The 72,089-nt window shown below is 42.1% G+C and overlaps 1 protein-coding gene across 1 annotated transcript; it reads left to right on the forward strand.

Moving 5' to 3' along the window:
* The first annotated feature begins 8,318 nt into the window (after positions 1 to 8,318).
* On the forward strand, positions 8,319 to 33,071 carry cenpo (centromere protein O). Its single transcript, XM_041252779.1, has 8 exons — positions 8,319 to 8,881; positions 9,214 to 9,272; positions 16,219 to 16,295; positions 16,814 to 16,977; positions 29,688 to 29,829; positions 31,037 to 31,299; positions 31,757 to 31,919; positions 32,504 to 33,071. The coding sequence occupies exons 3-8, from the start codon at positions 16,265 to 16,267 to the stop codon at positions 32,632 to 32,634; spliced, it is 894 nt and encodes a 297-aa protein (XP_041108713.1). The 5' UTR covers positions 8,319 to 8,881; positions 9,214 to 9,272; positions 16,219 to 16,264; the 3' UTR covers positions 32,635 to 33,071.
* Positions 33,072 to 72,089: the final 39,018 nt, after the last annotated feature.

Consider the following 72,089-nt stretch of genomic DNA (forward strand, 5'->3'; position numbering starts at 1 on the left):
CTTGAAAATAAAACGTTGATTTAATTCTGCATTTTTAGAAACCAAATATTATACCTGAAATCTATTCTGTGTCAATTACTTTCCTGCTCAGTCACATCTTTATTCTTAACAGACAATTACTTACAATTTACCTTTGTAAAATCATCACGTTTGTAACTCCTCAACAGTCTGTCACATCATACTCATGTTCAGTTCCCAGCACACTTAACTGCACTTACACTTACTCTCTTCACATCCCCTTTCCTTCTTTATTCTCCGGTTCCCAACCGTACCTCCCTGCACCTGCGGCAACACATACATGCAATTACAATTCCCTTATCAGTGTGATCTTTATCCTGTTTCAACCACCATTCTTGGTGCTGCACTGGGGTCCATTTAGGATCCCAGCCATCTTCCAACATTGTTTTTTGCCATTTCACATGCTTTGTTAAGACATGCTCAATAACTTCAGCCATTTCGCTGGTCATATCCTAGCGCTCCTTAGCACTAGCAGCTACAACCCTGTCTACTACACATACTCCTGTTGTATAAAATGGCTGATGACTCAGATCAGCAGCAGTTCATTACAATGCGTGCAAGGGAAGAGAAGCAGTTACATGAATAGACCACAGCAGTAACACGAAAACACTCTCTCTTAGTTTTAAGATGAGGTGGCTCAGTACTTATAGGTGTTTAGTATAGCAATATTGAGCAGATTAATACGTCAACAATATCATAGAACAGTCTCGAAGTCCTCCCTATAAGGAGTTGTTTTCGCTCAAAGCTCAGGAAAACAGTTTAACTATCTCACACAAATATAACCCCTGCGTGATGGTTAAGTACCCTTGGTAGGCGGGACCAAGGGGGGTCACCGAGGGGAGACGGCCTATCGGCAGCTTTGATAGTAAGAGCTCAGTGACACCAACCAATAGGCAGGCGTGTATCCCATAATGATGTTTTGATGGCCATCTTCTCTTTCAGTTCCCTTCAATTTGAAGATGGCCACCAAAACATTTTTATGGGAAAACAAGTACCAGAGCCGTCGTGAGGTAGAGAGGAACGGCAACATACGAGGGATGCCTTAGCCCTGCCTGACCAAGGCCAGCGGTGCGAGCGGGCAACCTCAAGGACCCTAGTGCCTATTGAAGGCAATGAGGGATCTATCACATTCAGGCGATCGAACCTGCAAAAAGTATGTGGGGTAGCCCAGCTAGCCCCATGACAGATTTCAGCCATGGAGGCACCTCTGAAGAGGGCCCATGATGTAGCCACACCTCTCATAGAAAGTGCGGCTACCCGGGGGGGGGTAAGCCGACACCATCATACGCAGCTGAGACAGTGTCCACAATCCAATGCGACAGTCATTGCCTCGAGAGGGGCTGTCCAGGGTCTGTGTCCTGTGGCAGATGAAGAGCTATCAGACTGAAGCAGCACTCTCGTCCTCTCCAAATAACATCTCAATGCCCGAACTGGGCAGAGAAAGTTCAGCTTCCTATCCTCCGCTGAAGCAAACGGTGGAGCAAGGAAGGACTCCAGTTCCACAGACTGATTCATGTGGAAGGCTGAAACCACCTTGGGGAGATAGGGTTTGCATGCGGTGACAACTCTGCTACCATCATCACAAATATGCATGCAGGAGGAAGGCTGTCTTCATGGACACATACTTTAAATCATTGAAGTATATAGGTTCAAACGGGGCCTGCGTGAGAGCCTCCAATACAATCTCCAGGCTCCATTCGGGGAGAGTAGCCCTCTTAGGAGGGCGCAATCGCGAGCGCCTCGGAAAAACTAGGTACCCAGAAAATGCGTGCCCGGGGACAGTGTGTCACAATCGCAACTCCGTGGCCACCGGCTCTGGGAGCAGGGCGTCACACAAGATACCATCCATATATACAATCAGCATACTGGATGTATTGGCCAAGCAGATGCTCTAGGCCCCTGCCACATAAGCCCTACGGATGTGTGTCTCCATAATCCTGCATTACAGGTTCGGGAAAATAGGGTCCTTGGACATACCTCCCACAGGTGGAGCCTTCACCAAGGCTTCAATGGTGGAGTCTACAGGGGGAAACCCTGCCAGGCCCAGTTTCTCTGCCCCCTCCAGCGAGGCCAGTTGAGAACTGCTTTATGGAGGAGCGCACCTCCAGAGGGGATCTGTGATGGCGTCGGGAGGCGTGGCTGGGAGGGGCACGCAGCGGGGCACGAAGAACGCCCCCGTGCAACTCTGCAGACGCCGCAAGAGCCTTGTAGGGTAGTAGAAGTGTGCTCGGGGATTAAGCACCGGGCACCCATGTTATGTCTGTCCTCCTGTGGGATGTTAGTCCCACAAGCCTCACAGGTATGGAAACCAGACCTGCTCGACATCGTAAGCCTGCGTATAAAGTGTACCGCGCACCACGTGCCCCCGAGTAGTGTGTAATGCTGCATACTATGTGCACCGCATGCACCGAGTCCCGTGCGCACCATGCACTAAGCACGGGGCAGCAGATAATGTGTGCACCGCATGCACCAAGCACAGAGTGCACCGGGCACCGAGTGTACCGCTTGTTCCGAGCTACCGCTTGCACTTGCCTGTAGGCGCACTTGCCTGTAAGCACAGTGCGCACCGTGGTACCTAAGTAGCACGGGCTGAATCTTGCTCACCGCAGTATTAAAAAACACTTGGGCAGCTATGCAATAGTACTTACCCTGACAGCGTGGTCATACACCTGAGCAGCGTGTAGCGTACAACAGGGGGACAGGGCCGAAGCCATGGTGGGCAATTAACTTTGTACAACACAGTAAATCAAATTACAACAATACAATATTGTAATAATAGATATATGCAGTACAGATGGGGGAGAGCACACTGTCTGTCTGATTTTAAGGCCTACACACGTAGTGAAGGCCGACGCAGCTTATGTATCTCACAACTCCACAATGGGGCAAGCCTCGGTGAGCAGTACACTGATGGTCTGGCTGTAAGCAGCCGCGCTGCAGCTAGTCCTCTGCAAAAGCGTGGGGACGCGCAGCTACAATCAAAACAGACATAAGAACATAAGAACATAAGAAAGTTTACAAACGAGAGGAGGCCATTCGGCCCATCTTGCTCGTTTGGTTGTTAGTAGCTTATTGATCCCAAAATCTCATCAAGCAGCTTCTTGAAGGATCCCAGGGTGTCAGCTTCAACAACATTACTGGGGAGTTGATTCCAGACCCTCACAATTCTCTGTGTAAAAAAGTGTCTCCTATTTTCTGTTCTGAATGCCCCTTTTTCTAAACTCCATTTGTGACCCCTGGTCCTTGTTTCTTTTTTCAGGCTGAAAAAGTCCCTTGCGTCGACACTGTCAATACCTTTTAGAATTTTGAATGCTTGAATTAGGTCGCCACGTAGTCTTCTTTGTTCAAGACTGAACAGATTCAATTCTTTTAGCCTGTCTGCATATGACATGCCTTTTAAACCCGGAATAATTCTGGTCGCTCTTCTTTGCACTCTTTCTAGAGCAGCAATATCTTTTTTATAGCGAGGTGACCAGAACTGCACACAATATTCAAAATGAGGTCTTACAAGTGCATTGTACAGTTTTAACATTACTTCCCTTGATTTAAATTCAACACTTTTCACAATGTATCCGAGCATCTTGTTAGCCTTTTTTATAGCTTCCCCACATTGTCTAGATGAAGACATTTCTGAGTCAACAAAAACTCCTAGGTCTTTTTCATAGATTCCTTCTCCAATTTCAATATCTCCCATATGATATTTATAATGTACATTTTTATTTCCTGCGTGCAGTACCTTACACTTTTCTCTATTAAATGTCATTTGCCATGTATCTGCCCAGTTCTGAATCTTGTCTAGATCATTTTGAATGACCTTTGCTGCTGCAACAGTGTTTGCCACTCCTCCTACTTTTGTGTCGTCTGCAAATTTAACAAAGTTTGCTTACTATACAATCTAAATCATTAATGTAGATTAGGAGCAGAGGACCTAATACTGATCCCTGTGGTACACCACTGGTTACCACACTCCATTCTGAGGTTTTTCCTCTAATCAGTACTTTCTGTTTTCTACATGTTAACCACTCCCTAATCCATGTACATGTGTTTCCTTGAATCCCAACTGCGTTCAGTTTGAGAATTAATCTTTTGTGCGGGACTTTGTCAAAAGCTTTCTGGAAATCTAAATAAACCATGTCATATGCTTTGCAATTATCCATTATCGATGTTGCATCTCAAAAAAATCAAGCAAGTTAGTTAGCACGATAAAACACTGAGTACCCTGTTACCATATAGGTCTGGATCTTATTATAGTTTCCATAAGCATATAATAGAAGTCAGGCTTACTGCGCCTGCAGCTATCGTATTACCAATCCAGTCTGTCACCAAAGAGACTGCTGCATGATCTTGGTTAGCGGTTTGTAAATTACTTCTTTCATTTCTTTGAGTACTACTGGGAGGATCTCATCCGCCCCAGGGGATTTGTTTATTTTAAGAGCTCCTAGTCCCTTTAACACTTCTGCCTCAGTTATGCTAAAGTTATTTAAAACTGGATAGGAACTGGTTGACATGTGGGGCATTTGTCAGTATCTTCCTTTGTAAAAACTTGTGAAAAGTAATAATTTAACATATTTGCTATTTTTTTTTCTTCCTCTATGATTTTGCCATTTGTATCTCTTAAACATTTAATCTCCTCTTTGAATGTTCTCTTGCTGTTGTAATATTGGAAAAACATTTTGGAATTGGTTTTAGCCCCCTTAGCAATGTTCATTTCTATCTCTCTCTTGAGGACTTGCATTTGCAGTTTCTGTGTACTCTTTCTGCCTTTTTGGTCCTTTTTTAATGCTCTGTAAAGTGCAGCTGAATTTTTGTGAATACATGGGAAGTACCCTTGGTAGGCGGCGGACGAGGGGGTCACCGAGGGGAGAGGGCCCATCCGCAGGTAACAGAAAGAGCTCAGTCGCAGGAGTATTCCCATAATTCCAATAAAGATGTTTTGGTGGCCATCTGGTTTTGGTGGCCATCTTTGAATTGAAAGGGAACTGCCTGACTAAAAAACATTTTTTTAAAGTAAATATCCTGAGGGAAAATAACGTAAAACAAATAGCTATGTACTTTAAATGAATGTTCTGTAAATAAAATAGAATGTATGGAATTGTAATTCTCCGGGATAAAAACAAAAACACAGAAAATGCCAAATATACAAAAACGCATGAAATACAGTTTATACTACTGTACAGTCATTCTCGTTTAGAGCAAATACTGCCAGGACACCGACACATTTTATCTGTACATTATTACAATTATTATTAATAATAATAATTTCCTCATATTAAAAATAAATAAATTCATTAAATGCAAGTCAATAATCACAACTGCAGAACAGTCAACTTGTTCCTGCAGTTTAATAGATTTAAATTTAATGGAATCACTTTGAAAAAGCAATATGTTAAACATATATAATTACAAACATATAATGAGCAATATGTTAAACATTTGCCCTCAATTGTAATATACTGTATATACGTTTGTCTCATGTTCATAATATAGGCTACTGGATACACACATATAGGCTACTGTATATATTGAGCATTATACATGTTTCACTAATAGATGCTAACTAGCATGTTTTTGCAGTTAGAAAATTTTGCCTACAAAAACAAAGCTGGTCTCATTACTGGATTGCTGTCGTGTATGATAAGTCATATTGCATAGCTACAGATTTTCTGTAATAAGCCAGTTGACACATTTCAATAGCTGATCTCACATGTTTGTCTGTTTGTGAAAAAGTGTATTGGGATGCAGGCGTTTTACTCAGATCTCCCTAGCACAGCCCCGTTTCACCTGTATTATACTCTTAAATTTCAAAGACTATGTAGATACAAATGATTAACATTGCTTTGCTATCTTCCTAGAATTAATTTGAACTCTTTGTATTAACATGTCCAGTAAAGTGGTAAAATGCAGTAGTTATGTATATAACATCTCCACAGAAGTAATTTTTAATAAAAACTTCAAAAAGTAGGGAAATTCTTGCAAAAAACTGTGTTAATGCAGCTGTTAGGGTTGAACCCATCACCACAAAAGCAAAGAAATGGTGTTGTGGTTTTTGGTGTAGACTTTCTGTAGGCAGTGTGTGTGTGTGTGTGTGTGTGTGTGTGTGTGTGTGTGTGTGTGTGTGTGTGTGTGTGTGTGTGTGTGTGTGTGTGTGTGTGTGTGTGTGTGTGTGTGTGTGTGTGTGTGTGTGTGTGTGTACACAGTGCCTTGCAAAAGTATTCAGACCCCTGACCAATTCTCTCATATTACTGAATTACAAATGGTACATTGAAATTTCGTTCTGTTCGATATTTTATTTTAAAACACTTAACTCAAAATCAATTATTGTAAGGTGACATTGGTTTTATGTTGGGAAATATTTTTAAGAAAAATAAAAAACTGAAATATCTTGCTTGCATAAGTATTCAACCCCCACACATTAATATTTGATAGAGCCATCTTTTGCTGCAATAACAGCTTTAAGTCTTTTGGGGTAAATATGTACCAGCTTTGCACACAGTGTTGGAATGATTTTGGCCCATTCTTGGCAGATTTGCTCCAGGTTGTTCAGGTTGGTTGGACGAAGTTTGTGGACCGCAATTTTCAAATAGTGCCACAGATTCTCAATGGGATTGAGATCAGGACTTTGTTCAGGACACTGTATGACATTCATCTTTTTGTTCTTGAGCCACTCCAATGTTGCTTTGGCCTTGTGCTTGGGATCATTGTCCTGCTGAAAGGTAAATTTCCTCCCAAGCTTCAGTTTTTTAGCAGACTGAAGCAGATTTTCCTGTATTTTGCTCCATCCGTTCTTCCTTCAATTGTAACAAGATGCCCAGTCCCTACTGATGAGAATCATCCCCACAGCATGATGCTGCCACCACCATACTTCACTGTAGGGATGGTGTGTCTTGAGGCATGGGCAGTGTTAGGTTTGCGCCACACATAGCGCTTTGAGTTTTGGCCAAAAAGCTCTATCTTGGTCTCATCTGACCACAAAACCTTTTCTCACATCGCAGCTGAGTCACTCTCATGTTTTCTGGCAAACTCCAGACGTGCTTTCAGATGGTACTTTTTGAGTAACGGCTTCTTTCTTGCCACCCTCCCATACAGGCCAGTGTTATGCAGAGCTCTTGATATGATTGACTGGTGCACCACTACTCCACTCCCAGCCACTGAACTCTGTAGCTCCTTCAAAGTGATTGTTGGCCTCTTTATGGCTTCTCTCACAAGTCTCCTGCTTGTTTGAGCGCTGAGTTTTGAGGGACAGCCTTTTCTCGGCAGTGCCTGGGTGGTGTGATGCAGCTTCCACTTTCTGATTATTGATCCAACTGTGCTCACTGGGATATCCAAACACTTGGATATTATTTTGTACCCTTTCCCTAATCTATGCATTTGTATTACTTTATCTCTAACTTCTGTAGAATGCACTTTGGTCTTCATTTTCCTTCAGATTTACGGCCTTACCAACAGTGGGGTTTTTATCCAGAAAATGTGACAGCAACTGTAATGGTTCACAGGTGGAGGCCAATGGTAAGGTAATTGTGTCCTCGTTAGGGCAATTTCTTTCATGGGTGCAAACTGGGAGCTTCCACAGCACAGGGGTTGAATACTTATGCAAGCAAGATATTTCAGTTTTTTATTTTTCTTTAAAATATTTCCCAACATAAAACCAATGTCAACTTACAATAATTGATTTTGAGTTTTAAGTGTTTTAAAATAAAATATCGAATAGAACGAAATTTCAATGTACCATTTGTAATTCAGTAATATGAGAGAATTGGTCAGGGGTCTGAATACTTTTGCAAGGCACTATATAGTTAGTAAGTATTTTATGGGCTGTTTTCAAATGTACTTAAAAATAAAACCAATAACATAAAACCCTGTGGTTATTGTGATTATTCACACCCCTCTTACATTGACTCCAATAATTCAATAATTTCATTCAAATAACAAATCAACAAAACAGGGGGAGGAATATATGTTAAATAAAGCCACTAACATTTCTCTCGTAATTTACTACAAATACTACTTAAATAGTTGTATCATTTTTATTTTGGTGAAATGAATAACGGGTGAACTTAAGAAAAGGATTTTAAATGTGGAAACAGTATTAACCTACAACCACACTTAGACGGTATACATTACAAAATCACACCAATAGTCCATTGATAAAGTGTAATTTACAACATTATCCAATTCTGAGGAATTCCCGAGTTACGTTTTTTTTTTTTTTTTTTTTTTAACAAGATCAAATATATCCAAATGGTGAAATCCCAGCCTTTCTTGTTGTAGCTTGACCAATCAATACCCTGACTGCGTAGTAAATTTTTTTTTTTTTTTAAATCTTTTTCCACAAGCAAAGTTTTATTTTAACGTCGGATTAAGATACTGTTACACCAAGCTCTCTGTCACAGACAACTGTGATGGACAGCGTAAGCACAGCACTTTCACTGCAGGCCAAAGATACTTAAAAAAATGTCCCCGTTACCTGTCCTGGGGAACTTAAAGCTTTGTTCTCTGCTAGTTCGGTTACTATATACTAAATTGATATATGGCAAGTAACATTTCGCCAAGATAAGCATAAACAGGTAAAACGCAATTAGAGTTCACTGTCAAAAAATTATCTACTGAGCTCCAGGCAAGAGCGCCACTGTTAGCCCCGCCCATTGGTGACATCATTGTCCTATCCTGCTTCCTTGCACCTTTTCTTGGATAAATATACAGTATGTCAATTTCACATCGTCCACTCCAGCAGGCGACATTGTAATCAAATTGAACAGCACTATTCTGCAAGAAGGCAGACAAGACCCCCGGAAGCGGAAATTAATGTTTTATTGCATAGCCCAAAAGTACTGTTTATTTTTGCAGAAGCACAACACATATATTTGTAAGTCAACGTGGTAAGATGAGCTGAGTGTTTGCCGTAGTTTGTAGCCTCTGCACAGTATGCACAGTAAAACTTTGTTTTTGTATGCCGTACTAGGAAATGGCGCCTGTGTCGTATTTCTGTATAACAACGAGTCACTCAAAGTGTATTTATATCTTTAGAAAATATTTTTATTTAAATTATTTTGTCCAGTTATTTTAAAATAAAGTTCTTGTTTTTTTGTGTATTTTTTGTTTTTATCGATGTATGTATTTGTTTAATTTTTTCATGGGTGTAGTCTGGCAGATCAAATGTCAACCATGTTCATGCGCGCGCTGTTTTTAAATTTTCAGGAAGGAATACAAAACTTACTCGAGTTTCAGTCGGGCGGCTGTACCAAACAAAGGCTGCGGTAAGGCACTTGATATTGACATTACTGTTTTATTACCAGGCTGAAGCTGTTTTGATGTTGGACATTCGCAGTGATTCTGAACTGCAGGCACTAGGGAATAATACATACAATTAGCGCCGTCTTCAACCCCTCCTACTATAAAAATTACTGAGGGTTTTTTTATTTTTTATTTTTTAACGTAATTTACAAGGTATACTCTTTATATCTTGCTAAAAAACAGTTATGATGCTGTAACTGCCTTGACGAGCATATGGCTGTAGCTAAATGCGCAAAGGACCCCAGCCCAGGATTACTGAGAATTGATGTGGTGTAACTGTACTGTTGAACTTCAGACTACAATTAAAAAATAAACTGTAGCAAATGGAGCCCGTTGATTATAAATAATATTGATTTGATAAATACAGTTTAAATTCCACTGAGGTATCCCCTTTAGAGTTATGAAGGTGCTTCTATTAGGTTACGTAATATAATAGTACATAGCTTCTACATAAAAACTCGCAAAAAACGTATTTATCCTCATGAAAGATGGCATGCTAAGGAGTAATTTAAGCCATGTCTCGTTGCTATTTCATGCGTACATATTGCATTGTTATTAGTCAAGTTTTATGAACACAAAATACACAAGCTAAAAGTCATAGCCTGCGTCAGTTATTTATTTTAATGTGCAAACTCGAAAGCGAATATAATGTGCCTTTGCAGCAAATTAACACAATGCATTAATTCTTGCTCTGTGTGAAAAACGTAACAGTCGTTTAAAGTGGTGATATCAAACACAAAAGCCAAAGTCAGGAGAAGCAACTGGGCCAATTTTGTCAAGCATCAAGCAAATAGGCACACTTGGAAAGGTGCTTGGGCCCAAGGCTCACACAATTCTTGCTTTAACTTGGAGCCTTTTATTGATCGCTTTGCTCCACTTTGTCGCTTCACTTGAAATGCTCTTTGAATGACTTGAAGTGACTGAGACACACATTCACACACTGAGAAACACACCACACTACAACACCACAGTCTCGGTGTGTGTCTCAGTCACTTCAAGTCATATAGAGCATTTCAAGTGGAGCGAAGCAATCAAAAAAAGGCGCCAAGTTAGAAGCAAGAAGTAATTGTGCCTATTTGCTTGACAAGATTGCCCTATTTGCTTCTTGTAACTTGGACTTTTGTGTTTTGATATCACCCCTTTTAAACGGCTGTTAGGTTTTTCTGACTTGTTTTTTTACATTGACAATGTTTGTTTATAGATATTCTTTTTTTACTTGATAATGAATAAAACGAGGGAAAGCTATTCGAGAATGTGTATGGTAAATAGACAGACAGACTGACGAGAGTAATAGGTAGAGTAATAAGAGAAATTTGAAGATTTGAAAGTAAAATAATGGTAGAAGGGACTTTGGGACAATATTGAACGTGTAAACGTTTAGCTGCAAATGTACATCCATGAGTGGTGAAAACAATGTCAGTTTTGATAGGTATTGATACGTTATAGAGGTGTTATGAAGTTAGACCAATGTAAAACATTTGTAAAGCATTTGATCTTTGATAAAAGGCCATGGTTTGACTTGAATGAGTGCATCATTTGTATGCACCCGTTTTCCAGTAGCACCCACAGCAAGAAGAGACACATAGTGTCCTGAAGTAACACCCTGTCCTTGGTGTATGATAGTGGAAGCTAACTGGTCATTCCTGTTGTCCACATTAATTTTGCTCTTCTGCACAGTAGTAAACTTGGCATTGTGTCGCTTTGTAATTTTACTGTCTGGTTTGCACTGCAATCATTCTTCTTGTTGACTGAATAAGTTCACTTATTGTGACTGAAACCGTGCTAGATACTTCAGGACAAATTTCAGACAATTTGAGAAACTCTGCAGCATCTTGCTGCTCATCTCTGTTGAAGGGTTCTCCTAAGAAGTGACAAATATCCCCAGTAGTTAGAGATGCAGTGGATGGGAAGTGATCATAGTGGTAAACAAAGCTCCTTGTAGCCTTTGTGTTTTAATGAATCCTTCAGAAGTTGCAAGTGAGGAAGGCACTGCAATGTTTTACTTGCATAGCATGAGGTGAAATTCGGGTTGCTCAAGCCTCTTAATGCAAGTGTTCTCTTAGAAGATTTGAGGCGCTTGCTGTTCCTGAAGATTAGTGATGGCTCGGTGAATGAAGTGCACACAATCTTTTACCTTGTGTCCCTTGTGCGTGTTGGTCTCCTTCAAGCTTATCAACTTAGGTCAATAAATCCCTTTGAGCCTATTACTCTGCAACTGCAATTTGAGGTGCCTAAATGCTGTTGGGGTCAAAAAAGTTGATAAGTTGGACACCACTCAAGGATGTAACTCTGGAAAGTGTAATTAAACTTTGTCCATAGGAGGAAATGGAGTTACCAAGATCCATTATAACTGTTTTTTCATACCCTGGCATTTGTGAATGGTGATTGCATGAGCACCAATGACTGGGAACTGCTCTCGAACAATGTAGACTCTGTCCATGATTTCGAGCTATGAGCATATACGTTCAAAAGTATGGGTGACTCCATTGGTAAATTTGATGTTTATGGTTTTGACCATACTTGTGTTTTCCAGGTAGTAGGAAAGAGCTTGAAGCTTCCCTATTGCCCCATTGATGAGACCAGCGGCAATGTCAATGTTCTTGCGAAGCACCAGTTTGCAGCCTATTTTGACTCGTATGGTTGTTTTCAGTCCAGCTGCACGACTGCATCAGCCTTGTAGGCTTTTCATTTTTTCAGCACATTTCAGTCCACAGTCTATAAGATGAATGTCCTCTCCAGGCATACGATCAAGCACGGCAGTCTGGATCTGGTTACAGGCATCTACAGTAGGCATGATGCAGGTTGAGCTTTCATCTTTAGCATCTAAGTCATTCATGTGGTTGATAATTTTTTTTTTGTAGCTGAAAATATCTCCTCTTCCATAGGTATCAAGCATAAAGTCAACAATCTGCGATCAGCATGGTTAAGGAGGTTACCAAAAGTTCTGTCCTGTTTCTAGCGCATATTAAGTGTAAGTTGATCATACACAAACAAATTCCACAAATCCCATGGAGTTAGTCAGTTTGTGCAATTTCTTTTTAGTAACTGGGACATAAGGTGGAGTCTGATGCACAGGTGGAAGCTGTAGCCAATCCCCCAGAAGTAAGATGTTGATTTTTTCCACACTAGCAATCATCTGTGTTAGCAGTCTAGAAAATCTCACACAGACAAAGATGCATGTACAATAAGGTGACATTGGAAATCATGGACACCTCATCAATAATGAGGATGGTCACATCTTGCATGTCTGTATGACGGCATTGCAGTACCTCAGAGAGGTTACGATACACCTGTGTTTTTCCATGTTCCAGCAGAAGCATTAGTAGTCTGTGAATGGTCATCCCATTGATATTGTAAGCTGCAACTCCAGTGGGTGCTGTGATTGCCACTTCTTTTCCCAGGCTTTGTTTCACCCATGCTGTGACAGTTTGAATAAGAAAAGTCTTCCCTTTGCCTCCAGTACCATTCACAAACATGTGGAGGATGGTGGTGTTTGTTTTGGTTTGTTGTTGCAAAGTTTTGGCAATGTGGTCAAACACTCTGCTGATCTTTATTAAGGTGCTTGAACATGTCTTCTATATTTTGTAGAAGAGGTTGTGCTGCCACATCTCTGAATTCAGCCATTGCCTCTGCACCCCGCAGAAGATCAAAGTGAACTCGATTTTCAGGTCCTTCTGTTTCAAGCTCATTGTCCTCTTCAGACTCTGTTTCCTTTTGTTTCTCCACTACTAGTCGGGTTAACTCCTCATCAGCTGCAGCTATTTGTTGTAGTTGGTTATGATAGGCCATATCTTTTTGAAGGATATCACTACAAGCATGGAAGGCTTCCACATAGGAGTGGCACCCTTCAGGAAGAAGGTCTGTTCTGTCTTTCCATGGCTTGAAAGATAGGAGGATAGCATATAAGTAGTTCTCTGGTTGGTCTTGTACACTGTAATGGTAATGATTGATTAAGGGCATCCTTCTCTTTTTGATGTATCCCAAGGGAAACATTTTAGGCTTCTCTGTCACCACATCATGCCATGCAATGAAATCACAGAAGCTTATGTCTTGCAGAGCCTCTGGTCGTTTTGGTTAGTATGAGTCAATCCAGGAAAGAAAGTAGATGTCGGTTGAGTCAGGATTTTCTTTTGCTAGCATGTCAGTGTGTTCCTTGGATTTCAGCCGGCGGCTAGAAACCTTTTGATACCTCAATCCACTTGATGGTTGTGTATGAATCTGTGCCAGAAAGAAGTAAGCCTAGGAGATTGTCTGCTGCTTCAAGTGCACCACATTCTCTGTTGGACAAGTTGCGGAGTGCAACATTTCAGTCTACTGACCAGAGACTTGTTTGAGTTGGTGTCATTCATGATGCCAAGGGCAGAACTTTTTTTCAGGTTTTGAAAAGTATTTTTTAATGTAGCGGTTGAGGGATGTAGATTGTTCACCAATGAACTGAATATCCATATTGCCTTCCCAAGCTAGCAATATAGCTGGATTGTAGTCATTGGTTCTGACTTCTGCACTACTCCGTGGTAGATCATTGAGTCTGCCATGAGTTTTGAGTGCTTTCCGGCCAGCAATGGCCTCTGCCACATCTCTGATTACCACCATGGTTTGTTCTTTTCTGGTACAGGTGACATGTTGATTTAATGTACTGTGGAATTTGTGAGTTGGGGGGAAACTTCAATAAGTGGTGCATCTTCCACCCGAAGAAGCATGTGGAAGTGCTGCATTCCATGACCCTGGTACACTCTGCGCCAAAAGTAATATGTATCTTTCCCCAGAGGGCCATTTGGGGATGTGGAAAATGCAAGATTGCAAGAAACTTGTTGTGCATGAAGCGAGATGCACTGACAGGATCTCGTGCGACAAGTTAATTGATGGGCATGTTTGCAAGCCCTGGTTCATTCACCTCCTTTATGTATTGTCCCAGGTCAGTCCAGGTCCTCTGTTAATCTGGCAAAGATTGGCCTGATGCTGCAGCTGAAAGATATATTGCTGATTCAGCATAAATTGCGCATGGAATGACTGAAGCCGAGCTTTGACAAACTCTGTTTGGGGAAACACAGTATGTCTAGTTCTTTTTTTTTTTTTTCCCTCCTGGTCTTCCAGAACATCATCCTGTATGTGAAGCATTTGTTAAAAATCACTAGCTGTACCTTTCTTTCTTTCACTATGTATGGGTTGTATTGTGTAATTGTGGTAAATGACAGCCTCTTCATCTGGTTGAACCTTATGTAGCAAAGGTTCTTTGAGGTGAGGTTGTTCTTTGGTTGTTTCCTCCACAGTGATTTCATTGTCAGAAAGACATTGAAATGGGTTCAAGTTGTGATTAGTAAGCAAGTTGACAGTGTTTTGTGACAAGATGATGTCTTTTTAGAAAGGATTGATTTCCTTCAACTTCCGTAAAGCATTATACACTATTGATATCCACAATGTCTTTGTTGGTGCACTGCATACCAGGATGTGGAGTTCCAAGTCATCTGGCAAGGCTTGTTTTGGCAGGGGCAGTTTGCTCAGTGTTTCCTGAAGATCTGTCTGTTTGTAAATAAATGACATGTAATTTTCCTGTTGTTGAGTTTGTTTGTTTAGCTGTTGGTCCCAATGATGACGTTCCTGCTGCTGTTGGGGTCTTGCCTGTGTCTCATTGTGGTGCTAATTATGCTGGTTTGTGTTACAGTTGCAGATGGTATTCCTCAATGGGTGGATTTCGTTTTGAATATTTCCAAACGGTTATTTCCACTCTTGGGTGCTGTTCACATGAAAAATCAGACCTGACGCTGCGCTTTACGGGAACAATTCTGTGAGCATCCGTTTTGTGGGCTGTGATGAAGGCTATTAGCACTGCCATGCAGGTCCTGTGTGCCTAACAACAAACATTAACAGAACATAAACAACCAATCACATAACACACACACACACACACACACACACACACACAAAGAACACGTTGTCCAGTGGCCACGCCTTCCTGCTCGTGCCACATTTCTGACTGGGGTCTCAGCTGTCAGTCTTACGTGCAGGACCACCCATAGTGAGCGGATCAGAACGAGCCAGTTGTATATGGAGCGGGGGAGCAGAGCGGTGTAGTTCCTGGAACTGACATTTCCAGCTGTATATGTACATACGTGTGTGTATGTATGTAACCCTAACCATAAATAATCTTTATTTTTTATGTAGCTACTTAGGGAAAGTAATGTATAACAATCATTTCTTGCAGTATGTAAAAGTGAAATCTGTAAAATAGCTACAAATAAGCACCAAAAAATTAAATGAATAAAAAATGAAAAAGAGAAGTCCTAATTTATAATACAGTTATCCATCACGTATTCGACTACAGTGGGACCAGAGTAAGGCCACATATGTAAAAAGGTGGATAAATTAATCCTATTTAAGTACCATTATACACAACTGTAACAATTACTATATTCACACAAGTATTGTTTTGAGATTCAGCTTTTATTAGGGAGCTCCCCTAAATCCCTTGTTTAGAAAGATAGAGGATATTAATGCTTGTGACAGAGCAGCCGTCTGTGTGGGTGCATGCATTCGCTGCTCAGTGACAGGCAAGAGATTGCGAGACGGAGGTTGAAGTTGATATGCACCGCAGGCTAACAGGATTAATTTACATATCAACACACTGAACAGCTCACGTGACACTACCAGCAATGGCAGAGCACAGAGTAGGTACAACACAGTGTACGAAAACTTTGGTAGGATCTACAGTCTCTGAGCTAATCTTCGAGGGGAGCTTATTTTTCAAACATATTAATACAATCGGCTAGTAGTAGGGAGATTTTAACTTACAGCATTTATTTCTTGTTCTCTATATCTAGCTATAGTAATATGAAAGAAAAAAATACAGATACCGTGTGCAGTATCAATGCCTGTGATGCAAAACTCACTTGTTCACTCCATGTTTCCTAGGTTTTCTATCTTGGACTTCTCATCCCAGCCTTAGAACCACTACAGAATGGAGGAAGCAAAAGCCTTCCTGAAAGAAGGTTGCATTTCTATGTTTTTTTGCATACAGATTAATCTTGTGTTGAAATCCACCTGCCTTTGGAACAGATTAATTCAACTTCATTTTTAAAGTGATTGTAGAATGGGATCATATTCATTCTCCTGGTGTGTTCTAACATACAGGATTGTTTACAAGTAGGTTATGGTCTGTCTGTCTGTCTGACACATTTTATTCTTAATTTTTACTTGCATCATATAGATTTGCTACTATACACTCTTTCTATACCCCACATTATTGGAATCTAGTTCATGTTCACCTATTTATGAATAATATTTGGCTCATGATTAATTGCACTAATGAAGGATATATCTTGATCTGTTTGCAAGGACAAATCCAAGTAGATCACAGGGGTCATCTTTTATATTATGTCTGATTTATATTGAATAGGGGAGGTATATTTTGTCTTGTAATGCATTCTCAAATCTAGAAATGAATTCAATCAGTGTTAGGAACTAGTTGGTAATATCTTTACCTGAAGTGTATCTGTGCTCTCCCCAGATGTGCTGTCTCACTTGGAGATGCTGGAGGCACGGTCTCGCAATTTGGCTGTTCAACAGCAGGAGGGGTTGCTGCAACAGGAAAGGGTGGCTGAGCTGAGAGAGACAGTGGAGGTACTGCAAGTGAGCAGAGACCAGCTCAGAGCCAAGATTGCCACTGGCAGGGTAAGTGGACCCTATCAACATTGCATATTATTTTTAATGTGTATCATACAGTTATTAAACGTGTGTAAATTATGTATTCTATGGACTTTTAGTAACCTAAACTAGGTTTTGCTAGTCTTACTAATGAACTGGAAAACACACCATACATACATACATACATAAATACAGTGAAAAAGTATTTGCTCATCTGATTTTCTGCATTTTTGACATTGAATTTGGTCGGATCTTTCTGTGGGTTGTATTAGTATATAGAGGGAGTCTGAGAGAAAAAATGACACCAAAGTTTGGTGGTGCTTTCATTTGTTTTGTGTGCAAGGTAATCAAACACGCAATCTTCAGGTGTGAAAGTTATTGCCCCCCCTAATTAACTCAACCCAATTAAAGGGATAATTAGGGTCAGCAGTTTGAATACTTGGGTTAACAATTTAGCCTGATTTGGGCGAGACCTGCCCAATATAAATTTGACTAACTTTGGCCCTTACCATCAGAGTGAAGTTGTCAGCACAACTTCAGAAAGAAATTCCTGAAAACCTGTGGAAAAAGTTGTTGATGCCTATCATTCTGGAAAGGGTTACAAAGCCATTTCTAAGGCTCTGGGGCTCCACCAAACCACAGTCAGAGCCATATTGTCGAAATGGATAAAGTTTGGGACAATAGTGAATCTTCCCAGGAGTAGCCATCCTGCCAAAACCTCTCCAAGAGCAAGGAGTAAAATTATCCAGGAAGTCACAAAAAACACAACAGCAATATCCAGGCCACTCTCACCTCGGCTAAGGTCAGTATTCCTGACTCCACCATCAGAGAAACACTGGGTTTCATTGCAGAGTAGCAAGGTGGAAACCAGTGCTCACTAAGAAGAACATAAGAACATAAGAAAGTTTACAAACGAGAGGAGGCCATTCGGCCCATCTTGCTCGTTTGGTTGTTAGTAGCTTATTGATCCCAAAGTCTCATCAAGCAGCTTCTTGAAGGATCCCAGGGTGTCAGCTTCAACAACATTACTGGGGAGTTGATTCCAGACCCTCACAATTCTCTGTGTAAAAAAGTGCCTCCTATTTTCTGTTCTGAATGCCCCGTTGTCTAAGCTCCATTTGTGACCCCTGGTCCTTGTTTCATTTTTCAGGCTGAAAAAGTCCCTTGGGTCGACACTGTCAATACCTTTTAGAATTTTGAATGCTTGAATTAGGTCGCCACGTAGTCTTCTTTGTTCAAGACTGAACAGATTCAATTCTTTTAGCCTGTCTGCATATGACATGCCTTTTAAGCCCGGAATAATTCTGGTCGCTCTTCTTTGCACTCTTTCTAGAGCAGCAATATCTTTTTTATAGTGAGGTGACCAGAACTGCACACAATATTCAAGATGAGGTCTTACTAGTGCATTGTACAGTTTTAACATTACTTCCCTTGATTTAAATTCAACACTTTTCACAATGTATCCGAGCATCTTGTTAGCCTTTTTTATAGCTTCCCCACATTGTCTAGATGAAGACATTTCTGAGTCAACAAAAACTCCTAGGTCTTTTTCATAGATTCCTTCTCCAATTTCAGTATCTCCCATATGCTATTGATAATGTACGTTTTTATTTCCTGCGTGCAGTACCTTACACTTTTCTCTATTAAATGTCATTTGCCATGTGTCTGCCCAGTTCTGAATCTTGTCTAGATCATTTTGAATGACCTTTGCTGCTGCAACAGTGTTTGCCACTCCTCCTACTTTTGTGTCGTCTGCAAATTTAACAAGTTTGCTTACTATACCAGAATCGAAATCATTAATGTAGATTAGGAACAGCAGAGGACCTAATACTGATCCCTGTGGTACACCACTGGTTACCACACTCCATTCTGAGGTTTTTCCTCTAATCAGTACTTTCTGTTTTCTACATGTTAACCACTCCCTAATCCATGTACATGTGTTTCCTTGAATCCCAACTGCGTTCAGTTTGAGAATTAATCTTTTGTGCGGGACTTTGTCAAAAGCTTTCTGGAAATCTAAATAAACCATGTCATATGCTTTGCAATTATCCATTATCGATGTTGCATCCTCAAAAAATCAAGCAAGTTAGTTAGGCACGATCTCCCTTTCCTAAAACCATGTTGACTGTCTCCCAGGACCCTGTTACCATATAGGTAATTTTCCATTTTGGATCTTATTATAGTTTCCATAAGTTTGCATATAATAGAAGTCAGGCTTACTGGCCTGTAGTTACCTGGTTCAGTTTTGTTTCCCTTTTTGTGGATCGGTATTACGTTTGCAATTTTCCAGTCTGTCGGTACAACCCCTGTGTCAAGAGACTGTTGCATGATCTTGGTTAGCGGTTTGTAAATTACTTCTTTCATTTCTTTGAGTACTATTGGGAGGATCTCATCCGGCTCAGGGGATTTGTTTGTTTTAAGAGCTCCTAGTCCCTTTAACACTTCTGCCTCGGTTATGCTAAAGTTATTTAAAACTGGATAGGAACTAGATGATGTGGGGCATGTTGTCAGTATCTTCCTTTGTAAAAACTTGTGAAAAGTAATAATTTAATATATTTCCTATTTTTTTTTCTTCATCTACGATTTTGCCATTTGTATTTCTTAAACATTTAATCTCCTCTTTGAATGTTTGCTTGCTGTTGTAATATTGGAAAAACATGTTGGAATTGGTTTTAGCCCCCTTAGCAATGTTCATTTCTATTTCTTGCTTGGCCTTTCTAACTTCCTTTTTGACTTGCGTTTGCAGTTCCGAGTACTCTTTCTGTGTACTTTCTTTTTGGTCCTTTTTTAATGCTCTGTAAAGTGCCTTTTTTCACTGAATATTTTTTTTAATTGATCTATTAAACCATTTTGGCAATTTAGTTTTACATTTAGATTTGTCTACTTTAGGGATGTAATTGTTTTGCGCCTCTAGTACTACATTTTTGAAGAACAACCATCCTTTTTCTGTGGGTGTTTTCTCTATTTTACTCCAATCTACTTCTTTTAGTCTCTGTTTCATACCTTCATAGTTTGCTTTTCTAAAATTGTAAACCTTAGCTTTAGTCATTACTTTTGGGGTTTTAAAAAACACTTCAAATGAGACCATGTTGTGGTCTGAGTTTGCCAGTGGTTCTCTGACCTCTGTTTTAGTTATTCTATCTTCGTTATTTGAAAAGACTAAATGAAGGCATGCCTCCCCTCTAGTCGGTGCCTTGACAAATTGTGTTAGGAAGCAGTCATTTGTCATTTCCACCATTTCTATTTCATCCTTCGTGCTACCCACCGGGTTTTCCCATTTTATATGGGGGAAGTTGAAATCCCCCATTAGTATGACTTCTCCTTTGCTACACGCATTTCTAATGTCATTGTATAACAGATTATTGTGCTCACCGTCTGAATCTGGCAGTCTATAGCATGCTCCTATTATTATGCCCTTTGAATTTTTGTCTGTTATTCTGACCCATATTGATTCGGCTTTATTTTCTTTGTCCAGGTTTAACCCCTGGGCTTCAAGACTGTTTCTTATGTATAGCGCTACCCCTCCTCCTCTTCTGTCCTGCCTGTCTTTCCTATACAGTGTATACCCACAAATATTATATTCGTCCCCATCACTCTCAGACAACCAAGTTTCTGTAACACCTATCACATCATAGTTACTTGTTAGTGCAGTAGCTTCAAGTTCTAGAATTTTGTTTCTGATACTTCTAGCATTTAGATAAATACATTTAATGGTTGTCTTACCTGAGTTGTTGTCCTTGTTTTGATGCGGTCTCCCTTCTGTTTTTTTTCTTGATTTCTCCCCCCTTCCTTTCTAGTTTAAATGCTTCTGAACCTGCTTGAGGATCTTTTCTCCAAGTAGACTGGTTCCCTTGTTATTTAAATGCAGTCCGTCCCGTCTATACAGATAGTCCTCGTTGTAGAATGTGGTCCAATGATCAAGATAGGTGAAGCCTTCCCATGTGCACCACGTCTTCAGCCATTCGTTTTGATTAATTATTTCCAGCTGTCCATATGGTCCTTTGCAAGGTGCGGGTAGTATACCAGAAAATACCACAGTTTTGGTTTTCTCTTTTTATTTCCTTCCTAGCTCTCTGAATTTGTTTTGCAGGGATTTTGGTCTGTCTCTTCCAATGTTGTTTGTACCGATGTGGACGACTACTACCGGGTCGTCTCCTGTTCTTTCTAGGAGCCTGTCCACGTTTTCAGTGATGTGCTTGACCGAGGCTCCCGGAAGGCAGCACACTGTTGTAGTAAGGGGGTCCAAACTGCGAATTGAACTTGCTGTGTTTCTCAATATGGAGTCCCCAACAATCATGACCTCCCTTCTTTTTGCTGTCTGGTCACCACTGTCAGTAGTGTCCTGGATGTTGTTCCTTTCATTCTCTTGTTGTTGGTTCTGCTCATCAAAATTCTGAAGTGACTCAAATCTGTTGGTTGTTTTGATTTCTGGTGGTTGTGTTTGACGAAGTTTCTTTTTTTCCCTGCTTCTGCCTACCTGAACCCAGCTGTTCTGACCTTCTATCTCCCTGGTGGCTTTCAGTCTGTTAGGGGTGATGCAGACTTCCATGAATTGTGGGTGTGCTAGTTCCTCAAGATCCTGTTGCTGTCTCACTTCTTCCAGCTCCATTTCTAGTATACTTACTAGTTTATACAAGTCCTGGATCGCGCGGCACTTTACGCAGACTTGGTTTAGCTCCGCTGGGTTTTCTCGGATTTCCTACATCAAGCAGGTGTCACAGATTACTGGCTTGAAGACCATGTTGAGGGTTTTTCTTTTGAAGTTTAGTTTCTTCTGCAGCTGTCACCCTGCTTTCAAACTGCTTCTAAACTGCTCTGTACTTTTCCACACCTGTACTTCTCCCACTCGCTGTCGCTTCCACTCGCTGTCGCTAGGAAGACTGCCTCGTTTAACTGTGTTGTTCTGCTGTGCTATTGGCTCCTCCCCTCGCCCGTGTCTCAGAACGGCGCTGAATTTGAATCGGCTGCTCCGACGGGGATCGTCTGCTCCTGCATGGGGAAGGGGAGTGGTGCCTGCATGGTGACCGCCTTTCCCCTCGGCGTTGACCATCTCTTTTCACCCAAGAGGTGTCTATGCCTCTGTACCGGTGGTAGGGAAGTGGAGGGGGAGCTCTCTGGTCACTGTAGCAGGGGGGGTCCTAGATGACCTCTGCGGAGGCCCTTGGATCACGGACCTCATTGTCCCATGGCTCGGGGAGATAGACTTCTGGGGATAAGGTTGATCTCCGGCACTTAGTTCTTCTAGAGAACTTCCTACACGCAGTCCAGCTCACCTACCAGTGCTTCCGCCGCATGTTCTGACCCTAAGCATCTGACGCAGAACCGGTGCTCGTCCTACCTGGGCTGCTTTGTCGTGCACTATTCTCACTGGTGGAACCCAGCGGAAGGACCCAGTCGATTGAACTGACATGGCGTCATATGCGAAGCTGCTGCACTTTGTGCTGATAGTAGCGCGGTCGGTGCCGTGTTGTAGACGGCTCTTAAAACGATTCACCAGTGCCGAAGAGAGCGCTATCAGTGTCAAAGTCTGTGCCGATGGATCGCGCGGTCAGAACCGGGCTGCAGAAGGCTCCAAAGCTAGTCAACCGGTGCCGAGATAATCGGTGTCGGGATCAGCATCGAGGAGAGCGCCGTCGATGCCAAGTCGACCTGTTCCAAGGTCGGTACCGACGGTAGGCACAGTCGCTGCTGGGCTGTAGGTGTCGCCAAAGATGGTTACACCGGTGCCGAGTCAAACGGGACCGGGTTGGCGCTGTTTTTCTCCACCTCAAGTTCGGTAGGAAAACGGGCTCTCGCTAGGAGAGCCCGAGGCTTGAGAGGAGCGCTAGGCCTGAGCTGCTTTTTTTTTTTTTTTTTTTTTGGTTGCTGTGACCGATTAAATCGGCATAGAGGACGACGCCACGAGTCAAACAGCTCTCCACACGGTATTTGAAAACTACACAAAGCCTTGTGCAGTGAAAAGAGAGTAATGGTCGCTTGCCAATTTCAAAAGAGAGATCGAAACCAGCTCTAGTCAGTAAACTGACGCGAGAATTAGGTAGGAGCACTCTCAAAAACGCTCGAAAGCGTGATTGTACCGTGGATAAAATTAAATTTGACGGTAAAAACTGACAAATCGGCCAAATTCGGTACAAGAAAGTGTGAAGCAATCTGCGCTACCTGGGAACATTGTATTTCTAAATAACACAACACTCATTCAAATCAACAATAACACACTTGGCTACTTGCCGTCATATTTGTAAATACATAATAAATAAATACAAAAACAGTAACCGCGGCTTTCGCCGTCAAATACAATAAATAATAAATAAACAAACACAAAATAAACTGCACAGGGGCGGAGGGGGAAACCCTGTTCTAAAAATAAATAAATGATACATTTACAGGGCTCCTCGCCCTGTCGCAAGGATTGAAAACCTTTTCATCCTCTAAGTAAGGAGCCTCGCCCTGACTGGAGTAATCACAACCACTCTTATTCTCTGAAACAGGGTTTCAGCCTGCGCATCTACCTCACAAGATCACTTGCCGAGTTCCATTTTAATAACTTACTCCACTGCTCACAAAATGATCTCTCTGTTTTCACTCTTAACTACATAGTTCATCAAGCCTTCTCTTCAGTCCATGTGACTGTTAGTTTTAAGCCTATCAGTACACATAGATCACATTTCAGCGCCGTTTTAAATGATGCAATTAAAATACAAACCAGGCGTGTGAAAGGACGTTGCCTTCTGTTTTTATTAATTTCATTAATCAATGCTGCTTATTAGCTTATTTCGAGTTATGTATTTTTAATTTTTTTTCAGGGCTTTTGCTTTTTATATACCATATGAAATTATTGTTTTTGGTTTCTAATTCAGGTTATTATGCTTCTATAAACAATATTATTGCAATTTAAGAAAGTTAGTCCCCAACACACCATAATAAAATATTTTTTTGCAGTTTAAAATAGAATGTCTGAAACGTGATTGTTACTTGATTGAAGAAATCATTGCTGATACTTAGGGCCTCATGCACTTAACAGAGTTAAATTACCAGAAGTAGTGCATGGTACGAGAAACCCATACTGCATGCAAAAAGGAAGGTATGTCCACTCTATTCACTAATATAATAATATGCACGAAAAAGGCAAGCTATATGATTCATTTGTCATCATAACACACGAAATGCTGCACGCATTACACACCATTTATTTTAGTATATGGGTACTCCAAAGGACAGGTAGTCCGGCTCTCGCTTTGTCAGAATGACAGCAACCAAGGAGGCACCAGTCAGCACCAGCTATCTTCAGTGGGTCTCTGTAGGATGAGGGGAGGTAGCCCAGTGTTATGCAGATTTTGTATCTCCATAGAATTCTGTATCCCTTAGATTTCATGCCTGCATAGATCAAGATCACTATAGATGTAATAAAATTAAAATGTGCTTTTTGTAAGGTTAATTTTAATCAGGCGTTTTGTGTATTGAGCAATGCAGAAGGCTGTGTGTACTTTAGAAAATCAGAGGTGTTAAATCTGCGGTTTTATTTTGCTACAGTCACAACTTGTGCAGTACTCACTGTTGTCTTTTCCGTGACAAAAATGCAAATGTTTCAGAGCCGAAATAGTTTGGTGTAATTCATGTGCTAGCACAACTGTCTCTTGTTGTTTTGGCAGTACAACGTCATAATGGAAAAAATACAGTACATCATGGGATTTTATACAGCACTGTCTATTCCTGAGATGCATCTTCCATTGAGAAAGCAACATGTTTGGAATCGGAATAAAGGAAATGATTATGTATACACTTCACACACAGTCATCGTTTGGTAATTATGATTTCTATTACATGGGAGTAGATGACAAAACTTCATGCTGATTTGAACTGTGTTCTCGCCAAGATAAGCACCAACTATGATGCAGTTTTACAGTAAACTAATGTGTTCCATCTGCATCTCCATCCATTTGTGTTTCTTTCCATCTGATGATGTAGATATCCTTCTGAAGTGATGGCTGAAGTGTAATGCTGGCTCCGGGGATCAACCACAGTGCGGTCTCCCAAGCGCATCTGCATGACAACTGTCTGAATTGAGCGAAGTAGGGTACATCTCTGGGGTCTTCGAAGTGGGCACTTTCCATCCTCTGTTTCGTCGACTAGCCCACAACACCTCAAGAGGGCTTGACAGTGATTCTGGCGTCCCATCATCACCCCCCTCTGTCCCCCACTCAACTCAGCCCAGCTTACTTACCTGTACATCAGCGTTGCTTTCTTTCTATTGTGCTTGAGATCCCCAGCCAGAATCTTTGTCTCAACCACAGCCAGTTGCTGCTCCTTTCTGCTGCTTCAGATAAATTCTTCACTGTACGATGCAAATCTTGGCGACTGAACCCGACATCTCTGAGAAACGGGGTTGTAGAGCGTGCCACAAATCCTCGACAACCTAACCCCACTGGGTAAACCTGGACTCTCCATCCTCGCTGTTCCTCTTCAGCAGCTAGTTGGGCATACCGAAGTTTCTTCCTCTCATGCGCCTCATCTACAGCATCCTCTCATGGCACTATTAACTCTACCATGTGAACAAGGCTTGCTGATCCAAGGTTAGTGGTGGCAATCTCAGGTGGAAAAATAAGCCGTTGACCAACATTTTCCAGTCTCTAGCAGCTTTCAGTTGTCCTGGGCGAGGCTTGGTTTTATCGCCTTTTCCTGGTGGTTGCTCTTCTGGATGGAGGAATATTGTCTTTTGTGTGTAATGCTTTGATGGAACTGGTGGCAACTTATTGGTGAGGTTACACAGCACCTGGTCATGGTGCCAAGTAAACAGTCCTTGGCTAAGACCCATCTTACATCCTGTCAAAATGTGCCTTAATGTTGCAGGTGATGTAACACAATGGTCATGAGGGATCCTCACCCATCCAGAGGTTTAGATTCTGTGGTGATGGGAGAACATCATATGTTGATCTAATGAGGAAACTGATCCTGCTCTGTTCCATTGTCCGTAGGTCTTGCCAGCCTATCTTGTATTGTTCCACTCTCCCGTCTCATCCATTCTCTCTGCTTGGCCTGGGAAACGGCCTTTACACACCTGATCCTCTCCTCCTGCTTTTGTACCTCACTGACTACCAGCTTCCTCCGTTGAGCTGGGGTTGTCTTGTGCCATGTAGGAGGAGCTGAACTAAGACCAAGACGCCCTCTTCCATGCTGAACTTGCCCCATAATATCACCGATTCGAAGGGCAGCCTTAGCATTTTCCACAGCTTTCTTTGCCGCCCACTTTCTTCTAGTTTAACCAAGGTGCTGCCTCCCTTACGCATTTGTTGTGTGAACCTACTAATGTCAATTCCAGTCGGACCTTGGCGCACTTAAACTCCTTGATTAGAGCAGAGCCTGGTAGCTGCAGTATTCCTTTATCATAAAGTTCCACTCTGCTGAAACACTCAGTGTGGAACTCCCAACTATTTCCTGACGTATGAACTGATTAAAGCTTCCAGCTTCTCAACTGTTAGGGAAACCTCGTACACAGTCAGTAGCCACAGGAGTCTTGGCAGTAGACCAAACTGAAAGCACCAGAGTTTATTTGCCTGGTAAAGCGATGCTTTCTGTGTTCTTCTACTCTTCCACTGCTTGTTGTCTAACCTCTCCAACACAAACTGTGTCCTTTTAGATCCTCATCATACCATCTCTCAAGACTTTTCACTGGCTTCTTGGACATTGTTAGTATTGCCTCACCATTTAATGTAGAACCTTTTATCTACTACCTTACCTTTTAATTATAGCGATGCTCCTTGATTTAGTGGGCTTGAATTGCATTCATGCCCATTCAGTGTTATTGGTTAATTTGCCCAATAACCGATTAGTGCAGGCTACTGTTGTAGTCGTGGTTGTCATGTCATCCATGTATGCTTGAATTGGTAATAGTCGCATTCCAGAAGCCTAGTACTCTCCTCCCAGTACCCATTTTGATGCCCTAATAATTACTTCCATTGCCATGGTAAAAGCCAGTGGAGAAATGGTACATCCTGCCATTATTCCAATTTCTAGGCATTGCCATGTAGTGTTGAATTCTGAAATTGAAAAACTAAATTGCAAATCTCCAAAGTAGGCTTTCACTAAATTTGTTATTGTCATTGGTACGCTGAAAAAATCAAATGCTGCCCAAAGAAGTTCATGTGGCACTGAACCATATGCATTAGCCAAATCCAGGAATGTCACATGGAGCTCCTTCCTCTTCTTTTTTGCTGATTGAATTTGTTGCCAGATTACGCTGATGTGTTCTAAGCATCCTGGGAAACCTGGAATGCCTGCTTTTTATACTGAAGTGTTAATGAAGCAGTTCTTTAATAGGTAGATTGACAATCTCTGAGCAATAATGCTGAAGAAAATCTTGCCTTCTACGTTTAATAGGGAAATAGGGCGAAACTGACTGATGCTTGTAGAATCTTTTTCTTTTGGTATAAAGACTCCACCTGCTCTGTGCCATGCTGTTGGTACAACCTGTTTTTCCCATGTCACTTTCATTAATTTCCACAGGATTCGTAGAACTCCTGAAGTAAATTGCATTTTCAGAATCATATCAATTGTGCAATATTAAAAACACCATATGTTAATATATTGCCCTTAAGCCACAAAATCAATGAAATACATCCTATGTAGCCAATATTTGACAAGTTATTTGTAACGTTCTTTGGAACACGGGCACTTGTTTATCCTGGAAAAAAATTAAATACAGTTCCTGAAAGCAGATATACGCGTTTATCATGTTTCCCACACAGCACTACTTGTGGTCTGCTCTATTTATATTGTGATTTAGACAGACTCCGCCTGGTTTCAATAAGCGGTAAACTTAACACTTGCTGAGACACTTAGGAAAGTTAGCACTTTTAAGTAAATATAGTTTTTATACGAAGTCCCTCCCTTGCGGTATTTGGGGAGAGAATTTGAATACATTTCCATGGATTACCATTATTAATTGTATGTTAATGACTTGCATGCGGTATCTTTCCATATGATTCATTTTGCGTGCAAAGTCATTTAAGAACATAAGAACATAAGAAAGTTTACAAACGAGAGGAGGCCATTCGGCCCATCTTGCTCGTTTGGTTGTTAGTAGCTTATTGATCCCAGAATCTCATCAAGCAGCTTCTTGAAGGATCCCAGGGTGTCAGCTTCAACAGCATTACTGGGGAGTTGATTCCAGACCCTCACAATTCTCTGTGTAAAAAAGTGCCTCCTATTTTCTGTTCTGAATGCCCCTTTGTCTAATCTCCATTTGTGACCCTTGGTCCTTGTTTCTTTTTTCAGGCTGAAAAAGTCCCTTGGGTCGACACTGTCAATACCTTTTAGAATTTTGAATACTTGAATTAGGTCGCCACGTAGTCTTCTTTGTTCAAGACTGAACAGATTCAATTCTTTTAGCCTGTCTGCATATGACATGCCTTTTAAGCCCGGAATAATTCTGGTCGCTCTTCTTTGCACTCTTTCTAGAGCAGCAATATCTTTTTTATAGCGAGGTGACCAGAACTGCACACAATATTCAAGATGAGGTCTTACTAGTGCATTGTACAGTTTTAACATTACTTCCCTTGATTTAAATTCAACACTTTTCACAATGTATCCGAGCATCTTTTTAGCCTTTTTTATAGCTTCCCCACATTGTCTAGATGAAGACATTTCTGAGTCAACAAAAACTCCTAGGTCTTTTTCATAGATTCCTTCTCCAATTTCAGTATCTCCCATATGATGTTTATAATGTACATTTGCCGCTGGTTAGTGAATATAGCAGGTGTACAAAGCACGCAGTAACGGGTTTACTGCGTGGTAAACTGGTTACCGCTGTTTAGTGCATGAGACCCTAAGTTTAGTAAAAAGAAAAGTACTATATTAGTTCAAAATGAATTAATGTTTGGATGTTTGGTGATAATTCAAAAGCATTTTATTTAGCCTATAAAGAAATAATTTTATGTTCAAGGAAGTGCACTTTTTTCAATTTCCATTTCTGCTGTAGACAGCATTAGTTTGTGAACATGTTTTGTACCTGCTGCACCAAGTAATCCTGAGAAGTGTGGTTTTTTTTATTTATTTATTTATATATATTTAAAACAAGACAGTTGCTTTTTATTGAGGATTAATTGTTATGTTCCATACACCCATGACCTGGCAATTTACTAGCCCAGCACTGGAGAGCATTTGTACTACAGTTGCGCAGATTGAATGATTTGTAAATGCTGCCTTCATGTTAATTTTGGCCATCATCTTCCCAAGGATATTGGTGCAATAGTAATATGCTGTTTTTGAAGATGTGGTGCAATGGTACAACTAAACAGTTTGGAAGCCTATCATATTGTAATTGACACGTCATGGATAAAGGTATTAAGCACCGTTTCCTTTGTGTCTGTATGAATTGAGTAATGGATTGTCATATTTGTCAAGGGGTCTTCCTTTTGAAGTAAAGGTGTTAGAGGTTACTGCTATGGGGTGTTCTCGTTTAGTTCTTGATGAATTTAATGAAGGAAACCTTTTGTCAGAATGTCTCTGAATGTGTAGTTTGATCTAATTACTTAGATTACTTATCTGTCTGTATTGTTAAGGAACGCAGTGTGACCTACAGATCTCTGCTCCTAATCAAACTGTTGATTTGCCACCCTTTGTTCAAAGCCGGAAGCTTCTGTGCGGCTGCAGTGCCTTCTCTGACACACTGGGATGAGTCCTGTAGGTGTAGTAGTTGTATATGTCTTCATTCATTGCTGTAAATTATGTTTGCGTTTAAGGCTGCCCGCCAGCTGGAAGAGGAGAGCGATACAGATGATGAGGATGAGGCGCCACTCTCCCCTGATGAAGAGACACTGATGGCCATTATGAACGCCAGAGTTATCAACCTGCAAAACATGCTGCAGGTCCACCGACTCGCAGGTACACATGAATGCTAACAAAATAAAATGAAATATAGTCGATTGCAAAAATATCAGTGCTGTAATTTAGGAGTACAGAAAACCAAGATATAAAGTACATGAAGAAAAGTGTTGTGTCAAGTATTTAAAAACAAAACAAAAAAAAAAAAAAAAACCACAGCACCAGATCTTCTACCACTGATCAGTTATTAACCCCATGTTTGGTTTTACATTCTAGATGTAAATACACACATTAATAGCAGTACTGGGATGCTATTTCATTGTAGTTTGAGATTGCTACCTACAGTATATACTTGGGCTAATTTAGGCCAAAGAAAACCTTTGCATGGATTGAACTATTATGTTTTGGGAGTATCTTTCACATTCTTCTTTAGAGTAAAATGTGTGTCATTTTTGCAGATGTCATTTATGGATTTGTTTCCACTGCATGATATTTCCTTTGTGTGTGATATTTTATTTTCTGTGAAAAGAACAAAACAAACCTGGTCATTTTTGCCTCTGAATACAAGTAGAGTTCGTTTGAAACGAGTGTAAGCGCATACAGCCCCCTCCCACCAGTTACCTAAATAGTAAAAAGGTGCAGGGATAGAAAAAACATTCCCACCATCTGATGCATTCAGGGCTTTCCTTTTGCATTATGTGCTACAGCTACTGAGGTTAGCAGTGCTGAGCAGGACCAAGAGGCTGCTTCAGTTGTGGTTCTTGCAATCTCTACCACGGCATCTTGATGCCGTTTTGGTGACAGCTTTTGCATCACCGTTATGAAGGCTGTTGGTTCATTCTAACAAGCAGGCTTCCCTCAGTCTCGTGTGGGTACTGACTGAGTGGTTTTGCCAGTAACTTGCACAGATACCGACCTGCTACTGACCAAGACTTATATCCCTGGTTCGGTACCAAGCCGGTCTTGTTTGTGTCTTGAACAGCCCTGTTACTGTCTTTAAGCAGACTGAGCCAGTGGCAAACTGGCTCCCTATGCTCCAGCAGCCTCAAAGACCAGCACAACTGGCTGCCAGAGGCCTGCTGCCAGAGGTGCTGTTCGCCATGGAGGCTACGATATGTTCCGGTGCAGAGACAGAAACCTCAGAGGTTGTTTTTATTAACTAGGCGCAGTTAAACCTGGACTGACTCAGTGCAGTAGGAGTCTTAGTTCCATCCCTGTTGTTGCTGTAGTTTTGCTGCATTTACCTGACTCTGTCTGTGCCCTGTAGGATTTGATATAAAGGTGGCCCGTCCGGGCAGAGCGGTGTGTTTTACAGTCTACACAGCCTTTGAGGGCATCTACTTGGATACCTACTGCCTGGATGTGGACATCAAACAGATACAAATCAGCCGCCACAACATTCCGCCGCTCATCCCTGTGGCGGAGCTTGCAGAGCAGTACCTGCGGCAAGACATCCCCACCTTCCTCAGCATGCTCAGCAGGCACCTTAATGCCTACGTGGGCAGGAAGTACCAGATTGACCAGATAAAGGTAACTCCAGATGTGCTGATTTTAAGGTCTAACCTGGTCTCCTGTTTCATTCATTACCCAAACTTGGCAGCTTCTTGGAAAGTTGTGTGAACTTTCATCCACTTACTGAAAATCCCTTTCTTTCTAGATGAACACCTGTTGTACTGTACTTTCCTCTGCGCATTTTGAAGGGCATATTTACACATGCGTGGGTTTGGGTATTTTTATACATGCATGCATTTTGTTTTGCAAAAAAGCACCTAACTTTTGGTAAGAATCAAGGTATTTACTCAATACGGGCAAGGCACTGATGAAGGCATTTGCCTAAATGTTTGTCTACTTTATTATTTTTATATATTTATTTTAATATGACATTTCTTATATTCTAACAATCATGTAACAATGTGCCACAGTGTCTGTGTTTTTTTTTCACAAAAATTAAAATGTTTAAATAGTGTTAAATTCATGTTTTTGGCAGGAACACTTTGGGTGCTCTGTACGGATTGAGAACACTTTGTGTAGTATGCTGATCCTGGAGTACGGCACTTGCTGTAAGGGAGTGGAGTACAAGTTTATTGTTGCACTGGAATACAGAGATGTCACACGCTGCATGCCCACTAAGGTCACCGTCACCTTCACAGGTACTGGGGTCATGGAACAGTTACGTAATAAACCAGTCAACTGTGTAATTCAGAGTTTAAAACAAACAGTCAAAGCAGGTGTGTAAGCAGCCCAGATTCTAGTAATAACATCTGTTATTATGCTTCTGTATTTACACAAAGAAATTTAGATGGACTTCAAACATGCAAATATTGGGAGGGGGTGGTTTTAGTTTTTTTTTTTACTATTATTATGTTCTCTCCTTTTTGTTTCCTCGTTTATTCATAACTTCAAACACTAAAACAAGTATAAGATAAAACTAAAATAATCTACAGAGTTTATTTAATACCCTGAGGGGATAAATCACTGCTGATATTTTTTTAAAACCATTTACTTTTCATGGCATTCCCAGGATAACCTCATATAGGTGATTTATACACACCAGTGCAAGTCCACAGTACTGTAAAATGCTCAGTTCTGTAAATGGTGAAACCCTAAATATATTAATACCACCACATCCACTTTTTAAAAAAGAACACTCAGCTAAATGCTAACTTTAATACATAGCTAATAAATGTGCACACTGCTTTTGCTGATTATGTTTTTTTGTGTCCCCTAAATATAGGTGAAGGGTCGGTCCCTGTGGAGAAGAGGCAGGCACAACACTGCTCCCTCTTCCAGCAGACACCAGCTCACACGGTCCTGCAGATGCTGAAGAAGAAAGGGCATATCATAGGGAAGGACACAAAGCAGTGAGAGAGGGGCTGAATGGCGCTGGAAAGCATCTGAGGCTGCTACCTTATGCAGTTTGAAGACATAAGGGCCAGACACCTAATAAAACATGAAAAGTTGTAATTTTGGTTTCCTATCTCTGTATACGCAATATCTCTCACTAGAAAATACAGCTAGTTAAAAAGGCAATTTAAACTTGCCAACAGTTTTGAGGTAATTGCTGGATGGTCTGCCAATCTCTAATTATAGCATAATTGTAAAAGGAACAGTTCTACAAATGGTTGCCTGGATATGCATGGATAACCTGTTGTGTCCATATACAAAGGATACATATGCTCTGACTGATAAAGAAGCATGTGCCTTATTATTCAAAAGTTTCTTTATTGCTTAGATTCATTTGCACACTTTTTTGTTTGTTTTATTTTGTATATTTTGTTTATTGCAGATCACTATTTCCAGGTATTAAATAAAGAAAAAAACAGAAATGCTTGACTATTTGGTTTCTTTTAAACATTGACACACACTTATGTTGAGATTTAATTTACCATGAACCTTTTAGCTCCCAGTTATTGTGAGGATAGCCTATTTTAAATTGTATATGTTTACAGTAGGGCTGTGTTCGAAGGTTTGTTTGCTAGCCAGGAATTCGAAGGTAGTTCTAAACCTTCGAAGGTTCGTCGGGCAGAATTCACATTGTCAGATTTTTTTTTCTCTCGTTAACAGAAACCGTTTCACCATCTTTTGAATACTAAATCACACATTAAATGTCACTCGCGTGAAACATTAAAATATACACTTGGACTAGTATATACACTTGGACTTTGAAAAAGCAGCACCGGTAGCCCCACCTCCACCTACCGCTCCCTATTATCCAGAGGCAGAACTTCAATTTCTTCATTTGCCATCTCTACAGCCAAGCATCAAAATATACCATAATATTTATTAAAACTTTTGAAAGAAATGTCTCAAACTATGCTGTTTTGGGATTTTTTTTTTTTTTTGTTAATTACCACACGACCCCCAAAAAATAATAATCCAAAATAATACTAATCATATTAAATGTGTGTGTGTGTGTGTATATCTATCTATCTATCTATCTATCTATCTATCTATCTATCTATCTATCTATCTATATATATATATATATATTATATATATATATATATATATATATATATATAATGTATGTATTAGTGGGTGGAGCTTTTGGGAAGGACCAGAAATGACAGCACACAGGGGCCGGAAATGGAGTTTTAGTCCTTGGAGCCCTGTACCATTAATGGTATCAGGGCAGGGTATTATTTTACCAAACAATAAAATACAACAGTCCAGTATTGCAGAAAATAAACAAGAAAACCACCTGGAATACCAGCAATGGTAAACTCAGGTTTGAAATAAAAAGAGTAAACAAAAAATGTCACGATTACAAAATAAATAAAGGGAGCACTGGGTTTCTTTGTGCTACTGCGTGGTTTTCAGGTCTGGAGATTGGGCTGGCCATAACAGGGTCTTGATCTGGTGGTCCTCCATCCACACCTTGATTGACCTGGCTGTGTGGCATGGAGTATTGCCCTGCTGGAAAAACCAAACCTCAGAGTTGGGGAACATTGTTAGAGCAGAAGGAAGCAAGTTTTCTTCCAGGACAACCTTGTACTTTGCTTGATTCATGCGTCCTTCACAAAGACAAATCTGCCCGATTCCAGCTTTGCTGAAGCACCCCAGATCATCACCGATCCTCCACCACATTTCACAGTGGGTGCGAGACACTGTGGCTTGTAGGCTTCTCCAGGTCTCTGTCTAACCATTAGACGACCAGATGTTGGGCAAAGCTGAAAATTGGACTCAACAGAGAAGATGACCTTACTCCAGTCCTCTACGGTCCAATCCTTATGGTCTTTTGCAAACCTCAGCCTGGCTCTTCTTTGCTTCTCCTTGATGAAGGGCTTTTTTCTAGCTTTGCATGACCTCTTAGCCCTGCCCCCTAGGAGCCTGTTTCGAACCGTACTCGCCGGGCACTTCACCCCAGCTGCCGTTTGCCATTCTTTTTGTAGGTCACTTGATGTCATCCTACGGTTGCTGAGTGACATTTGAATGAGTTGGCGGTCATCCCGGTCAGTGGAGAGTCTGCCGGTCTGTAGCTTTGTTGTCCCCAATGTGTGCTGCTTGACCTTGTTCTTATGAACCACCACCTGACCCTCACTGTATCCCTCTGCCAGTAAAGCCAGAATTGAACCCTTCTTTTCCTCACTCAAAACTTTCCTTTTCAACTCTTTGGGCATGGTCAATAGTTATTTTTTGATTCCAGTTACTTTTGAGATACTACTCGCACTGTTTTGCCATCCAGCTGGTCCTATTGCAAGAGGATAGTGATGACCACAGGAGTGGTTTTTATACTTTTTCTCGTTAAATAAGATTTGGTTCAGGTGATCCCCTAATCAGTACCTCATTCAGTAGAATGAGGTGTGCCTGTGTTGGAATTCAACAGACACTGGAATGGAATGGCTGCCATACATGTAGAGATGCTGATTTAAGAAAAATTGCAGTGGTCTCTTAATTTTTTCCAGAGCTGTATGTATGTATGTATATATATATATATATATATATATATATATATATATATATATATATATATATATAGGGGGGAGAAAAAGCATCTGACCTTGCCGTTACTGTTTTTACACTGGTATGGTGTAATCCAACAGTTGTTCTCTCCACAAGCACAATATCTGTAAAGGAAAACAACCAAGTGTGATTTAAGGGTCTCCATCCAGCCTCGGAATATTGACTTTTTAGCTGCTGTTAAGCCTGCCAACAAAATTTGAAGTTTCTGAAGGTTAAAGTTAATTAGGGAGTCGTCACAGAAGGAGCAGTCGGGGACTTGGCAGCACTTTCACCCCAGTCACATCAGAAAGCACATTAGCCACATGTTTCCAGGGTGTTCTATATCAGGACATTCCCGGTCACACCCTGAGTGCATTGATGACAGAGGGTCTGGAGCGATCTTCATCTGGTATCGCTGGTAGGGTGTTGCATGTATTTTATGCGCTAATTTATGGTGAATTAACTGGTGTGCTAGATTTTTTGAGGACGAAAAGATATTGTCCCATACTGCATTCCATTCAGGACTGCCACCCAGTTTATCTAGCTCTTTCCCATATAGTGGAAACTGGAATGGGTATGTGTGACGGAAAGATGAGTTCTGGTGATGAATCTTCCTCCCGACCTGTGAGGGTGCTAAAGAACGAGAGGAGAAGTATCTGGAAGGGCTGGCCTGACAGTTCGTTTCCAGGTCAGGGAAGTGGGTCAATTTGGAAAGAAGCGCGACTCTGTTGTAAGACCGTATTGATTTGAAAGGTAAACGAGAGGCAGCTGCAAGTAATAAGGCAGCTGCAACCGTTTACCTAGATATCATGCAGGATTACATATAGGGGCCAGGGTAACGCTGATCTTTTCCTTCGTTTGGGTAGAACGTTTGGAGGAAGAAGGAGCGAGAGTGAAACTTGCAGTGTTTTTGTGATTACATGTTGTGTTTGTTTATTAACTGTCTGTGTTTGTTTCACTGTAGACAGTTAGAACACTACTCCGGAGCTGTCCCAAAGGGTCAGCACTGTCCGGAGCACCCCTGCACACCACTGTATCTGTGTATTCAACACGCACCCTCACGTCTGCACTCACCCAGGACTGGTGACCGTGGGTTTATTTTTGTTCTGGACTGTGCCCTGTTTTGTTATCTCCGCGCTTTACACATGGTTGTGTATCACCGGGGATTTATTATTTTACGGTCACCAGACCTGGATTATAAATAAAAGCACCTTTTCACTGGAAACTGTTGTCTGCCTGTCACTCCTGCATCACATCACCACTACACCTGTTCCCCTCCACTAGCCACTTTGCCACAGTATGGTATTGGACGAAAGAAAAAAATATATAGAGAGAGGATACTAAGCCTCTTGTGGTAACTTGAGGCAAGTATATCAGCTACAGGGTGGATAGACTGAGCAGCGTCTGAGACACATGAAATAGGAAAAACCAAGGAGCAAGTAAGTGTCCTTGAGGTCCTTGAATGTACGAAGACCATTATCATGAAAGATATCGCTAAGAACATGAATATTTATGGTGGACCAGGGTGGGTAAGTAAAAGGCCAGGATACTGTCAATAAAAAGGGATTATTCCATATAAGTGAGAAATTATGAAATTTTGAGGAGTTGCCAAGAAATTGGTTAACATACAAATATCTAAGGAGTTTGCAATAATTGGGCCTTTTCGAGGAGAGATAGTTTTGCCCTTAGGAGCTAAAAATAAAAGATCTTGAAGTCTGATTGGCTTAACTAAGGATTCCTCAATTGGTCACCATGAAGCTGATGTGCCTGAATCCAGTCATGTTTTAAATACCCTTAATTGAAAAGCCCAGTACCAGTAGTAATATTTAAAACTGGGTACAGCCAGGCCGCCCAATGTTTTACAGCGTTGTAAAGTAGTCAGTCGAACCCTTGGCCACCTGTTCTTCCAAATATGATTGTATTGATTTGTTCTAGGTAATTTTGTCGGAGTGAAATGGGGATCATAGAAAACAGGAAATTAATACGAGGGAGTATATTAATTTTTATAATGGAGATCCTACCGTGTAATGTAACCTGTAACTGAGACAATTGTCAAATCTGCTTTGATTTTATTTAGAACTTCAAGCATATTTTCTTTATGAATCTGCTGGAAATTAGGAGATATCTTAATGCACATATATGTAAAACTTGTGACCTGTGGCCTAATAGGGATGTGAGGAGGGAGAGGTTATTGCAGCGATAGGGCTCAAAGATTCATAGATTTGGACTAATTTTATTTTATATCCAGAGAGTATACCAAAATTATTAAATACATTTAATTCATTGGGGACTGAATTGGAAATATCAGAAAGGAACAACAGTATATCATCAGCATAGAATGATACATGATGCTTGGAGTCCTGTATAGTGACGGGAGCTATATTGGTACTTTGTCTAATAGCTTGTGCCAGCAGTTCTAAGGAAAGGACAAATAATAATGGTGGCAATGGACAGCCCTGTTGAATACCTCTGCCAAGGGCAAACTGGGCGGATAACACTGACCTGGTCTGCATGCATGCAATAGCGTTGTTGTATAAGGTGCAGATCATATTGATAAAGGAATAACTAAAGCCAAAGTGCTCTAGAACTGACCACCGGTAATTCCATTCTAGGCAATCGAATGTCTTATTGGGATCCAGAGAAAATAAAGTGCAAAAGGCAAGTTGTTGTGGGGGCTTGGTCTAAAATATGTTCGAAGCAAGGGGACCCTTCAAAAATCCTGTCTGATCGTGATGTATTAGGTTACCTATGCATTTCTCCTACAGCCTAGAGAGAACTTTTGCAACTAATTTTATGTCTGAGTTTAAAAGTGAAAGGGGCCTGTAGCTAACACATTGTAAAGGGTCTTTTCCTTTCTTAACAAGCAACGAAATCAAAGCTGATGTCTGATCTCTATGGAGACATTTTGCAATGTAAAACTTATAGAATTGAATGTTAATGATCCAACTTGATCCCATACTGCCAGCAACAGCTCAGGAGGAATGCCATCCAACCCAGGGGACTTTCGCTTCTGCAGCATTGCTTCCTGTAACTCTTGTAAAGTTAAAGGACTATCCAAGAGCTCAGCCTGTTCAGCAGTTCAATGAAGCGATTCCAATGGGTTTAAAAATCACTCAGTTTTAGCCAAGTCTGCACCAGCTTCAGAGGTGTAAAGTTGTGAATAAAAGTTTTGATAGACTTTGTTAACCTGCTTTGGTTTAGAAAGTACAATATTGTTACTGTCCCTGATTGCCTCAATCGAAGCTAGGTGTTCGGATTGTTTTAATCATAATGTAAGTAATCTGCTAGGTCGATCTGCATGCTCATAATAGAGCTCTTTTGTTTTGTGTACCAGGAACTCTTCTCTAATGCTGGTTAGATTTTGATACTCACTCTGTAAAGGATTAAGCAGTTAAAAAATGGATGGGTAATAGTTGGAGAAATAAAAAAAAGTCCTCAACACCACTGCATCTCAAACGCCATGCATCATATATGTTTAGGTCTTATGCAAAGTTTTGAAAGCATTTGGAGGCAGAGGGAGGGGACAGGGGACAAGTTAAAATCTCCTCCCACAATAAGCGCACAGTCAAGGAGTCCTGATAGTTTGAACCTGATATTCTCAAAAACTGAGGATCAAAACAACTGGGTGCATAAGCTGATGCTAAGCATAATTTAACACTGTTAAGCGTTGCCATTACCTGACAAAATGGCCTTCAAAATCGTTACTACAAACATTAATGGTAACAGTTATCTTTCTGTCAACTACAATCAATACCCCTTTCTGTTTTATTCAAAGCACAGGAGTGGGCAATGACTTTATAGTGTTTATTTTGAAATCTGTGAATGTCAGCAGACTTGAGATGGGTCTCCTGAATTAAGGCAATTTTAATGTTTTTACGATGTAAAAAATCTAAGCATTTGGCTCTTTTAATGGGTGCGTTAAGAACATGTTCGTTCCAGGATATATTATTATAATTAGCCATTAAGGAGGTTTATAATCGCCAGTAAAGGACAACTCGCTCCCTGTTTACTGAACACATTTAACAAGGATCATACAATTAACAGGCAACAGTGAGAGAAGTAAATATATTCTGAAATTAGCATTGGACAGATCAAATAAAATGAAAGTATAAAATGCTTTAAAAGGCCCCACAATGGTATAACAGTACACTCCCAATTGATTGCATATTACTAAATGCAATCTAGGAAACAAAAACAAACACAGAACTATTTTATCAAAACTGACTAGCTGAGAGAAGCCGCAGCTCATAACATTGCTGTGACCCTCATTGTCAGAACAAAAACCAAAAAAATGATGTGGTCTCAACCAAGATGCAAAACCCACACCCAAAACCCAAACCCCAATAATGCACTTCAGGAGGGTATAGCAAATAATTACAACCATAATGAGGTCCCAGAAAAATTATGCAATTACATAACAAATAATAAAAAATGAGAAATGTTAATATAATAATAATTATATATATATATATTATAATATATTATATATATATATATATATAACGATATCTATATATATATATCATATATATATATATGTGTGTGTGTGTGTGTGTGTGTGTGTGTGTGTGTATATATATATATATATATATATATATATATAGTGCCTATAGGAAGTATTCACCCCCCTTGGACATTTTCAGTTTGTTGTGTTACAACCTGAAATCTTGATGCATTTAAATGGGATTTTTTTTCCTTTGATTTACACAACTTACTCAACACTTTCAATGTGTGAAAAATGAAGGGGTGGGGAACAAATCAATTAAAAATCAAAACTTGAAAAGTCTTCAGTAGATAATCATTCACTCCCTTTGCTCTGAAACACCTAAATAAGCTCAGGTGCAACCAATTGCATTCAGAACTCACACAATAAGTTAAATGGAGTCCATCTGTGTGCAATAAAAGTGGTTTACACGATTTCAGATTAAATACACCTGTCCCTGTAAGGTCCCACAGTCTTGAAGGAGCTTTCAAAACAACTTTGGAATAAAGTTGTGGAAAGGCACAGAACAGAGGAGGGGTATAAAAAGACTTCAAAGGCATTGAATATCCCTTGGAGCACAGTCAAGTTGATCATTAAGAAGTGGAAGGTATACGGCACCACCCAGAATCTGCTTACAGCAACGTTTCATGGCTGAGATGGGAGACACTGTCCATGTGTTAACGATAGCTGAGGTACTACAAAAATCTGGCCTGTATGTAAGAGTGGCAAGAAGATAGCAATTTCTGAAAAAAGCCCATGTAAAACCCTGCTTGAAATTTGCAAAAAGGCATGTGGGAGAGACTGCAAAGATGTGGCAAAAGATTCTGTGGTTCGATAAAACAGAAATTGATCTATTTGGCCTAATGCAAACCGTTATGTCTGACGCAAACCCAACACAGCACATCACCCATGTAAGAGCATCTCTACTGTGCAGCATGGTGGTGGCAGCATCATGCTATGGGGATGCTTTTCATCGGCAGGGACTGGGAAGCTTGTCATGGTAGAGGGCAAAATCAATGGAGCTAAATACAGGCAAATCCTTGAGGAAAACCTGCTTCAGTCTACAAAAGACCTAAGACTGGGACAAAGATTCACCTTTCAGCAGGACAATGACCCTAAGCACACAGCTAAAGTGACACTGGAGTGGCTTAAAAACAAGAAAGTGAATGTCTTAGAGTGGCCAAGTCAAAGCCCGGACTTGAATCCGATTGAGAATCTGTGGCAAGACTTGAAGATTGCTTTCCACCAACAATCCCCATCCAACTTGACAGAGCTTGAACAATTTTGTCAGAAGAATGGGTGAAAATTGCACAATCCAGATGTGCAAAACTGGTAGAGACTTACCCCAAAAGACTCACTGTAATTGCTGTCAAAAGTGGTTCTACCAAGTATTGACTCAGGGGGGTGAATACTTATCTAACAAAGACATTTCCATTTTTTTTTTATTTTTCATTAACTGTTGTTTCACAATAAATTCTCTTGCCTCTTCAAAGTGTTGAGTAGGTTCTGTAAATGTGACGGAGATCGAACGATTCTTGGTGTTAGATCTCCTTCTCCTTCTCCTCTGTGAGGGCACTATGTAAAAGGAATAGAGTACCCTTAACTAAATGGCACGACAGTTTATTCCTTAGGGTAGGTGGATGTCGGTCATTTAGGAAAGGGGCTGAGCTACGGCACTTGTTCAATGACTCGAACAGGAGATGGTGTGGCATCCGAGGATTGGAGGAGCGGATGTGCTCGTTAGCCTAGGGTTCATGAGCGCGGGTATAAATAGGGGGCGTAGTGAAAGGATCTTTTCCTTTGTATATGGTTCTGAGTACCGTGAATTGTGAAAGTAACCATGAGTGTTTGTTAGTTTGTCTTGTAACGCTGTTTGTCTTGTATTGTCTGTTTCAAGATTACTAACACGATCTGGAGCTGCAGCCACAGGCTAACATCAAACCCGAATATCACTCACTCACTTTTCACTGAGGAACTGTCTCTGCACCATGAGCACGTAATTTACTCACTGTAGGAACTGTGTCTGTTTTTGTGTTTTGTGTGGATGAAAAGAGTAGGACTTTTTGGTTGCGGGTCAAACCCTGGGGATTTATAAAAACAGGAGTGATACACGCCGCTGTACCACTTCCATCATTATTATTATTTACAGCTTTTTCCATAAGGCTCAGGATATTAAAATCATTAATAAACACCATTGCACCTGTGCATCATTGTCTATGTACTTAATCCACTCTGCACTGCACTTATCTAAACGTACTCACCACTTTGCCGCAGCAAGAAAAAAATATCCCATTTAAATATATCAAGATTTCAAGTTGTAACACAACAAACTGTGCAAATGTCCAAGGGGAGGGGGGTGAATACTTATTATAGACACTAATATATATATATATATATATATATATATATATATATATATATATATATATATATATATATATATATATATATATATATATATAGTAATACAACAGGGAGGGGGTTAAAATCCTTCCCTGCCAAAACATGTGAAATGTAACTTGACTTAATTGTTTTATTGTTTAGTAATCCCCTGCACCTGGTGTTAATTGTAAATTAGAGCCAGGTGCAGGGTATTTAAGAGAGGCAGCTAAAGTGATCAGGGGTGCTGAGTAGAAGGAGACAGAAGGTGTGGTCTGTTTCCGAGCAGTCAAGAGTAAGGTACGGTGTTTGTGTTTGCGACTGGTAAACGGCTTAGCCGTCCTGTGAGGATAGTAAGGGTCCAGTGTGTATTAGTTAGTGCTCAAGAAAGAGCTAGGTGTTTGTTTTGTTTATATTGTTTTGTTTATTTGATTTGTGTTTATTAAAAGTGCGCGAAAGAGCCATAACAATCCATTTCTGTTTCCTGGCTCTGATTTTATAGGGGCAACAAACTGTGACAGTGCAAGGATCTTTCACATATGGTGGCAGAAAGTGTGGGCGCCCCTATGACCCTGGAAATGGAAAGCATTGAACAGTTGATCTCCAGGATCAACAGAGATACCGCTGCTCAACTGGAGCAGAATAAGAGATGGATCGCCAGGATGAACAGAATTACCGCTGCTCAATGGGAGCAGAATAAGAGATGGAGATTGGCACTAGGACTGCCGGAACAGGAGCCAATGGAGCTGGAGCTGCTTCTGCAAAAGTGGGAGCAGGCTCCGCCGCTCCCAGAGCCCAGAGGGGAGGAGGAGCCGCCTCTCCCAGAGCCCAGAGGGGAGGAGGAGCCGCCGCTCCAAGAGCACAGAGGGGAGGAGGAGCCGCCGCTCCCAGAGCCCAGAGAGGGAGAAGCAACGAACAAAGAGGAGGAGGTGAGGTGCCCACCACCATCACCCCAGCAAACCAATCCGGCACTGCCAGGTGCGGTCCCTTGCCCCTTGCTCCTGGACACCCTGCCGGTCTTCCTAGACATTCCTGCACTGGACCTGGAGCCCAGAAGTCTGCAACATTGGCCAAAGCTCTGCCCCTGGTTCCCTGCTCCGCTCTTCCCGAGCACCCAGACGTCACTGGGCTGCTGCCAGACGTTGCTGGTGCTCCCCCTGTTCGCTGCTTCGCTTCCCCTGGGTGATCAGACATCACCACGCCAGTCCCCAGGTAAAGATCTCTGCCCACTGCTGCATCCTCCTGTCTAACAATGAGTATTGACTATTATATTTCCTTACAGTCCTGAACTCAAAACCCCAAAATACTACTCCCAGCTTCTTTGTTCAGTTTGTAACAGAAAATAACATATTATAATCAGTTCTAACATAAAAACTATTACAAAATTCCTTACATAGTCCTATTTAATGACCTGTTCAAGATCACTCGACAGCTGGAGAAAAAATTCTACAGATGGTGTAACAAGGCCAATACCCCTGTACATAAAAGGGGGCAGGGCGTAGCCCTGCTGTAAAATGTATTTGTTTTGTATTATGATTAAAATGTATTTATTTAATTTAGAATGGGGTACCCCTCTGCCCCTGTGTTTAGTGTTTATTATTTTGTATTTATTTTGTTATATTGTTTTTATTATGATTTATTCATTGTATTTAAATATGATGGTGTAGCTGTGTTTTAATATTGTTGTTTTTATCTAAACATGTTCTTGCAGCGACGAGGTCGGTAGCTCATCCTCTGCCAGGAGTAATTAAAAAACTTGTGCAGAAGGTGGCCATGTCCTGAATTAATTGATTCATTTGTTGCTAATCGGGAGATGGTCATCTGCATATAAGCCTGCAGCTGGCTGCACTAGGGGGGTGTTCGAAGGAGAGAATGGAGCGAGCAAGGAGTTTAAAAGTAAAAAGTAAAATATAGAAACAGTGAAGGCGATTGCCCAGCCTGACCTATATGGTTTTTGTGTGCGAGTTTTGTTTGAACCTTTTATTACGCTCTATGAGCGAAGTGTGTTTTTGTTAACCCTTTTAGTTTATTTTTGGTGTTGGTTCAAAAATAAAAGGTGCCGCAGTGCCTTTTTGCCCTGCAGTACTGCATTGTCTGTGTCTTCCTGCTTCTGGCCTGACGTCAGCACTCGGCTACCCTGTCACATGTGATGTCCTGCGTGGGATTGTAGCGCCTTCTGGACTGGACTGAAGGTGCAATATTGTTTGAAGAAAAGGATTATATTTTTTATTTTATTTTTTTTTGTGTGGAAAGAGGATATAGGAAAGTGTGTGGTGCCTGCACTTCACCACAGTGAGGCACTGAAAGTGGTGTCCTGAGGGGAAAGGAAGGGCCACCTCTCCAAACAGGAATGGAGAGGTACGAGAGCTGGCTGAGGGACCCCAATGCCCCCCTGTGGCTAATAACAGAGGGGAGACATCTGCTGGTGGACAGCACCCTGGATATCCTCTTGGACTTCATCAGGCTGAAGCAAGTCCAACAGATGACAATCGCAAGAGGATATCCAGGGCTAATGAAAGCTCAGATTGTAGATTGGGTCTACGAAGAGCTGGAGAGAGAAAACACAGACCTGGTGTGGGAGGAGCCCAAATGTCCTACGTCCAAGATGGAGGAGCACGAACATCCTACACCCAAGTGGGAGGAGCATGAATGTCCCCCTCCCAATTGGAAGGAGCCCGAATGTCTTACGCCCAGAAGGGGGGAGCCCGAACGTCCAGCGCCCAGAAGGGTGGAGCCAGTGAGTCCACATCTCAAGAGGGGGAAGCCAGTGTGTCCACAGCCCAAGAGGGGGGAACCGGTGTGTCCAAAGCCCAAGAGGGGAGAATCGGTGTGTCCACAGCCCACAAGGGGGGAAAGCGGTGCGTCCACAGCCCAACGGGGGAAGGCCACATGTTCAAGTGCCAATTCACCAGCAGGGGTAGAATACCTGCCTGTTCTGCCTCCACTGTCGTGGGAGAACTGCTTGCTGCTCCCACCTCCACCAGCAGGGGGAAAATGCCTGCTGGTTCCGCATCCACCGCTGTTGGAGGACTGCTTGCAGCTCCCATCTCCACCAGCAGAGGGAGAGTGCCTGCTGGTTCTGCCTCCACCACCCACAGTAGAAGACTTGCTGTGCCCACCAGCAGAGGGAGCATGCCTACTGGTCCCCCACTGCTGCCAGAAGTGGATAAGCCCCTGCCACCTTTGCAGCCAGAAGGGAAGAAGCCCCTGCCGCCTTTGCAGCCAGAAGGGAAGGAGTCCCTGCCGCCTTCACAGCCAGGAGGGAAGGAGCCCCTGCTGCTTTGCCGCCAGGAGCAGAGCAGCAGGAGCTGCCTCGACCACTGCCAGAGGGAGAGAAGCAGGAGCTGCCTCGACCACTGCTAGATGGAGAGAAGCAGGAGTTGCCTCTCCCTGCACCCCTAGAAGGATTAAGAAAGGATGCTGGCAGTCCTCAGCAGCCCCTGCATGTTGCTGAGGGGAGCAATGGGGAAAACCGTCCAGCCGCAGGGGCTGCGAAGAGGACTAACCACAGCACCACCAATAGTCCTGGCTCCATCACAAGGAGAAGTGGAGCTCCTGCCACCATTGCTTCCCGAGGGAGAACAGTGCCTTTTATAGCTCATAGGGTTGCTGTTGCTCCTGCTTCACCTGCGGTCGCTGCCAGCTCTGCTTCTCCTGGGGTTGCTGCCGGCTCTGCTTCGTCTGGGGTCACTGACAGTCCCACGTGGCAATGGGAAGCACTGTGGCCAGGGCTTCACCGAAGGGAGCTGCTGCTGATGAAGAAGGGGTGGGGTGAGGTCAGGAGATCAGCTCCCCTTGCAGCAGTTTCTCTATGGGAGATTGTATGGCTGGAGCCCCAGAAGAGGGAGCTGCCAGCCACGAAGAAGTAGGGGGTGAAGGACCTGGTATGGCCACCACTTTGCTTCCCCTCTTCCGAGATTTTGAGACTAAGGGGGAGGTGGTCGTTGGGACCAAATGGGGCCAAGGGGGGGGGATATGTAACAGGGCCAGGAGCCCTGTACATAAAAGGGGGCAGGGCAAAGCCATGCTGTAAAATGTATTTGTTTTGTATTATGAAAAAAAAGTATTTATTTATTTTAGAACTGGGTACCTCTCCGTGTCACTGCTCAAAAGTCCCGGGTGTTGCCAACGCCAGATGTCAACCAGAGAGGGCTGAGTGGCCAGCTACCTTAGAACTGCTGATGAGAAATATTGAAAAACAATATTAGTGAAGTCAAAAATATGCTCTGGATCACAGTGAATGAAATCTGTACAACAGAAAATGGCTACAATTACTTTTGAATAACATAGAACATGCCCCTATTATTACGTCATATAAGACCCCTCCCCACTATACCTGGGTACATGGCAAGTTTCCAAGCCTCACAAACATTCCTTTGCATCTTGTTATCTCTGAGATTCTCCCATCACCCATGCAACCAAGCAGAGAGCAAACCATGGACCCCCTGCACAAATGCCCATAAATGGTTATATTTCCTTTCCCTTTAGTCAATCTGCAGTTTATTGAGACAGACCCTGCATTATAAAGATACTCCACCCAAACGGTGTGCTCAGTATCTCTCCATTGAAAGTACCATACATTCCAAATATTCTAACAATATGAGTATGGACTATCAAATTTCCTTACAGTCTTGAACTAAAAAACCCCAAATAACACTCCCAGCTTCTTTGTTCAATTTGTAACAGAAAATAACATATTATAAAAGAATAATCAGATCTAACACAACACAAAAATACAAAAACTATTACAAAATTCCTTACACAATGCTGATCACGTCGAGTACCGTGGGAAGAAAGGACCGGAGAATAGTGTCACCTATCCACAAGATGATTCCATGAGGTGGCAGAAAGACCCCCCCCCCCTCCAGTTGGCTTTAGCCTCTGGAGTTGTGTGGGTTTTCTGCAGGAAACACACACAGTAACCTCCTTTTCAGGTAGGAGAATACCTGGGCCCTGCAGAAATAGTCCTTGCAACCGTTTGTTGGTGACACTCACAGGAGATCCTGAGTTCTCTCGAAGTTTACAAACTGGTCATATAACCTCCGGGCCCGAATGTACACATTCGAGCCAGAAGTTTTGTTGTTGCTGTACCTTATCCCTGAGGTGGACAGTGGCCACCAAAAACTCTAGGAGCTCCACTACAGGGATGTCCAGTGAAGAGCCGGACAGACTGTCCGAGTATACGCTGCACCCCCAGATCTCCATCACCCTCCTTGCGATGGTAAAGTACACCCCAAAGGATTCAGCAGTTGAAGCCTTTGAAGGGGCCCTCGTGGGGACCATCCGCACCCTCTAGGGGGCGCAAATGGGCGCTGCCGAGCCAGATGGTCTCGTCCCCAGTTTGGGCGCCTTTTTGCAGGACCGAGGAACGGTCTCAGGTCCGTCCTTGGAGGGAAGGGATTTACCCTCTAGGGTTCTTCCCCTTCCTCTGTGGTTGTCATTGGACTCAGGAGATGTTGCCGTTTCCCCCTCAGTGACAGCACGAGGGCTGGGACCCTCATCACTGCCAGTGGGGGAAGCCTGAGGCAGTTGTTCTTTTGGGGGCTCCACCTGCACCCCCTCAGTGACACTGACTTGGGGAGGGGATTTACCTTGAGGGCACCACCTCCTTCCACCCTCCCAGGTTCTTCCTCTCCCTTTGGTGCCTCAGTGGGTGTCATCTGCATGGGCTCCACCTTTTCTGAGGAGCCCAAGTCTGCTGCTCAGTCAGGCATGGGCAGGATTGCCAGTTCCGCTTTAAAACTGTGGAATTGGGTTTCTATTTCCACAGAGTTACTTACAATTCTACCTTGCTGCTTTTTACTATATTTTGGGCTTCTTTTCATGCTTGGTCGCTTATGCTGAAAATGGTTAACACTGCAAAAGTCTATTCAATTAAATATCGTTCTTGTATACAAAAGCAAAACAGATTGTCTACCAGGTTTTTGTTTTCTCTTTAAGACATAGGGGGTCGATTGCAGTGTACAGTCCATTTGATGCATCTAACTAGTGGATTAAGCAGGTTTATTCCACTTGGTTGGACTAAAGTTAGTACACTTGTTAATCCCGATTGCAGTGCATCAGACAATAATCACCACAGGTGGATCATCCGTTAAATCGGACTAAACAAGGTAATGATTGCAGCGTACCAAATCGGACGTGAGATGATCCTGTTCAGATGGACTAACTTAGTATTATGAAGTATAAGACTAACTTAGTACGTTTGCTCATCCTGTTTATACAGCACATTTTAAAACAAAGACAGCTCCATTATTCTCGGAAATGACATCTGAAAATTAGTGAAATGAAAAGTGAAGCCTTTTGAAGCATTTTGTTCAGTATGGTTCACTCGCCGATGTCGAGTCGCAAGAAGCGCTTCATGCTCAGTGCAAGGTACTGTAGACCCGCATAACCCAGTGTCTCAAGTGAAAGGCATAATTAAAATGTAACAGAATGTAGCATATAATTTAAATATGCAGCACCTTTTTCATTTTTGCTCATTTATTATGGTTGAGGAACAAAATATTCTGAAGAGACTGGTTTTGTTTTATTCATAAAAATGTTACAAAAACTGTAATAAAGTGCCACACAATAAGATACTCCTTTATTTAAATAATAATTTTGAAAAAGCACATTTGATGTATTCAGTTTAACCGATTGAAATTTCACATGTATAATTAGTATTATATAAACAACAAATTTAGAACTTAACGTTTGGTGTCAATACAGCAATAGGGTACTGGCAAGTTAAAATGCAAGTGTGATCCGCTAGTGTGGAATGTGCACAAAAGACAAGTTAAACCACTTGCTGTTTGGTACGCTGCAATCAGGACTAACTTAACAGATCTGCAGGATTTGCTAGACTGCTTTTTAGTCCACTTGTTGCGGACTAAGTCACTGGTGCACTGCAATCAACCCAGGGTGTGCTGTTAAATTCATCGGTGCTCTGCATCGCTGAGTCTGAAATGACATCACCTGGAGCTCACGGGGGAGGAAATTTAAGAACAGTTTGGTGAATCAACATATTGTAGCTGATAACAGTAATAGAAAGGTTGCTGCTGCTGTGGCATGCAACACTGTGGTTGACTTGTGCGAGCTGAAAGCTTATTGGGACGAAGGTTTAGTTATCATTAACCGATTAATTAGGTGCTAGCTTGTTGTTACATTAAAATGTAGAAAGTAGCTGCAACTGTAACTATTTATAAATATGAATATATTAATGGATACACTTTCAAATACAGTTCACCCACTTTTTGCTTTTTCACTTTGTAACATATCTGTTTAATAAATAACATATACGATTAAAAAATAATCTGTTCTTTCTCTTATATCGAATTCTTGTACGTCACCAGCTCAGTCGTTATAGACACCATCTCAGTTATATAGACAGAAAGACACTAACTTTGACTCGGTGGTTTCTGACCCTTCAGCCGTACTGCTTTGATGTGACACACCGGGCCAGTAAGGATCATATAAATGCAGATGTGTTATCACGGTTACCTGAGCTCACATCTGTTTTTTATTCCAGGAATGCCCTGAAGCAAAGGAGGGGGGAATGTGAGCCAGCTCACAGAACAACCAGCAGGAGGTGCTCGTGGCTGGTTGAAACTAAGCCGGTCCACACAGCAGGGGACAGCTGGAATGATCCTTGACTGGTTGGAATCAGCCTGCCATGAGTTTGAGAAGTTAATTGAATGATAGGCAACAGGTGCTGCTAGTATAGGACATAGAATTCACCTAGTAATTAGTAATTGCTTCGTTTGGCCAGCACCTGTGGCCTATCTGGGCCACAATAGGAGATCCTTTATAAAAGGTTTAGTTTTCTGTGTTGGGGGAGCTTTTTGGATCTGTACAGAGTGGTGAAACACCAGATAAATGTAGAAGAGAAGTACTGGAGGTACGATGAATGAACAGGAGCCTGTGGATTGTTTGATTTTTTTACTTGTGGAAGAAGACCCTCCTCCAGTGGATTTATTTATTTATTGGTTCAGTTTGTTTGTTTGTAATTCTTTCTTTTGGACCCTTTGCTGCGGCAGAGCCGCTATTAAAAGAACACTTTCTTTAAGCTTTGTTGTCTGTGTCTTCCGTGTGCAACCAATGCGCCACTATATATATATATATATATATATATATATATATATATATATATATATATATATATATATATATATATATATATATAGTGGGGTAGCCAAGACTGACTAGCGGCAGAGACAGCAAACATTCACAGACAGAGTTATCGTTCAGCGCCTTGGCGCACTTTTATTCTCACAAAACAAAACAAAGACAGGAACAAAGTAAATTAGTTGAACCAAAATACTATAAACCCTTTTACAAACAGAACAAACCAAAATCCTATCTTCACTTCAAGATACTAACTTCACTGTATTGCAGTCTCGAAGTCTCACAGGACAGCTAAGTTGTTTTCCTGTTTCAAATCCAGTTTATCATTTTAATCCCTCCGTACTCCACATTCAACACTCCTGCCACATCCCTTTTTCATCCCTAAACAAAAGGACAGTTTATAGATGACAGATAATTGCAAACACTCAATCAATTAACACCCTATCTACCCAATTAGACAGGTGTGTTTTCCTTTTTTTGGCTAATTACCACCAACCCTAAAGGCTTCTGGGAAATGTAGTTTCCCCAGCCACTTCGGCCATGACTCCTATAAGGAACTACAAGTTTTTCACCTTAACAGGGGAACATAGATCTTGTCAGCCTCAGAATGACATACTTATTAGCTCTCACTGCCCCACAATATATATATATATATATATATATATATATATATATATATATATATATATATATATATATATATGTGTGTATATATATATGTATATATATATATATATATATATATATATATATAGGCGGATGAAACTGTAGATCTAGCTTTGTAAGCCTATACTAATATACAGTCTCCAGCATACTATACAGTGCTACCTTGTGTAATATAATAATAAAATAAAAAAAATACAGTGCAAGCACAGGGGCTTTTTAAAGTACTATATAGGATACTATATGTCCCAGACAGTATAAACTTAAATGTGTTTAAATACTGTAATGTATACTGAATGTTTTGTTTTATGTTTGGCAAAATGCATTTAAGAACTATTAATTCTGAACGATTTTTAATTTACAAAAAAAGGATTTACACTACAACAGGTCGCCTTATAATGGGGCAACACGGTATTTTGAGTATTTTGACATTTGTTCCATAAAATACAACTCGAGTTGCTGTGTAAATGCAACATGATAGGGAAATATGAATTACCGTACTATTAGTTATGCCACCACTATACATAATTTACATTATTTTTAAAAAGTATTTTATATTTTTTTCTTTTTAAAGGTTTTCGGCAGTCAGACTATTAGAAACCATTTTGCAGAAATTAAGGGAACTGAAAAGTGGTGCTTTCATTGCATCCAATGCTAGTATACAAACAATCGAACACCTTGGAGAATTAGCTGAAAAATTGTGCAGAAATGATGTGAAACTACACAGAACCAAATGCACAGCACTCATCAACAAAGCAATTGGTCTGGAAATGCTGCAAGATTTACTTAAAGACATTGGTGATTCAGAGTATTTGCTTCTAATAGATGAAACAATAGACATTACCACTGGCAAGCAATTGTGTGTAGTTATCCGTTACTTCAGCAAGCCTCTGAACAAAATCATTTCAACCTTTTTGGGATGATACATTTGGAAGGTAAGAACTCTGTAGCCATTTCAACTGCTTTGCTTCAGTTCATTGACAAATTTGTTCTGAAATGTTCTTATTGCGTTGAAATTGGCACTGATGGTTGTAATGGGATGATCAGAAGGCATAATTCAGTGTTCACATGTGTACAGAAAGAAAATCCCAACCTTGTGTCGATAAAATGTGTGTCATTCTTTACAATTGTGTGCCAGTAAAGCTGTTGACATGCTGCATAGGAATATCGAGTATATGCAATAAGAAAAAGCCTACCAACTAATCAATGATGGTACTGCACCTTTAAAAATACTTCAACTGTCAACAACAAGATGGCTTGTGTTAGAAAACATGGATTGAGAATTGATTAGCAGTTTGCTACGCATGTGGACTGGCAGAGCTATACTGGTGTTCTTTTCTGAAAAGAGACTAATATTGCAGATAGCAGACTATTTGGTTCAAATTGCATGTACTGCTAACAATTGATAGAGACATTGCGTCTACAAGTTTCTTGCCCAGCATTGACTGCAAGCTAAAAAGATAACAATGCTGTGGACCAGAAGGGGCCAGGCTGTAAGACTTTGCAAAGCATAAAGGGGCTAAAAGGCTCCCAGGGACTGGCGTTGGACCCAGAGGTTCTCAGAGAGATCGAAAGAGATAATGCCACTGGGATCAAAGGGGCAGATTTATGGACCTTTTTTCTCAAGGAGTGTGAAGAATGCACTGAGTTCAGAGGTTGTCACACAAGACTACACACACACACACACACACACACACACACACTAAATTAACAGAATAATGTGTTGTACCTTGACCATTGGTTAAGTGTCAGAGAAAGGGGAGGTGGACCATCTATACAGAAGGGTATTTAATGTCATGCAAACATTGTAATGATGAGTATTCTGTTTGTCCTGTACCTGGGACCAGACTCCCTGTATATTTCAATAAACCTGGCAACTGACTGAAGAAAAGGACTCTGTGCATTTTCTTGAATCTACTTAATCACCATCATTTTTTGTAAGTTACTTCAGCTTGCGATCTACAATTGCAGTGCTAGGATTTTATCTCAGCGGGATGAACTGAAACTGTACTTCCAGTTAAGTAAAGATAAAGATAGATGTTAGGAAGCTGAGATTCTCTTTCAAGTGTACAGCGACCCTGTAAACAAACTGTACTTGCAATTTGTAACTCCGATTCTAAGTGAATTTTCAACTATCTACAATCTTTTCCAGCTTGGACAAGAGAACCCCTTTCATATGCTTGATAACCTGAATTCATTCTACCAATTTTTTAAACCCAGCTTACCTAATGTCTGACACTCACTTTGTCAATGTAGATCTCAATGAAAAGTAAATTCCTCCCTATTGTCACTATTGATTTTAGGGTCCAATTTCACTGAGAAAGAGCTGCAGTGAGTAGTGACCAGCTGACTGGGGTGAAAACCCGATGCCATGACTTTATTGTTTACTTTATTGTAATCGAGGTTACCTGAAAACATTGCCATGTGGAAGTCATTGTAGGCCAAGTCAAGCCCCTCTTGGACAGTGTACTTTGCTTAGCCTTTAGATTGGTGATCTTGGGAAATTAGATTCCCAGTATTGGTCAATAAACTTACTCCAGTGGAAAAATACAGAGGACAGGAAAGCTGTGGATTTCTGGATTGAGGTTTTGAACTACAAAGATGCTGCTGGGGAACAGTGTTTCAACAATTTAGCTAGTTTTGCACGAACACTTCTCTCCATGCCACTGGTGTGCTGAATGTGGTGAAATCTAAACTCAGAAACCCACTGACCCAAGAAACTCTTGGAAACATCTTGTCTATTATCTGTGTATTCAGACAACTGGGAATATGCTGTTAAGACTTTATACCTAGAAATGACATGATTCGGCTCTTCAAATCAGACATTTACCAAAATGATGCCATTCATCCTGAGGAGGACGTCCAAGCTGCAGGGATACTTATGATGGAGTAAAAGTGAAAGGTAAGATTCAGCAAAACAGTAAGTTTAATTGCAAGTTATTAAATCTCCTTTATTAAAAAGCTAGTATACTGCAAGTATGCCTAGGTCAAAATATTATGGTTTTACTATTACTGCTATTTTGCTATTCTATTTTACTTTCAGTATACTATTTTTTTTTTTTTTATGAAGGTTGTCACATATTGCCCAGCAATTATTTATTTATTTATTTTGTTTTAATTTAGTCATCGTCAATTTTACCCGGTTTTTCTCCCCAATTTTGTATGCTGAATTATTATCTGTATCTTCAGCTCACCGCTTGCAATCCACCTGCCAACTCAGGAAATGGTGGCTGAAACATACGTCCCCCAAAACACGTTCCTGCCAATCCTTCATTTTTCACACTGCGGATCCATAACGAGGCCACCAAATCTATAGTGTCAGAGGACAACACAGATCTGGCGGCTCCACTTCAGACCCGCAGGTGCCCTGATGGCTACAGGGGGGCTGGTGCGCGATGAACCATGGATTCCCCTACCGACCTAAACCTCCCTATCCGGGTGGTGCTCGGCCAATTGTGCTCCACCCCCTAGGAACCTCTGCTCACGGTCGGCTGTGACATAGCCTGGGTTTGAACCTGAGATCTCTAGGCTATAGGGCGCTTCCTGCACTCCACGCGGAGCCCAGTATTTTTTTTAAAGCCATAGACAAGTTGAATAACATGATAGGAAATGTAATGTTCCTGTGACCGGAAATGATGCACAGTGGAGGTTGGGATTCTTTTGGGCTTCTTTTTCAAGTCCAGTTGGCTTTTTTTCTGGGTGCGGGGGACATTATGGCATCTGGGCGCGGGGGACGTTATGGCATCCCAACCCATGGGTTCTGGTCCCTGAAAGGCAACATTTCTGCTGTCCGGGGCTTTTCGACATGGTTATTGACACCCTGCAGAATGCCAGAGCAGCATCCACACGTTTCCTGTACGGGTTCAAGTAGGGCATGTTCAGACATAATGCTAAGGGATTTGACTCCACGACCTGTCCCATGCCAGTTAGACTGCAATTTTTTGCAGGACCGGTTAATAAGGGAAATCCACCTCTTCATTAAAGGTCTATTTTGCAGCTATCAAAATTGATTCAGTCCCCACAGAAGGTCAGCATTCTGGCGGGGCAATTTTTTAAAGGAGCTTGGTGGCTTCGGTCACCTATGAAGGACATTATCCCTCATCAGAGGCTTAATGTGGTGCTTGAAGCACTTATGAAGCCTCCCTTTGAACCCTAGCATTCAGCTGAGGTGAAATATTTATCTTTGAAAGTGTCTTCCTTGCTTTCAATCACATCTGCTAAGCAGTTGGGTGAGATGCAAGCATTTTCGATTGTGAAAGCCTGCTTAATTTTTGCAGAAGCCAGGACAAAGTTTATGCTTCGTAACAAAGTGTCAGCAGTCTTTTTATGTCAGTGGGGGTGGGTTCGACTTCGTCAGTGGCACTACGTGCAGCTCTGGAAAATCGATTCAGGTTAGATGGTTTCAAATGATCAATACCCATGAGATAATGGTTACATTTCTATTTCAGGGAACCAGGGTTATGATAATAACCTAACGATCCCCCATTTCTACGTGTTTTTAAACTGCCTGCCGAAGAAACTTTTTTCCAGCAGATCAGATATAGAGTGAACATCACCGAATTAGATTTTATTCCCCTGTTATCAGTTTCTGTAAAGTCTGCGATTAACACCTCCAGATTGTCCCTTAGTATGTGATTTTTAAATGTCTTTATTTTGGACAGGTTTTAATTCAGCTCGGTACAGAATTTCGTTGCTCTTTGATATTTTTATGAGGGCGGTTAGTAGTATTATTACTATAGCTAAAGTCAAAAAGTTATGATGGATAACCTTTTGACCTTATGATTATGAATATATGAATATATAATGAGGGGGCGTGAATATATGAATATATAATGATGGGGACATGGATTTTATATAGGAGTTGGGAATATATATATATTTAAAACAAGTGCTTATAAAACATTGAATATTTATATATGCTTATGTTAACGTATGCATGGTGTAAACATTTTTTACCAGGACCTAGTATATATATATATATATATATATAAATCAGGGTATGTGCTAACCAAGTTTTATAAATGCTTATGTAAACTCAGATGTATACATTTTACATACAGAATCATATAGTTGAAACAGGAAAAAAGTTTAAATTAGCGTATCACAAAAGCAAAATGACATTTATAAAAAAGAAGAAAACAGTACAATTTCTGAAAAGCCCACACCGTTTTTCATTAACATAACAAAATGTAATAGAGCACATTTTATTTTACATACAGAGTCCTATAGTTGAAACAGGAAAAAAGGTTTAAATTAACGTATCACAAAAGCAAACACATGACAAATTTATAAACAAACAAGACACCTAACAGAGTAAATTTTCCTGAAAAAGTGCTCCCTTACCGCTTTCAAAAGCCAACTAAATATGCGCAGGGTCTTGCATGCAATCTTTCCCCTGTCTCACTCTCTATACAGCCTCCCTCTTCAAATTATTAACAGGCAAATGATCTTTAGCGCTTTCAGCGACTTAAATAGGGGGGCGGGTCCTTTATCCCACATGCGCACAAAGCACTCTTTTTGGAGCGAGTCCTATGGCCAGGGAAATTTCTCAAATATATATATATATATATATATATATATATATATATATATATATATATATATATATATATATATATATATATATACATAAACTTATAAAAACTTTCAAAAAGATTAGAAGAACGTACACCGGCGTTATATTTTTTATTCGATTAACATAATGTATGCACACCACGATGTAATAACCTCCTTTATAAGTTATATTTTTAGATATTTCCAAAAAAACGTGGGAGAAATAATTTTCATGACGGTTTACACGTATGATTCGAGTTCTGAAAGCAAAACCTTATTTAATTAGAATGATGCCTCTGAAATGGCAAATCTCACGTATTCTAAACATAGTTTAATACCCTGTATTCTACAGGGAGTGTTGATATTTTAATAAGTGTACAACAATTAAACAAGGAATAACTTTAAAGCTTAACTACGCAGGCTTCATAGCCAACGTAGCAAGGTCCAAATTACTTGTAAACGTACTTGTAAGTCTTTTTATCATCATCAGAATTGAATAACGACTCGCTAATTCTCCTCTTGCATTACCAATATGCTTCATGCTAAATGCTCCAGTTTAAAGTTAATACCGTGATAGAAGGAAATGTGTACTTTCATTGCTAATTGTATTCAGTGTTGTTTGGTTCATGTCCAACAGGGGGCGCTATGCCTCTACGGACAAGGGAAATTTCTCCACAGGAATATACAGCGAACTTCAATGAGATTTATAAGAACATAAGAAAGTTTACAAACGAGAGGAGGCCATTCGGTTATCCATGTGGTTATCTCTAGCTGATTATGTTTTGAGGACCCTGCCCTTAGCCTTACAGAATATATAATGACTATTCTGGGACTGAGGGAAGACAGGTCTTGGCCCATCAAGAAAGAAATATACACACGCACTTTCGCTATAAAATGGACACCGAAACAAACAGAGAACTATTGCAAGGTACGTACCTCTATGTTTAGAATTGTAATGTTTGAAATGCATTTTAACTCTGTGCGTAAACCCTATGTTTAGAAAATGTATGCATGGAAACATATTTTGCGACGTTTACCGTAATGGGTGTTTTAACGTGTGAAATGAAGTCCGTACTGGTTTTACGACGCGTCGGGTCTGTAACTCTGAGATATAAATACATACTTAACATGGGGATTTTTAGTTAATTATTATTATTATTATTATTATTATTATTATTATAATATATTTTTTCATATTTTATATTTATCGAGGAGCTTATAGACGAACATTTCATTTCGCATAACGAAGAAGTGGTTGAGCAGGACAGCGTCCAGCACGCCCCTATGAGTCCTTTAACAATCTTGGGTTCTTGAAGCTCGAAGCGGCGCGGTCGCCACGTAGTCTTCTTTGTTCAAGACTGAACAGATTCAATTCTTTTAGCCTGTCTGCATATGACATGCCTTTTAAGCCCGGAATAATTCTGGTCGCTCTTCTTTGCACTCTTTCTAGAGCAGCAATATCCTTTTTTATAGCGAGGTGACCAGAACTGCACACAATATTCAAGATGAGGTCTTACTAGTGCATTGTACAGTTTTAAACATTACTTCCCTTGATTTAAATTCAACACTTTTCACAATGTATCCGAGCATCTTGTTAGCCTTTTTTATAGCTTCCCCACATTGTCTAGATGAAGACATTTCTGAGTCAACAAAAACTCCTAGGTCTTTTTCATAGATTCCTTCTCCAATTTCAATATCTCCCATATGATATTTATAATGTACATTTTTATTTCCTGCGTGCAGTACCTTACACTTTTCTCTATTAAATGTCATTTGCCATGTATCTGCCCAGTTCTGAATCTTGTCTAGATCATTTTGAATGACCTTTGCTGCTGCAACAGTGTTTGCCACTCCTCCTACTTTTGTGTCGTCTGCAAATTTAACAAGTTTGCTTACTATACCAGAATCTAAATCATTAATGTAGATTAGGAATAGCAGAGGACCTAATACTGATCCCTGTGGTACTCCACTGGTTACCACACTCCATTCTGAGGTTTTTCCTCTAATCAGTACTTTCTGTTTTCTACATGTTAACCACTCCCTAATCCATGTACATGTGTTTCCTTGAATCCCAACTGCGTTCAGTTTGAGAATTAATCTTTTGTGCGGGACTTTGTCAAAAGCTTTCTGGAAATCTAAATAAACCATGTCATATGCTTTGCAATTATCCATTATCGATGTTGCATCCTCAAAAAAATCAAGCAAGTTAGTTAGGCACGATCTCCCTTTCCTAAAACCATGTTGACTGTCTCCCAGTACCCTGTTACCATATAGGTAATTTTCCATTTTGGATCTTATTATAGTTTCCATAAGTTTGCATATAATAGAAGTCAGGCTTACTGGTCTGTAGTTACCTGGTTCAGTTTTGTTTCCCTTTTTGTGGATCGGTATTACGTTTGCAATTTTCCAGTCTGTCGGTACCACCCCTGTGTCAAGAGACTGCTGCATGATCTTGGTTAGCGGTTTGTAAATTACTTCTTTCATTTCTTTGAGTACTACTGGGAGGATCTCATCCGGCCCAGGGGATTTGTTTATTTTAAGAGCTCCTAGTCCCTTTAACACTTCTGCCTCAGTTATGCTAAAGTTATTTAAAACTGGATAGGAACTGGATGACATGTGGGGCATGTTGTCAGTATCTTCCTTTGTAAAAACTTGTGAAAAGTAATCATTTAACATATTTGCTATTTTTTTTTCTTCCTCTACGATTTTTGCCATTTGTATCTCTTAAACATTTAATCTCCTCTTTGAATGTTCTCTTGCTGTTGTAATATTGGAAAAACATTTTTGGAATTGGTTTTAGCTCCCTTAGCAATGTTCATTTCTATTTCTCTCTTGGCCTTTCTAACTTCCTTTTTGACTTGCATTTGCAGTTCTGTGTACTCTTTCTGCATACTTTCTTTTTTGTCCTTTTTTAATGCTCTGTAAAGCGCCTTTTTTCGCTGAATATTTTTTTTTAATTGATCTATTAAACCATTTTGGCAATTTAGTTTTTCATTTAGATTTGTCTACTTTAGGGATGTATTTGTTTTGCGCCTCTAGTACTACATTTTTGAAGAACAGCCATCCTTTTTCTGTGGATGTTTTCTACATTTTACTCCATTCTCCCCAGGGTCCCTCCCACCCGCCTTCCAAGACTTTAATCGGTACGTCCATCAGCTCCCAGCCGGGGCCCGATTCTCTCTAGTTCCGTCCCGAGGGAGCGTCCCCCCCCCAACTTGTCTCGAGTTTACCCCGCGTGGCGGGGGGGGGGGTCACGGTGGTACTTAGATCTCGCTCCGCCTGCGGCTCCTTCCCGGGCCCCGCCACCCCGCCACTAGACTCGTGCTGGGGCGACGGCGACGTCGGACGGCCCCGACCGCTGTGTACTCCTACTCTTGGGGTTTCTCCTCAGCCGGCCGGGGTCGTGTGTCGCGATTCCCGGTGCCGCATGGTGGATAGTGTGTATCCGGAACACGCTCGCCGTCCACGATCTTCCCACCACAGCCTACTGCCGATCGCCTAACATCCCCCTTATGTACCTTCCGCCCCACGACTGGGTATCCCTCCGCCACATCCACGCCCTCCTCCAGGGGGAAATGTCTCTGCTGGCGGCAAGACGGGGTTCGAGGATGAGCGCGTACCCCGCCGCCCGCGGTCCGGCCTGGCCGGCCGAAGACAGGGGAGCCCACAGAGAGGAGAGGTCGCCCCACACGCAGCAGAGAACGCTAGCTGTTTGCGGGTTACACAAGAGCACAGCAGAGACTTGGTGTGGCAGGAAGCGGCCTCTGTGCTACGAGTGTTTGGGGTGGTGCGGAGACTGCGAGCCAGAGGAGAATACAGGAAGGGTTGGCTGTGGCCGAGTGGTGGGGCGGGGGGGGGGGGTGGAGCATAGTGCCCGGCGGTAGTATTGGTGTGGTTTCGAGGGTGCGGTCGGGGCCCCCGTGGGGGAGGCCGGGCTATATTTAAAGTGCTGCTGGCTCGTAAAGCGCATCGTGAAGCGGTGCGCGCAATGGACGGAGGCCCGAGTGGCGTGTTGGAAATGCAGGCGCCCAGCGGGCCCTTGGGCGGAAAGAGTCGCCCGGGGGAGTCCTCAAGGGGGGTTGGCCAAGGACGTCGCGGGAAGGACCGTGCCACGCACACGTGGGCGTGTGGCCCTCTCCGGGGTGTGGGGGGGTGGAGTGAGTCTTGGCTTCACGTCGTCAGAGTGCTTGTGTTGGACAAGGAGGTGATTTTAAGAGCAAAAAAGACCAAAGTAGGGGTGGGCGACAGGGAGGAGGGGCTACTGCCTGCCTGACTTCATTATGGTTGAAGGGTCGAGTGGGGGAGCGTAATCACACACAGGGAAAGTGGGGGGGACCAGGTGCGACTACGTGTCCGGGTGACGGGAACGGGACGAAAAAAAAAAAAGAATGACAAAAACGTACGACGGATGAGGAACACGGAATTAGGCGCAATGAGACACCACTCCCAAAGACACACCGGGGATAAGGGGCCAAACCAGACGACTGTGGCGCAATATGGCACCACATCAGGACCCCCTGCTGGGCTGGCTTCCCACTGTCAGAGGTCGCGAGGTGACGGCACACGCGGGGGGGCTCTAAGCCATGCGGATGAACCAAAGCTTGGGGGTGAGTTCGTGGTGTGTTGACAAGGCGTGGGGGGCCCAGCGGCTGAGCTGGCGCGGACCGGGGAACCCCGGTGCGACCGATATCAGCCCCGAAAGAGGACAGGTGCAGGCTGGGGAGGGACACTTCCATTATGGGTCCGCCTCGACCGGCATCCCGGCAACCCCTACCAGAGGCGAGCAGAGCTGTCCGAAATAGAATACAGCCTGGCCAGACCAAGGGGCCGTTATGGAACAACGCTGGTGGACGCCCGCGGGTAGGGGGCCGATGTCCCCACAACAGGTCCCACAGAGGACGGCCGGAAGACCAGGGGGAGGGGGGGGATGGGAAGATGAGTGCGTCCTGCACCGCAACCGCGTGCCCCGGCTCAACGAGCCTCGGACTTGTGCCACGCGGGACTGTCTCCCCGGATGGCGCGGCCACGCCGGCGGCAAGACCCGAGGGACGCGTCACGCAGACCGAGAGCGCGAGGGGGAGGGGGCCCGCCGGGTGCACCCCGGTGCATGACCGCTGCCCTCCAGGGCCGACCTTCGGAAGGAGGCCACGAACACAACAGGGAGTGCGGAGGTAGGGTGAAAACCCCCGACGCCGGACTAGGCAGAAGTCGGAACGATAATAGGGAGAGGGGGTTGACATGAGTTTAGTTAGGACGGATTGTGGATGAGGGTTTGGGGGGAGGAAAGAACCCGATAAGATAGAAGTAGAGGGGGGCGAAAGAGTAGTGTCGTGGGGGATTGAGATAGAGTAGGTATGAAGGGGGGGCGGAGATAGAGGTCAGGGTGGTTTGTGTATTATTCATATACAAACGTACGGTAAGTGACATCGAGATGACGGTAATTTGAGTTAGGAGTTATTTTTAATTGAGTGTAGGGGGATCTACGGGTATTGGTGTTGGTGAAGGTGATGGTTGGAGAGAGATGGGTGCAAGGTTGTTAATATACCGGGTCAGGCGGGGGACAATTGGGGGAGAGACCCTGAACAGCTGACATAGTTTACGGGAGCCTGGCGGAAGACCGGCGCGGGCCGGAATGGCCAAAAAGAACAGCTATTGTTATGATAGTGGGGCTGAAAAGAGCGGGGTGGCCGAAGTGAGGGGAGGGAGAGAACGCACATGGACCCCGGGAAGAGAAGGAGTGGGTTGGAGAGCACGCCAGAAGAACCCAAGGGTACTGTGCCTGCAGGGACGCACGTGGGCGGGGCGTTTCCTTAATCGGAAAAAACAGACCCAACCTTGGCAAGAGCTGAGGAGGCGAAACGGCCGGCAAAGTAGAACTGAGGTGGTGAAATACACATGTGTGAAAAAAAAAACAAACCAAAAAAAAAAAAAGATGGACATGATGGCGAGGTTGCGTGGGAATGGATGTTGCTGACACGGGAGGCCGGTATATGGCAGGGGAGAAACCCCCAAGAACGCACAGGGTATAGAGGGGGCACATTCATACGTTCTAGCGGAGCCACACAAGAGAGTCCGCGAGCGAGAGAGAAGAGAAGAGGAGGGGAGGGGGAAGAAGGGGCTGGTACAAGAAGCCTAAGGGCCCGAGGAGGGCCGAAGGTACGCGAGCGCACGGAGTCATGCACCCGCCAGGCGCTAAAACACCGCCGTGATGGCGGTAGAACACGCCTCTCAGCCTTCAAAGAGGGAAAAAAGGAGCAGTGTAGCGCGAAACAGCATGGACAATCAAGATTACCGGCGTCAACTCGTAATAAAAGGCCCGGAGGTCAGGGACAAGGGAAAGGGGCACGCGACCGAACAAAACCGGAAGTACGCTGGAGCGGAAACGCAGCTAGTGTGGTGGGTATCAGGTCTGCCGGGAAAAACCCATAGCAGATAGATACACGGCAAAATAGTGGTGCCTAAGAGATAAGCGAAAAAAACGGGAAGAGGACAGGGCTCTGGTAAGACGGAGATAGCGGCGATAGGAAATGGGTGAGATCAGGTGGTCAAACCAACAAAAGTAAGAAAAAATTGTATGCCGTCGGGCCGGCAATGCTGACGGCCCCCAAGGTCAATAAGCGCAAGAATCCCGAGGAACCGGGAAGATCTCAACCACTGAGGAAAAGCCAGCACAAGCAGCGCCATAAGTGGAGAATTGGTGAGATTAACGAGCTAGTGGCAGCAGGACTGTCGTAGGAAGTGGAGAACCCTAAAGGACCCAAGCAACGCTGAAGAGACGGCGGTAGACCCCCCCGAGAAACCCCTAGCCAACTCGAAAACACAGAACGAGCATTAGAATGACCAGTGCTCAAGCAAGGGGGACCAGGAGCGATCAAGCAAACGAGAAATCAGGCGCATGACATAGAGAAGGAATGATGGGATCACCTAGAGGGTGCGAAACAAGGGCGTGTGTCGGGGGCTCGGCAAGCACAACAGAAGCCCAGCGATGGGGTGGTTGGACTATGGGTATAGAGCAAGCAGGGGTGCGCCGTGTGCGGGGGGGTGCAGGTCACCCCTGCAGGGGTTGTACGGGGGAAAAATGAGATGGGAAGGCGGGGCAAGGAGACAAGAGCTCGAGGTGTAAGCAAGCTTCGAATGGGTGGAACACCGCTTCGGAACGTGACAAAACCCGGCGGAGAGGGATCCATACGCAGCGAGACCTTGAGGGAGTCACAACAGTGCGGCAGACACTTGTAAGAAGATGGGGAGGAGGTGGTAGAAGGTAAACCACCAGAGAGGCGCTGAGGAAACCGCGCCCTAGATAACCAGTGGAGGAAAAGGACGACAAGGGGAAGCGAGCAGGGCCAGGCAAGTGAGGCTCTCCTGCAACCATAGCGAGGGGGCCGACGCGTCCGGGATGCCTGAGGCGGGAAAGATTGCCCGGAAGGAGGAGGTGAAAAGCGTGCGAACCTAATGAAATGAGCGATGAAAAAAACCAAACAGGGGAGGAGGGGGACAACAGAGACAAGCATGATGTTTGTGCGAGGCGACGGATGGGTGAGTCCAGCCAATCAGGGGGCCATGAGCATGGAGGAGGCTTTAAAACGGCACAGGGGGGTGTAGGGAACATCAGAGGGTTTCGGGGGACTAGGAAGTGGAACAGGCCTAAGTACAATATGGGTGGGAGCGAGTGTCCCCAAAGGAGGTGTGTCCACTCCCAACAGAGACCGACCACAGCCCAACCTGTATTTTTCTTTAGAAGAATCATTAACAATACGTGGTTACTTGAAAAGCTTCTGTGCGCCTGTACCTGTGTAATTACTGTTACACTGCCTACAGTAACAGATCTGGACATCGTTGTGAGGGACACTGTAATGTATGTTTTTCACCAGTCTGTAACAGTGATGCTTCTGTAAAGGTAAAATGTAACGATTGCAATTGTTATTGTCGATCACAGCTCTGTTATGATGAGCATAAGATTCCCAGAGATAAAGCAGATAGTGAAAAACAGGTCTCTGTGTTACATTTTAAAACTGTGTACAAGATGCTATTCTCTCTCTAAACGCAATCCTGATAAATCACAGATTCATAAATGTCCTAAGCCCTACTGCAGGCTATGTAAAGCTGTGTTGTTACCTCACACTGAACACAAATGCTACATTCAAGTGCTAAAACCATACGACCCCACAGACAAATATGTGTTTTATGACTTTGAATGCCGGCAGGAAGACGGAATACACATTCCGAATTATTTGTACTACATACACATGGATGGGGAATCATGGTTTTGGGAGGGTGAAGAATGTGTGAAAAAGTTTTTTGAAAGGTATCGCAGGCCTTGTTACTCTGGCTATAGTTTCTTAGCTCACAACGCAAAATCGTATGACAGTTATTTACTGATGAATTATTTAGTTACCAATGGTGTTAACCCTCACGTCATAGCTCAGGGTAGCAAGTTAATGTGTTTTACAGACGAGGCTTTTAAGATGCGTTACATTGATTCCTTTAACTTTATGCCTATGAAGTTAAGTGCCCTGTCTGCAGCTATGGGATTTGAAGCCAGAAAAGGATATTTTCCTCATTTTTTCAATACAGCTGAAAACCAGAATTACGTAGGGCCCTATCCTGATCCGCGTTACTACGGCGTTCAGCAAATGATGTCTAAAGAACACGATGACTTTTACAAATGATTCGATTAAGACAGGCGTGTTTAATTTCAGGGAAGAAATGGCGTTCTACTGCAAAAACGATGTTGAAATTTTGAAAGAAGCCTGTATCAAATTCCGTACAGAGGTTTACGCAATAGGGCAGATAGATCCCTTCCAATGTACAACCATTGCTTCATTGTGCATGGCTATGTATAGAAGTAAATTCATGCCTAAAGACACAATAGCTATCATTCCTCCCGACAATTACAGTGACCAGCAAAAAAGATTTTCAAATGCGTCGATACAGTGGTTAATGTATGTATCTGAAACTGAAAATGTTTTCGTTCAACATGCTTTAAACTATGGAGAGCTTAAAATGGGCCCCTATTTCTTGGACGGTTATGCTGTGATTAATGGTAAGCGTACGGCTTTTGAATTTGCAGGGTGCTTTTTTCATGGTTGTCCCCTATGCTACGATTTTGCCGATGTAAACCCTTTAAACAAAGTATCCTGCGGTACGATGTATCATCACTTTGATGAAAAGATTGAAACACTGCAAAAGGTTTATGGGTTGGAAGTCAGAGTTATTTGGGAACATGAATGGAACGCCTTGAAAAAACAGCCTCAAGTTCACAAATTTTTGGTTCGCTCTGATTTTCCTGAACGTATCAATCCTCATGATGCGCTGTTTGGGGGGCGTACAAATGCCATTACATTACATTTTGTGGCCCGGGAAAATGAAAAGGTGGAATACTTTGATTTCACGCGCTTGTACCCCTTTGTCAACAAAACAACCCTGTAGATTATCCTACTCTAATTTACCATAATTTAAGACTTGAGGCACTATTTTGGCTTGTTCAAATTAACTGTTCTGCCTCCTAGGGGTCTTTTTTTCCCTGTACTGCCTGCCCGAATCTGTGGTAAATTAATGTTTACCCTTTGCCGTTCATGCGCTGAAACACTAAACTAGACCGGGGTATGTAACCATACCGCCGGAGAAAGAGCCTTGACAGGGATGTGGTGCAGTGTGGAGGTAGTCAAAGCTCTTGAGAAAGGTTACACAGTGTCTAAACTACGAGGTATGGCATTTTCCTCAGAAATCTGACACTTTACAGGTTACACTAACAGTCATCTCAAAAGGAAGCAGGAAAGTTCAGGTTACCCCTCTCACTGTGCCGATGATGGGCGTAAAGAGCGCTGTATTGCTGAATATTTTCAGAAAGAGGGTGTTTAATTAGAACCTCAAAACATAAATGTTAACACGGCTAAGAGACAAATCTCCAAGCTCTGTTTAAACAGTCTGTGGGGAAAGTTAGTGCAGAGAGCTAACCAACTCTCTTCAAGTTTGGTTAAAGATCCAGACCAGTTTTTCCATTATCTGTTTTCCAAAAGATATCAGGTTTCGCATTTTTGTTTTGCAAGTGATACGGTGGCGCAGGTTCAGTGGCACTAAGCTTCTGATACCTATACTCCCGCAGGTAATGTAAACGTGTTCATAGCCGCGTTTACAACCGCTTACGCCCGGCTAGAGCTCTATAACCTAATGGATCGTTTGCAGGCTCGCTGCCTGTACCATGATACAGACTCTGTGATCGCACCGTATCCCCGCCGGTGACGTAAAGAAGGGGACTTGAGCACTAATAGATCACTACTAAATTGATCGCTCGACTTCCGCCACCCTTATGCACATGCTCATCCAACCAGTCCTCCCGGTCGCTTTGAAGGCTCTCTGAGTGTTCGAAGCCCATTCTGTACACCGGGAGTTTCATTTCCCGCTATTGCAGCTGATACTCTTAAGGTGTCATTAATGTGGCAGCGAAGTAATTTTTTTGGAACCAAGTTCCTTCAGGAAACGCTGTGGTGCCGGGCCCTTCTTTGTGGGGACGACGAGACAATCAGACTAAGCACGCCCTCAGCCGGTCTACGTGGGACGTTATTTTTCTTAAACGTAAACCACTTTGACGGTGACGGTCTTTAGGCCCCAAAGTTATCGATTGTTATTTCTCAGACGCACGCATAATCGCTGTCAGGCAAGATCCGATGCGACTTCGCTGTTAAAGCCCTGATCAAATTGGAGCTGTGGTCTGGCACGCCCGTGTCTTTGCCCTCAATCTGGCTAGATTCCTGATGGCTCTCCTTGCACCACCCGATCCTCCCTATGGGGAGTCGCTAAGTCCGTTCTTCACACTCAACCACTTCATCCGACAATATTTTGAGCCGACGGCTACAGCAAACCGACCTTTTCGGACACATCTTGTCGGGATACCAATATCGACGCAACGTCGGAAATATTGCTACCTCGCGACGATTTACGTTTTTCATATAAGTGCTCTTACTATTCGGTCTGGGAAGTGAAAAGACTATATTAATGACGGCGGGTGTTTTCGTTTCCAATTAGTAATATCTACTTGAACTTACTCGGCCGATGCTTTCCTCCTTTATATACAGAAAGCTTTTACAAAATAAGTTCATCATAGGAATTTATGTGTGTTGTATTTGGTTCAAAATTTATTTTTTCAAAGAAAAATGAGCCGTACCATAAACTTGAATGCCAATTACGTTATTCTGTTTAAAAACCCATGAGATAAACTTCAAATCAACATGCTAGCCGGACAGATGTACCCCGGTAACTCCAAGTTTTTCTTAGAAGTGTTTGAAGATGCGACAAAAAAAACGTACGGTTACCTTTTAATAGATTTAAAAGCGCTAACCTCTGAAGCATTCCGTCTAAGAACTGGTTTATTTACTCCTGATTGGCCCGTTGCTTATATCATGAGAAATATCAAGACAAAACACTTATAATTGGACTGCTATTTCGCTAAAACTTTTATTTATCTAGGCTCGTCGGCAACGCAGCATGTCGGCTAGAATAAAATGTAACCTCCATCTCTTAAAGAGCATAGTTCGTAGCTCAGCTCGTCAGAGAAGAGCAATTTTAAGAAACGCTTCAGACGATTTTATCAAATCTATTGTGGAAATAGCCTTAAACGCTTTAAAGGGTCACATCCCATTAACTTCGAGTCAGTTAAACACTCTCAAAACGTCGCAGCCAATATTCTTCGGAAACATTATTCCGGGATCAATAAAAATTCAAACAAAAAAAAAAACGGAATCAGAGTGGTGGTTTTATCGGCGCTTTAATAAGGATTGCTTTGCCTTTTTTATCATCTGAGAATGGCGAGTTTCTAGTAAATTTTTACTGTGTGAGGTTTTACAACGTACCATGGGTTGTGTTGCGCTATCTGAAGCTGTCGGTATCGGGCGATGTTCAGACTTGGATACTTTTTTTGACAACTTCGTCTGAGCTCCCCCAGACCTTCTACTTCTCTCGTCAGCTGAAGGTGAATCGTTGTCTGTAGTTCTGGTAATTTTCAATTCAATATGTGTTGAGGCATTCTCTCACACAGATCGCGACCCCCCCTACATTTGTTTCACTTTTCTTGAACTTATGGGAGTGAAACCAATTGAGAAAGAACTTAATACCCTGACTTTGATTACACCCCCCTCCGAGGAATCGGCCCCTCTTGTCGCAGAATCTGAATCTAAAGTAGTGGCTGATGTTTTGCGTAGTGTCCCTTCCAGATCTAAGAAAAATGCTAATTTTATTTTAAACGCTATGTCTCAGAATACTTTGGATACCTCGTGGAATGATCAGGGGGAATTCATTCTTAGGGGCAAGCACATTAAAGGGTCGCATATGGTTGATTTAATCAGGGCTGCTACAGGGAATACCAATATCCCTGAACATAGGCTACCTGTAGGTTGGGTTGAATTCATCAAAGGTTTGGCTGTGATAAATATCTCATATTCTACAGTACCAAATTCGCAAACACGACAACTCATAGATGCGTATAAAAAACATCCTTTAGATACCCCCATGAATAAGAAACAGAAAAAAAGACAACAGTTGTGGGAATCTTATTAAGATGTTACTGTTTTTTATTGTTTTTTCATATATATCTTTAAATGTACAACAAAAACATAAAAGTCACGTATACGGACATTTTGTACACAACTATAAATACAGACACACTTCAGAAATCGTCTATGTTATTTCTGTAATTACATAAGTGGAATAGCTAAACAGTTCCATCCTCGTCCCAAAATTTGCTTGCTCAGGACATGTAAATTTTAGTGTCACTACCCAGCACCACTCGGGGGCCCACTCGCTGTCATTTTGTCATCTCACTACCTAACCACCCACCTCCGAGACCCGACACACCACAACAACAAACCAAATCTGTACACGTTCCCAAATTACCAACACCATATGTACCATCAGATCATTTTTGTTTAAATCAGAGCTGTAGAGAGCCATGACCTCTGGGTAAGTAAGTCCTTTAGCCCTATGATGTATGAAAAAAACACAGTGATGTCCGCAGGTAGTAGTCATAAGACCCTGTAGGGGCTGATTATTGTACACTGTTTGTTCAGCGTTAGTGTTTAAAAAGTTAGCGATAGTCTTAGGAAAATAAATAAAATCTGGAGGGTTACCGTAAGAATCAAAAAACTCTGCCTGACCCTCGTCTTTTAGATAAATCCCCAGCCAGTGTTCTCCAGGATAACTTTCCACCAGAACAACTGATCCTCAATCGCCTTCAAAACAAATACAAAGGAGCCCAATAAACTAGTGATCGAATCTGGGGCATTTTTATGAAAAGTAGTCTCCAGACAACTATGTCGCGACATTCAAACCCACATAGTAAAAATTTCCTAGTACAACATAGTTTGAAAGTCATTAGTTTCTTGAGAGAAAACCACCTTTAGAGTTAGGAAGAGTTTTTGCGTATTTGTTAGATAAGTGTAGTCAAGACCGCTCGACCCGTTGTGCGTCACAAGGTCTGCGGATAATAAATGTGGTAAAAAAGATTACCCCTTTTACTTAGTGGCCCTATTCCCTCTCCCGCCCCCCCCCCCGCTAAGAAACCAGCCCAGTCTTATCTGTAGTATAGCACGCACATCGGAGATTATGCATGATTTAGCTAGTGAATCTGTGCCTAAACAGAAACCTACAGATGGTCACCGAACATCAATACTGACATTATAAGTGCCATGCATCAACAAGTAACGACATATCACGCCAACATTGCCAAAACCTCCCCTCGCAGCTCGGTAGTGATGTCTCGATATTTCAATGGCCCGCCCCGTTGCACAAATTTCAATTGTCACCAAAATAGTATCCAGGTGATTTCCACAGTAATAGAACACATACCCCTCCCCGGTTAAGTTCGCTATTTAACAAAATTGCCGGGGTCTCTCGAAGCTAAGAGGACTAATGTATGCGGATGAAGGGCTCTTGTGATTTTGCCACCGATTAACGGTGACGATAGTTATCTATACACCGGATATCACTCTCAAATCGACGACCCCGATACATGAGGGTTCCACCCACGCATCTATTTTCGAAGTGTGTCAGGGGCTACTTTTACTTTTTTAATATAGAGCGATGCTTCTAAAATTTTAAATTTGAACGCTTCTGCGGCATCAGACATTAAACAAAAGGTGTCACTGGCCCTAACCATTTTAATTTTCAGGTCAATACCATTGAGCATGAGTTTCTCTTGAAAAAATATATCTGAATGCAGGGGTCCTAAAAGTTCAACTGTGTGGCTCAATCTAGTAAAAGCATGCTGTTTAACTAAACCATCATTAGCCCCTGCAGGATCAGTCTCATCCATGTGTCCTGGGCTATCTTTGTAAAACAATCCGGCTGTGAATTGAGATCCTAGGGTGTCCTTACTAAAGTTTAGCAGTGCTTCTATAATGCTACGGTAAGGATAAGTATTACTGCTTTGACTAATTAGGTGGTTTCCTAAAGTTACATCCACTTGTGAAAACAAGGTAGCCACAGGGTAATTGATAATATCAGCCTTGCTGTCAGCAGCTAAATTTGAGCCATCAGCCTTAGTAATTTTGCATGAAAGTCTGAAAAGAGTATTATTCAAATCAAGATAATCGTCCCCATTTCCCGCTATGTAAAATTCAAGCGGAGCCGTGTCAGACAAGGCAGACAGGGGGGGAATTTCCACATAAAGGTTTTTTTCGATACTCGTTTGGGTATATGGGATAGTAAACAGATCCAATTCTGATTTCACACATTCTTGAGACATATGATGTACCAGAGTGTCACAGAGACGGCCGAAGTGGGCGGCGTCAGAACCAGGTAAGGTAATGCAATACACAAAACACATGACGGATGAAATGAAGTGATGAAGACACCTGTTGGCGCCGGTTTAATACAAAATAAAAGGGTTACACAAACAAGAAAAACACAGGACACGGCACTCTACGCCAAAATAAATAGACAAACAAAAACAGACTAAACTTAACAAAACGGTGCACGCACAGGCACACTGACAAACACGGTGAGCAGATACTTTCCCCCATTATTACTACTACTACTACTCGTATGAAAATGCTAGACTTTACCCGTCCGTCCTCCACCTTCTCGGAAAAAAAAAAAAAAATACAAAGGAGGCAGAGGTCGGGCAAGAGGGGCGAGTGAGCTTGTGGGGTGGGGGGAATACACTGTTACCACCTCTATATATAAAAAAAAAAAAAAAAAAAAAAAAAAAAAACAAAAAACTATCTGCATGCAAGTGAATGCAGTTATTAATTATTCACTTGAATCCCAGCACGTTAATTAATAAAGTGCAATTCCCCGTGCGCACATATTACTACATTTTACTTGCACGTGAAGTGCTGTGCAATCCTCGTGCCTAAAAACAAAATATACATTTTAAACACTTGTATTACACAGACCCGTTTATATCCCGTGTACCAATGTCTATACACCAACTTTTAAACACACCACACGCAACACATAACAGATAATATACAAAGGGGCGGGCACTTTGTCACATCATACCCCCTCCTGTGCAAAGCAAACATGGCCTCAATGGCCACCTCCCACCTTAAAAATCCAAAAGTCCAGCACAAAGTCTTGGGCCAGGACCAGAGGCTTCAAGGGGCCCACAGGTCGTAATGCTGTCAGCATGGTAGCATTCTCCTGCCAGGGTAGTCTAGCAGCGGAAAGGCTGCTTGGGGTTTGGTCTCCTGACCTTCCCCCT

Source organism: Polyodon spathula, chromosome 6 (genome assembly GCF_017654505.1).
Source record: "Polyodon spathula isolate WHYD16114869_AA chromosome 6, ASM1765450v1, whole genome shotgun sequence".
Lineage (NCBI taxonomy): Eukaryota > Metazoa > Chordata > Actinopteri > Acipenseriformes > Polyodontidae > Polyodon > Polyodon spathula.

Bases quoted from the DNA above. Each gene is read 5' to 3' on its own strand.
- cenpo (XM_041252779.1), top strand. From the start codon at position 16,265: ATGGAGGAAGCAAAAGCCTTCCTGAAAGAAG. The intron at 16,296-16,813 runs GTTGCATTTCTA...TGCTCTCCCCAG, and splicing joins AAAAGCCTTCCTGAAAGAAG to ATGTGCTGTCTCACTTGGAG. The intron at 29,830-31,036 runs GTACACATGAAT...TGTGCCCTGTAG, and splicing joins GCAGGTCCACCGACTCGCAG to GATTTGATATAAAGGTGGCC.